Here is a 69,805-nt window from a genome sequence, read left to right on the forward strand (position 1 = left end):
TGTATTTTGAATATGTGAAAGTAGAAAAAGTTAAAAAATCGTGTTATCTTTAAAAGAATAAATAAACTCGGTCAATTCTAATTGCAAGAAGAATGGAAAGTGAGATATAACGGTAAAGAAAAATGAAGAACCACGTGCATCGATTTTTCACGGAAGCTTAGATCCAAGATATACATAGTACATACATATATACATACATACAAGAACGACCCACTAAACCAGAACACGTTAACCGTGTCAACGACAGAGATTACGCATGCTCGCGTGTTCTCCAAATGCCCTTACACGGCTCGATCGAGCGGAAAAGGGGCGTCGTCGATGATCGATGAGGAAGAGTTAGATACAAACATAGAAAAAGAGAAAGATTGATAGAGATGATATACTCGTATGAAAATGCGAATAACGAAATGCGAGAACATTTTTAAGGGAGATCGAAATATATACGATTTACAAATTAATCTAAAATTAATAATCAAAATTAAAATTAAATTAAGATTTTTTCTCTCTTCTCTCTTTCTTTTTTATTTAACAAAAAATAAAAAAATCTACGATGACTAATAATTTTCTTAACTTTCAATGATTATACATATATATATATATATATTTATATTTATCCACCATAACAAAAATTAAGTATAATGAAATGTATGATGTTATAACGATTTATAATCTCTATGCATAAACGTATATATTCAGCAATAGATAGAGAGAGAGAAAGAGAGAAAAGAGAGATGGAAGATGCAACAACGCAAAATGGAAAGTGACGTAATTTTAAATCTCGCGCGATGACGATATTGCGTGACGTGCGCAGAATCCGCGAGTTCAAACAGCTACTCGTTAACACCTGTCTCCATTTAAAAGAGATAGATAGATAGATAGTGATATAGAAAGAGAGAGAAAAAGAGAGAAAGAGAAAGAAGACGCTCACCTCGGGCGAGCACGCGAATGCTTCTAGGTCGTACGCCTCTCCTGACCTTTCACCCAGGATACATAATTGCCCCGAGCAAACACGTTGAAGATGATAAAATGCTGCTGGAATCATCCTTCTCTCTAATTAGTATGTTAAATCGTTTTTTCGAAACAAGATAATCGGATTTAATCGTATAATTAGCGACAGAAACGAACAGCAACTTGAATTTTCCTTGATATTTATCAAAAATATTTATATTAAATGTTACATCGATTATTAATGATTATTTTTATTTATTATGAATTACAAAAAAAAAATCGCATCATACTATAAAACAAAAACAAAAAATAATAATTGGTCTTAGAAATAGATATGATATATCATTAGTAATATAACTCATTCTGATTATTATACTTCATCGTAATTATTAGAATATTATTATAGTTGCTAGAACAAATGAAATATCTCTTGCACAATTATCGCTAAAATCTTTCAAACAAATCAATAAAATATACAGTAACTTTTAATAATGAGTAACTCTGTGATCTATCTGCGATACGTTCTAAAAATAAATTGAAAGAAAAAAAAAAGATATTCTATCTTCTGGTGAGAGAAATTTCAGCCTTGGATTCTCTCCTCTTCCTGATCGATCAAGCGAATCCGATATACCTATCCACGTACTTACTTACATATATACGGTATTCGAGGATAGGAAATACGATAAAAATCCTCAAGATCGAAGGTCACCAAATTGATCGGCGGACAATGAGAAATCGATAAATCGTACTGTCGAGCAGTAGCGCTGCTGGTTGTTGAACGTTTACTTCGGGATTCTCGAAAGGATAAGGCACGTACTTACTTACATGTTACTCCTCCTCCACCACCTCTTTTTATTCCTTTTCGAACTATTGGAATCTCTCGATTTCGCCGGAAATTCTTTCAAGCGGAAATTACACGAGGAATTCAAGCTGCTGAATGGCGATCTTGAGATCGAAGAACGATATATCCCTTTTAGAGGCTATTTATTCTTTTTTTTTTATCAACGATTACGTTTCTTTTAATTTTTTTTTTCTTTACATATATTTATCATAAATAATCTTTACGCAGAAATATGTCTTTGCGAAACATATCAAACTCGATTATCCATTTATAATCCTTTTTCATCGTCATAGATCATTTTTTATGTGACAATAAAATCACGTAAAAATAATCACGTAAGAACAAAATAATTTCAGATCATTAGAATCATCGATTCCGTGGAAAAAAATTTAATAAAAAATTAATCCTCGACAATATGTTAATTTTACAAGGTTTTAGATAGTATAATAAATTTTATAAAATTGTTAAACTTCAGATATTTTTTTTTGTTTTCTTTTTTTTTGTTTTTGATATGCCGTAATCCTTTATAGTTCTCCTTAAGAGGAGAATCATACGTTCCCCACGGAGATCACCGAAGTTACCGTTAATTCTATCGCTTTTTTTCTTCAGCCGATCAAACCCATTGAATCGAACAAGATACCAACTCTGGTTAATTTATGGTCGCACGATCCTTCCCGCGAAACCTTCGCTTTGTGCACATACACTGTGAAACACATAAAATGAAGAAGATGAACAAATGGGAATGCAGATTTATCGTCATTAACGTAATTCAAGTAAAACTGAATATGCGTCAGAGATTATAATGAAGCTCTATCTCTCTTTCTCTTTCTTTTTCTCTTTACTTACATATTCAGACTTTGCAAGTACAACAAATGAATCAGCCCCCTGTCGTCCATTTTTTAAAATCACGGGTTTTATTAGTCATAATTTTAATTTATCGTCTAGAAGCAAACGCAATCACGATAACGCAATTCGAAATGCGACCTATCTTATAAACGTTTTTAAAACTAATACATAGCATAGAAATTTTTTATTGTATTCTATGTGGACTCTGAAGATTCAGCGAATATAACTTTACAGTTAATAACGATACCGATATATCGATAAGTATCGATACTCGAAAAATAACATTGAATACTTTGTTACTATACTATTTATATGTATATATATATATAAAAAAATATTGTAAACAAATGTCAAAATTATTTTATAAATATTATCTATTATTAAAATAATATAAATATACTGTTAGTATTTGATAGGAAATTGATAGAAGTAATTAGCCAAATCTATTTTGGCATCAAGGATATGTAAATGAAAAGTAATTTTTGAAAGAAAAATAACATTTCATTATTAATATCATCAATTTACTTACATCGAGACAATCTTATTTCTACGACTCGTTTGCTAATAACGAGCTCGTTTAATAATTTTTCTGAAAAATTCTTCGTTATAGGTAAGAAACCAGTCTACGATAATATTATATATTGTAACTGTTAGAAAGAACTATATTATAGTATTATATTATATATTATAATATTAAGATCCATGATGTTATCATCGAACGACAAATGGAAATACCTTGTCTAGTTGTAATGCAATCAACGAAAATCGTTCTCGCGACACCGAAGAAATCTTCTTTTAGCGCTATCTGATTAAGTCGATCAATTTATATCCTCTTTACAGCTCCCTTTATCCTTTCATATATTATTTTTAATCCTTTTTTTGTTGGTTTAAAGTATTACTCGTCTTACTCGATATCGTACTATCGCATTAACTAACTCTAATTACAGTTCATTGCTTCTTTCTAATAGGTCGTTGCTTTAACTAACAGTAAAAAAAAAAAATAATCAAAAGAACTATTATTCCGACATTATAAAAACAATACCAATAATGATACCATAAAATTTTGATAACTTCGTGACCATATTTTTTTAAACTATAATTCGTAACATAAAAAAGATTACTTCTAAACACACAACATAATAATTATAAATCATCCACTCAATTAAATTCCAACTCAAATTAAACTCCTTTCAATTAAAGATAATAGCAATTTGAGATCTATCGACAGCATGCAATCAAACTTAATATTCAAAAAAATCTAATCAACAATATTACGATTGATAATTATAATATATTCTCCATAATATACCCTTTAGGAAATCTATATATATTTATATATTTATCATTATATATCGATACTATTTGTTATCGATATTAAAAATATATTAAAGTCGATACTTATTCATGGTTTGATTTACGGATCGATCAAGTTCATTGTCGAAGAAGTCTCCGTGACTTTTTGCTCTGATATTAACAGAATGGAGTTAAACTCGAGGGGGGCCTTCTCAACCAAAGAGAGAGAAAGAGTTAGAGAGAGAGACAAAGAGAGAAACAGAGACAGACAGAGACAGAGACAGAGAAAAAAGAGGAAGAGAGAAAGAGAGAGAGAGAGAGAGAGAGAGAGAGAGAGAGAGACGATCGAAGGGGTAGGGAGTCCGTTGATATAAAGGAGAGAGCCCCGTACTCTGGGGGCCCAGTACCGTTCAAAGATGCAGACTGCCGGGATGCTGCGTGGTACCAGGGCCATCTACTTTCTCGTACTACTCGCGCCTCTCGTTGATCATGCTCGTGAGTAAAAGGATATAATCCCTTGTGAGAATCAGTGACGTGAAGTGAGAACCGTGCTCGAGCAACCTTCTTTTGTGATTTTCGCGGATAAATTATTGTCTTGCTTTGTGACGAAAAGAAAGAAAAGAAAAAAGAAAAATAAAAGAAAATAAAATAAGATAAAATAAAACAAATGAGATATTTATTTAGTTTTAGGAAGAATCGTGTGTTAGTTCTTCGCATATGGAATATTATTCGATATAATCGATTTTGTTTTTGTGTTGCATTTGACGTATTCGATAAGTCGTTGTATCTTTTTATAAAAGCACGCAATTTTCACATTTATTTAATAGGAGTCAAAAAATTTTATAAAATTTAATTTGATTAAGAACTTGTCTATGTTTCTATAGCTGATAAATGAAATTATATAAGATTTGCATAAATTTACATTTAGATCGTCTATAAGGAGATTGGCAAAGTGATAAAAAAAATAATTCGAGTTTCGAAAGATCTTCACGACGAAACTGCGTAGATGTTCATTATTTTTTTCTCTGTCAACGTTTCGCCATCTATTCATGCATAATCGTTTTGTAAACAAAACAAAAAAAATACGTAGACTTATCGTTATTCAAGATATGCCAACTACTGTGTTTTCATTTGCAAGGTGTTATTCAAGAGAAATCTAATAACTTGTTTAATAAGTAGTTCGCTTCAAATTTACTGTGACAAATGTTACTGTAATAATTACATAATTACGATTTTAATTAATCTTTAATCATTCTTGGATCATTCTCTTTCTATTGATAAAATCACTGATTCGAGATTTACGTAGATATATACGATGATCATAATTTTCAATCGTACGTTCTCTATCTTCGTAGATTCCTATCCTTATCAAATGTTGCCCAGTATGCCCGGTTATATACCTGTATACATAAGAAATGGAGATCAACCATTGGAGGAAATAAATCCTGCCCTGGCTGAAGCATTCCACGAACACTCGGGCTTATCCAAGGTATCAACTTACTGCAATATTATGGAACAAAAACTATAAAGCAACAACTAAAATCGTTTAACAAGAAAGTTTGATAAAAAATAGGCTCGAATCTAATTATTTTTTTTAATAAAAAAATTAAATAACTTACTACTCATAGATATCGTTTTAGTCTTTACAATAATTCTCATTCGATTGATAAGGTTAAAAAAAAATCTTATAAATATTTTATTTCATTAAATTCATAAACGGTTCACGATAATTAAATATTTTTTACTAATTTTCCATGAAAAAAAATTGAAATATAGATCATTTAATTTGACGCAGAGTATTCGATTGGATCGCAACTATGGTCAGCTCGAATCCACTAAAGAGAGCAGAACCAATTTGGTGGTGGACGAATCGAGAAAAATATATTACCCTGCCCACGCTAGAGAATCCGGAAATTCAATAGCCGGCAATGAAAGGCGCGATGAGGAAGAAACACACGTTGGAAAAAGTCCTGAGCTTGTTCAAGTACCAAAACTCATTTCCCTTTACGAATTGCACGAAAAGTTGAAAAAGACACAGGAGGAGGATCCATTGAAAGCTGGTTTCGTTTTAAGGGAGTCTCTGACCAAAGTAATTTTAACTGAATATTTATGAATATCCGTAGAAATTTTTGAATAGTACCTTCAACAATTTCATCGTTATATTGAAATAATTAAAGAAAGAGAAGAATATTATATTTTATAACGAGCTAATAATATGAAAAAGATATTAAAATTTAATTTAATTTCTTTCAAAAATCTCGAAAATCAAATTTCACTAATGAACAAAATGGCAAATTCATTTGTCATATATTCGATGTATACAAATATTATTAGCAAATATTATTTTTCAATATGTACTCTATAGAGAATTCTTATCATATGTCATTTTTATTTGCAGATATATATATCAATGATTGTAATGTAGTTCAATTTTCTTTTTTTTTTTTACATAATTAGCAGATAAATCTCGATATATTCTCGATATATTCAAAATTATCTTGACGTTGAATGCGTTATTCGTTGCATGAGTCATTATACTTAGTGAAATCCTTAAAATTAAAAATAAAGATTACTTTACGCGATGTTTTCAAATGACGAATAAATACTACGACGTTTCTTTGCAAAATGACCATTAATTATTTCTATACATCGAATCTTCGATTGATTTACGTTACGCGTATATCATACGTATACGCATAAATATCTATAGATTCTTATCTATATTTCTTATCTGTTCGTACAATTGTTGATTGAACGGATAAAAGAAGCATAGTCAATGTCACGTGTTGTATCTCGATAATTTCTCTTATTCGTGTCATGTTACAAGAGAATTAGACAGCTCGAAAGATTTTATTCCTTGATTTAACGGTGAATCAACAAATCATAGTAATCTCGTCGTAAATCATCCTGATCAATACAAATCGGTCCAACTACGTTCGATAACCGTCTTACATGGTTGAACATAAATTTGGATTCGAGAGATCTCGATGATGTCATATTTTTAAAAAATCTAAATTGACATATTTGACGAATGTTCTCGTTTAACTCATCATTTCAAATAATCTCGTTCTTCTTTTTTCAACGATTCAAATAAATTGTATCTCTTTTTTTTTTTTTTTTAATTTGATAGGTCAGTCCGATCTTATCGATGGAGAAAAAAGAAGATTCACAGAAATTGTCGCAAGAGATCGAGAAAGAGGAAACGAAACCAAACGATTTGTATGATCCTAATCCAAATTATCCTGAACTACCTGCTGAGATCGGGCACAATCGTGATACTCCGCAGGACTTCGTGTCTGTGATAGGACTAGAAGCACTGACCGAGCAACCGAACGTTCGCCAATACAAGGATCTCTCGCATCTTACGGACGAGAAAAACGCGGTCGACGATAAAAACAAGAAGGAGGAGGAACCGGTTAAGGAGCAACGTCCTTCGGATATTTTGTCGAACGTGCAGAAACTTTCGCCGATCGCGCCACCGGAAGCTTATGCGAGCCAAAAGTCTAACGAGAAAGCAGAAAGAAAAACTGAGAGTATAACAGAAACAACATCCACGCAAGAGCCTACTTCTCTTCTCTATAAAGATTTATCTCATCTCTCTAATAATCAAAAGGTGATCGAATCCTCCGATAAGAAGGAAGAGGAAACTTCATCGGACGCCGACAAGGATATAGGTACTTATTTCAAAGTATAATTATTGAATATTAATAATTTATAAGCACTACAAAATTTTATATAAAATTATTTACGTATATATATGTATATTGCTTCATATAAATTTTTTCTCTCGAACAGTAATAAAGGTAACAGCGAAAGAAGAGAATCCAACAAATGTTTTTAAACTTTCGCCAATCGCTCCACCAGAAGCATATGAATCAGAAGAGAAACTAACGAAGGACAAAATTGAAGAGAAACCAATCAATACGTCGCTTCTCCATCTACCGATTCAACAGCCGGTGGTCCATCTTTACAAAGATCTTTCTCATCTTTCAGACGATCAAGGAAAAGCGACTACCGAAAAAGAGAATGAGGAAATACCGATAAAGGTGGTGTCTCCTTTGAAAGTTCCAACTAACGTTTTCAAACTTTCACCTATTGCACCACCAGAAGAATATTCGAAGAAAGAAGATCAAGAAGGTGTTCCTAGCTCAATACTCATGCGAGAAATCGTTCAGGACGATAAGAAAACATCTCACTGAACGTAACGACGACGTATCGACGTAATCTCAAAGGAAAGAGATTATTATAATACTTTCGTCTGATTGACTGAGAATTCCTTTATCGATCATATTTGATATCTCGACGATCGATTAGAGATTCTCTCGTTTTAAAATGTAGGATGACATTTACGTAAAAGGAAAATTGGATCTTTTTTTCTAAGAAAGAGAGGATACATACGTAATGTTGATCCTTTATGATATACCTATTTCGCTCGATTAACGTTGTTCCGACTTTTTTTCAAGCTTATAGAAAGCACGAAGAAATATTGTAAATGTTTTGGAAGATTAATCTTCGATCTCTCTTCGTCGGTAACGTTGGTTTGAGCGGATGAATAGAGAGAATTTCGAAACTTGATTTATAATAAAACTTTTGAAGACTTTAACTACAGTTTCTTTTAAATGCCTATTATCTATAATAATAAAAATATTTTCATTACCTTTACACAGAGAAGATTGAAATACGTAAATATTTTTAACAATTTTCTTAACAACTATTCACACACATATGACTCAAAGTTTTTATTTACTCTCTAAACTCGATAAGCATATATAAGTGCAAAAGTAAATCTATAATGAATGAATTATCCTACCGAAAAAGACACGAGATAGAAAAAAAACAACACGCATGAACAGACATTTTAATGTGAGATTTTATTAATACAATAGACGCGATATATATATATATATATATCTTATTATCTAAAGAAAATATTCACTGTGTATAAAAGTCTCAACTTTCGTTATCTCCATCTTATGGTTTTTTTCGTATCCTATAATTATCCTCACCATTTTTTAAAACGAGCGTGACCGGAAGTTTTTTGGTGTGTACCGTTTTGGGTGGATTCGAGACAGCAACGTTCAAATGCTGTGACGTTTCCTCGTCCACGTTTATATCAAAGTAAGATCTACGATCCTCGAGAAATCTTTCGCTGGTAAGAACGAAGATCTTGTCGTGAAATTTACAAGCATAGGCCGGTAATTTTTTTCCAGCTTCCGGTACGTAAACATCTTGAATAACATTGCAACGACAATTTGCTCGTGTCTGATCAGATAATCCAGATTCCTGTTCCTTTTTTATTTCGAAATTCGATTGATACTTTTGATTCTTCTTATCGAATAAATCCTTTATCGACGATTTTCTCCAAGTTCTCGAGTCATGATTATCGTCGACTTGAATTTTTGCTATTCTGGATAAAACAGATACGAGACAACGATATCGATCCTTTACACTTGAACACAAATCAGTTTTCGTGTTCAAACTGAAATTCTTCGACGAGTGATTAGTCGGTGAATCGTCAATGATCGAAGAACGTGAGATAACTTCCAACGATGTAGTTGTATCTTCCTCTTCTTTCGTCGTTAGCTCCATCCTTGGATCTTTTTCTTCGATCAACTTGCCACTGATATTAAAGACGAGACACGTCAATGTGACGAATAAAATAACGCGATACATAATGTTGTAGCACAATTAATTGGATATCATTCGAAATTACTTTGACAGAATATAATAATGTTTTCAATGTCTTCTAGAGATTAGAGAAGATTAAGAACGTCGTCGTAATGCCGTGCTGGAAGAGAATCTACTGAAACCGAGAAAAAAAACAGAAACGATATGAGTGTGGTATCTACGAGCTCGTGCAAGGTGTTAGAGTATGTTACAAGCAGAGATTAGTAGATGTTCTGCTCTGTAAATGCCCTTTATGTTCAAGGACCTTATCTCCTGTTTAGACATTCCTCGATTCCGTTTAGTCTGTTTCTATCTACTCGTCGTCTTGACTTTCTCGACGATATCAAACGAGATTTTACTCGACTTTGAACTTATTTGTGGTTTAATCGATACCCAACGCAAGCATTGATTATAGTTTGTAGATTATTGTATTTGAAATCTTCGATATCGAAAAATGTTCGATATAAAATAAAATAATTCTGATTCCAATTATTAATGATCGATACAAGAAATTTTGTTGATGTTGATTCTTAAAATATTTGTAATATATTACTCTATATGCGTATTTTGTAAAATTACAATTATCGATAGTAACATAGAAAAGAATTTAATTTGAACATCGTACGACTTTGTTCTTTCCTTTTTTACAAATGTGTAAAAGACGATAAACCAGTGGCTCAACTAAACGAGATTAAAATAACGACGAATGCGTTAAACGAATATCACCAACATTTGATGAATTAATAAAATTAATCTTTTTGTCTAGCTATTCGTTTATTATTATTTTTTCACATGGTGCGTGTATTAAAAAAAAAAATAGATGAATTAAATTTTATGAATGAAAAGTACTTGTTCGACGAATGAACCGGTTTAAAATGAAAATCTTGAAAAAAAATGAAGACGCATAAATATGTTAGACTTTCTGATCGAAAGATAAAAAGCTCGTAAAACAAGTTCTGTGATTCGAAGAACTTTAATTTTCTTACATACGTTAACACGATAATTTCCACAAGACTACTCATTCGCAGCGACCGAGTCGTTGACATTTACTTGGAATATGCGCATGCGCATCGTGATGTCAACAATTCTTAACACGGTGCGAGTTGTACGTTCCGTGAGACGTCGCACATGTAACGATCGAAGAATGAATTGCTTTTCGATATTAAGCGAGAGTGATTGCATCGATTTTTGATATTATTTTATTATCTGCGAGGTAATGATACCTTGTAACGTAGAGATTTGCGTAAAGCAAACGATTTTTTCGTGATCAACGATTTGGCTAACCTACAATATATTTCTTATTGGTTTCTCTTTTAAAAATTTCTTCTTTTTAAATTTATCGCAATCAAAAATAATTCTGTACTCGTAAAAGTGAATACATTAGAATTAACGAACCTGTGAAATAACCTAACGTAACCTAAAACAGGTTATACTACAAGCTGTTTCTGTTGTTTGATAGGATTATCAATAAATTAAGGATTATTGTATAATAAAAAAAAGAAGATGGCTGGACAACAGCATCCCTTCCCATCTGGGTTTCCAAATGTGCAACAATCGGCAATGCGAACACAATTTGGAGGTGGACAAATGGTTTCTGGTTTGATGGGACCGCAACAAGGTGGTAAATATTTACAATGAGATTGTAAATTAATAAGAGGTAGAAATATACAAGAGTTATAGAAGAGCATTACTTATAGCAATATAATCATCTTAGGTATAGTGAGTCCACAACAATTTGGAGTAGGAGTAGGTGTTGGCGTTGGAGTTGGAGGTGTAGGTTCTAATGCTATGGGAATGCCAAATGCTCAACAAGTTTTAGCCCAGCAACAACAACAACAACAATCAGTTGCCATGCAACAACAAATGCAACAGATGCAACAACAACAATTGCAATTACAACAACAGCAACAAGCAGCTCTTGTACAACAAAGTAATCAGACTAGTAATCAAGCTACTACGCCGCAAACACCCGTCCCGCCTACACAACCTCCACCTCAACAGCAGCAAAATAAAGATTTTAATACTGCCAGCTTGTGTAGATTTGGACAAGAAACTGTACAAGATATTGTAAGCCGTACTTTAGATGTCTTTCAAACGCTGAAAGTACTGCAACCACCAAATGGTAAGATTTTATTTAAATTCAATAGAAGTTAACAATATGAGATTCTATAGTAAATTATATTTGATCCTTGAGGCACACCACAAGGAGCTAGTGTAGCCAATGATAAAAAAACTAAAGTGCAAGAACAGTTACGAATGTTAAAGTTATTATTCAAACGTTTGAGACTGATTTATGAAAAGTGCAATGAAAATTGCCAACTTCAAGGAATGGAATATACGCACATTGAAAGTCTGATACCATTGAAAGAAGAATGGGATATGAAATCAGATGAGAAAAAAACATCAGAAGCATATAGATTGGCATATGAAGAAAGTAAAGAGATTACAGAGGTTAGTAAAATATTAAAAAAAATTTGAATACATATTATACTTGATTATAATCAATTATCTTATAATTTCCAGCAAGTTGTGTTAAAAAATAGGCACCTTAAGGAAATCATTGATCATTTAAGACGAATCATTTCAGAAATAAACACGATGCTGAACATGCGTCGATCTTAGATTGTAAGATGTATATACTTATTTAAGTTATAATAGACTGCTACTATATGATAAAGTTATATCATAACTAATATAAGAATGCGAGCAGAAATGTGTAATTTACCTACCTCTTAGAATAATTTTCTTATTGATTGCTTATGATGTCATCAACGTTCATGGAGATTATGTCGTTCACTCTGAGTATAGCTTCTGGGATTATTCCAAGCGGTGTCTCCAAATTTCTCACAAATAATTCCAGGCAGTCAATGTCGGAGCCACGGAATTCACCAACAACGTGTGAATTTTCATATAAACTAAATTTTGTCTTTTTCCCTGTAAAATAAAATAAATATGACAAAATAGCAGGAAAATTTTCAGAACAAAAATATTCAAACAAATCACGTTAGTACTAGTCTACATATATAATCTTAAGTATTATATTTCAATTACAGACACATAAAATCATTGAAATTTCTTTAAAAATTATTTGAATTCTCTCCTATCGTGCATTATATAAGTTAAACAAAAATGGAGTCTCTTCATTGGCGCCATATTCAAGTATTACTTTGAATAAAAATAGGTTACGATATTATCTATTGTCTCGATGTATTGTAAAAATAGTATTTATTCGAAAAATACAATCGATTTTAACTTCATTGTAGTTATTAAGATTATATAAAATATATGAACTGATGAAAAACCGAAAAAACTTACCGACGATACCAGTTATCACACGTAGAAAACGTTCTCGTAAGAATGCACGCGCTTCTTGTTTCTCCGATGTCGAAAAGTCTAATTCTATATTTTCTTTATCAGATTCATCATTCTGTTTTTCCTTTTCAATCATTTTTTGTAACAAACTATTTTGACGATTTAACACTGGATTTTCACTTATGGCGGAGGAAAAAGTGGGGAAGTCGTTCAGCTACATATTATTGCGCACGCATCATCCGCGTGTGCGCGCTAAATTTAAATCTAAAATATGATAAATACATATGTGCACTTATACCTTTTATTAATAATTTTATTCATTACCATACAAGTTTGGACTTTTTTTATAAGATTATAAATACATAATATAATTTATATTTTCGATGATTTGAATATTACATCTAGTCATACATTTATTCTATATCGATAAAACTTGAGAGAGTTTTTAATTAATATCAAAATATTTATGTTATTAGGAAGTGACCGTCTATAGCCCACATTTTTAAATAGGGAAGCTTAAAGTCACGCAATTATCATATTTATCCCGATATCTAGAAACACACTTTCTCGAACATGAGGGTAACCCGCAGATTTTGAAGTTGGTCGACTGAACCATTCGAGTTTCTCTTCACTTTTGAATCGATCGCAGTAAAGCGAGGATGAGCTCCTTAATCGCCTTATTTTCAATCGTCATTCTTTATGGTAGAGGTAAGAAATCGAAAAAAAAATTTTTTTATAATAATTCGTAGAACGTTTAAATTAAGTCATATTTTATTGACGAATTTTTATAGAAGTCTATTGCGATGACATCACGAAGACGCTCAAACCCGAGAATACGATGATTTTGAAGAAAAATGATAGTCATCCCTTGCAAAAAGAAACATTGTGGTCAAGTTTGTTATCGAAGCGACTGGAATCAATGAATATCAAAAATACGGAAAAGCATGAAAACAATAAAATAAATACTATGGAAATGTTTAACAAGCGGAAGTCGAAATTCTTAGGAAGTCTAGCTTTTCTAGCCGGACTTGGTTTTGGTGGACTCGCTGGTGCTGCTTCATCAACTGTGAAAGCCTATGCAAAGTTTCCTCAAGCCGCAATAGCGATGAACTTTGTTCCTTCGAAACAAGGGCCTTATTTAGCTGCTTACTACGATCCTTATCCTTTTGTACCTCATCCTTATCTGTATCATGCTCCTTTGGGATTCTATCCTTTCATGGATCCTTTGAAACTTCAATCCCTCATTGGTGGATCGTCTCAACAAAATGGAGCTGATCGTCCGGATCAAATTATTACTGTATTCGACGACAAGCGACCTTCTGATTCTGATGATAGTGAGGAAGAATATATAGTGGAAAAAAAGAAAATAGATAAATCAAAAAAATCTTCAAGTCGTCTCGAAAATCGTGTCGAAAGTGCGGAATCTCTTATTGGTAGCGATAGAAGAACAGAAGGAGAGGTAAGAATTTAACGAATATTAAATTGAAACCAGAACGATGAATCACATGACATACATTTCAATATCTTTCTATCTATTCGTCGTTACACTTACACGTTAGATAATTATCTTACCGTTCGAAAAATCTACGATAGATCTTTTACGATCGTTCATCGAGATTATAGTTTACGATCTTTCGTACTTCTTTTCGATCATCAATTCCGATTCCGTTACAATTGTTCTTATCTCTGCGAAATAATAAGTTCTACTTTGTCATTTTTGTAGATGACGAACCAAATTGTTACGTGTGAAACACAAAAGAAATTTGAGGAAGAAGTAGATAATGTATCGACGAAAGATTCTATGATGTACGATTTCGAAGATCTTCAAGAAGATGCCGATAACTCGAGAGCGTCTACGAACAGAAAAAAAACTCAAGCGAACAATTCAACAACTTCTAGGCCAGACAGTAATTTTACTACAAGACGTGATCATACACCTAGACCTACTCACACACATGCTTCAACTCCTACCACTACCAACTTAACCGTAGAAAATTCAACGATGGAAAATAATACAACTTTTTCGCCATTTTTTGGTTATTACGATGGTAATCCACAAAACATAGAAAACATTGATCTCACTTCTGATATGTTACCACCCACTTATCAGGAACCTAATCCAATCAATTATCATTTACCGTATGAAAGACCTGCCAATTTTTATTCCGATGAGAGATACAATTTCTATTCAAATTCCTTCCCAAATTCGTATCCTTCCGGACCATTCTTCTCCGAACATCTATCAGATTATTCGACCAACGATTTCGATCGATATGTATATCCGCCTGATAATAATTCTCCGACATACGTCAATCAGTTTAAACCTATAAAGTATAACTAATTTCATTTATACATATATACGTATACATTCACAGACCACGCAGAATATTTATCTTTTTATTAAAAATATGATACCACCGAATGAATGTTCAGTTTTAATTAAAAAACAAAAAAAAAAAAAAAAAAAAAAAAATATACGTAGAACATACGTTTTCCATTTTCCATATATTAAAGTAAATATATAGGTTTTTATTTTTAGATCTAGTTACTAGTTTTAGGTAATAACTTATACACACACATACACACATACATTGATTTTTATTATTTTTCATATGTGCCTGTCTTCTCGGGATAATATAAAAAATATATATATATTTACATATCTATTTTTTTTCGAAAATTTATGGATAAACGAAGAAAAGTAAAAAATGGTATCGATACATTATTACCTTATTCATCACATTTCGATATTAACGTTTCTACTATTAGTATTATTTCAATTATCAGTATCATTATGTTATTTAGAATAATTACGTTTAACATTTTACATCGATAAGAATATTTTTAATAAAAACTATTTCAAGTGGAACGTAAGTTTATAAACATTATATTATCGGTATTATGTTTTCTTAGAATTGGTAGTTAAAGACATATTTTGAAAACATTGGAGAGGTCAAAACGTGTTTGATATCAACGACCTCCGCACAGTCATACGACGAGAACAATTCTCTCTAAGAACTTCGTCTGTCAACAAGGTGAACAGTTCGCGATCGGTCGCATATTCGTTAACCAAAATTTCTCTTAAATCACGTTTCAGAATAATTTTATATTGCTATCATTACGTTCTGAGAAGAAAACAGTGTGAAATCTTCTAGAAGACGTCATCCAGTTGTGTTTAAAGAATCTCGTTATTATATGACACGTATGTATGTATCAACATTTTTTAATCTGAACCGTTATCAAGTAAATAATTATGAAAATTGCTAAAGTGAAAAATTTGATAAAATTGAATTCATTGCTTAATATTTGTTATATCGGTATATATCGTAATAATATGGAATTACAACAGGAAATATATATACATATATATATATATATATATATATATATATATATACATATATATGTATGTATATATATATATATATACGCATAGTGTGTGTATGTTTATACAACATAAGCTATTTTTATAATTACGAACTTATATATTTATATACATATATGTGTATGTGACATTGACGATCAGCATTAATATATATTTAAAGAAGAACATTTAAATGATATCGAGAAGACGTTAATTTTATAAGAGAATCAACATAGTGACGTTAATATAGATATTTAAAAAAAAAACGTTTAGATGATTTCGAAATGTTAATTTTACAAAAGAATCAACATATTAATCATGATTTTAAATTGTTTAAATTATCTTTCTTCTCGTAAACTCGTACTAACTATTTCATTTTCATCTTATTCGAACAAAAATGCGTATATATATATATATATACTTATAACTATTCGACATGATTACATTTTGACGATAGGTACTTATAACCACGATAGAGAAAGAGATAAGAGAATCGCGTTTTTACAGCCGTTCTTAGGTGACATTTCATGGGACTTTGTTTGCACAATTGTTTGGACATTCGTGCGTGATCATATGGACGCAGAAAATCCTTGAAACTGTAACACAAATAATTTGTCACGGAATCGAGTAGCGGTTATATACATACAATATGTTCTACTACATATACATACATATATACGGTGTTAAAGAGAATTGAATGATTTAAAGAACAAGTAGATTAGAAACGACGCTTTTTCTTGCTATTTTTTTTTTTTTTTTTTTAATAATGCAATTCACTCAGTTTCACTCGTAGTAAAAACATAGGCAATCCATTGTTTACTTTATCAAATGAACACAAGGATGCTAATCAATTGCATTATCAAAATGAAATGTCGCGAGTGCACTTCGAACTGGTTCGTTTTTTCTTTTTCTTTTTCTTAACCGTTTCTTTAGTTTGGTCGTAAGGTCTTCTTTTTAACACCGTGTATATGAGAGAAGAATAATCGGAAATAAATCACGGCTTGTCTCCGCACAGTCTCCGCCTTGTCTCGGATTTAATACACGACTCGCTCTTCCGTCAGTCCACGCCGACCAATTGGACGACTCGCGGCAGCTCCCAACGAAGAAACCTGTTTTATTTTCGGACGAGTTTGGAGGGCCGGGCTTCTCGTCTATTTCGAGAAGGCCGCTGCCGCCACCGTTCTGGTATTGTATCTCCAAAGGCACACGAGTACTTTGCGAATTTTCACGCACGATCCTCGATCGATTTTTTACTATATATCTTTTCAAACCTTTTTTCCTTAATATCGTTTCGGATTTTTATATTCCTTTATTTTTTACTATACGGATTGCTACGACGGTTATTTATTAAATTATATATATATATGTATATATATATATATATATATATATATATATATATATAAATTAATATTCCAACGAGAGACTTATTTTAAATTGAATTTTACTTATTTCAAAACACGATTTCTTTCTTTCGTCATTATAATCATCGTCATCATTATTAGATGTTATTACATTTGTATGTTATTACAATTTACATGCACCACATTTTAACAAACATATATTAATGTAAACATGATAAAATGTATAGATACAGATATGTACTTAACAAATAAGAAAGATATCTCTTGCTATGTTAATAAGTACTCATTAAGACTAGCTGATTTTTCTCTTTACGAGATTATGATAATTCATATTTTTTCGATAACAATGCGAGAAAGATAAAGTTGGCGCGTGCTAAAAATCTTAACATATAGACATACATATATACACACACACAGCATGGATCGAACAACTCCGGTGAGCGCGGAATCGCGTGCACGATTATGCAACAACGCGTACCGTAGGAAACGATCAACTTCCTTTACGGAAGTGGTAAGCACTTTTTGGTGCAGCTGATACTATCAGCTGATTTCGCGCCAACGGGCTTAACGAACGACGTTGCTTTCTGAACAAGTTATCATAAATCAGTGTCCTAGGAAGACGACGAATTGTATTTCCGCAACCCGTGTTTTATTTTTTCATTAACAATTGATATAACTATCATTTTCATTAAAATTCCCGACGATTTTTTTCATTAAGAATCACACGTTTTACTTGCTAATTTAATTCTTTATCGTTTTTACAAAAAAAAAAAAAGAGAAACAAAAACGTACAAATAAACGATTAACATTAATTAATATCACGCAATTAATAAAGTCGCAATCGGTGAAAAATATAATGAGATATCAAATACATTTTGAACGTACCATTGATAAATTTGTTCTCATCGCATAGTAATGTTTAAGTAATCAATTAAAAATAAGGATTCATTCTGTGCATGAAGAGTCACGTATTTCATTCGAAGGACAAATATTTTATCGTGGTATTACCCTTCAAGCTTTCAACGTGTGTGTATTCGTCTCTTTATCTCTCTTTCTCTACTCTCTTGCTCATCAACGGGTACGCCAAAGGCGTGAATTTACCTATCCACGATGTACTCGCAGCTTTCGTAGAGAATTCCAATGATCGTGTATCGATCGAGGAAAATCAGCGGTACTTTGTCGGCTCGCCTCGAGGATACCTAAGATATATCGAATTAGATCTGGTCTCTTTAAATCTAAATATACGTCGAGTGTCAGGGTTGAACGCCCTGGGCTTTCCGGTTCTTGGCTCATATACTGTGCTTCTCTCTTTCTCTCTCTCTCTCTCTCTTCTTCGTCTTCTTCTTCTTCTTCTTCTTCCTTTCTTTTTTCTTTTCCATTTTTTTGGTTTTTTTTTTTTACAAACTCTTACACCACCTCGTCTTCTTCTTCTGATGTCTCTGCGTCTTTCCCATTTTCTTCTCTTCCTTTTTACCATATAGTTTCTTCTCTCTTTCTCTTTCTTTCTCGTTCTCTCTCATGTTCCATCATTCCTTTTTCAAAGCGAAACCTAATAGCCCTATATCCTCTAGGACACTCCAGGACTATTTCCTGCGAGTACACGTTGGACGAGCCGGACGGGAAACCGCAAATATAAAGCCCCTTACGGTATTCCAATAACATTATATGTATGCGTTATTGCTATGTACATACATATATGCACACACATTTATCGTATAAGTTTGTACATCGCTTAGATTTCAATAACAGGAAACATTCAAATTTTTATTCAAATAGACTGAATACGCAAGTGTACGAATTTCTGGCCGGTTAAAATCTATATCTAAAGCAACGGTTAACTGGTAGACGGCTTATCTTGAAATCCTTTTGTTAAAAAGTTATATCAATAAATGCAAAAAGACGTGAATAGACGTAGGAAAATATAATAATAATTATAATAATAATATTTCTATGATGCATATATTTATTAACTTCTGTCAACAACATCAGTGGCTAAATTGTTTATATAATTGTTAGTCATAATGAATAATCGAACAAACGAATGAATAATTAAGTTACAGAGGTATTATATCATTGTCCATTACGCAATATTTTGCAAACAATTTTTATATAGGTTCAATCCTGTCCAATCTGTTTTTATTATTAATCATTCACGTACCTTATATAACCAGTTATACATACACATTTGTTACATACAACTGGAAGGAATATAGGTATATATGTAATACATATATATATATATATATATATATATATATATATATAGAATGTTAGATTCAACGTTAGCAACGGACTACGAACGCGATTTTAGAATCACTTTTCGCAACGGATCTTCCCGCGAATCTTCTCTTCTTCTCCCCTCCCCTTTCCTTTACCCCATTCTCGCCGGTGGCCGTCTTCTTTGTCGTTCCGTGTTTAGCAGTGAGCAAAGGGTGAGCCTGCCGATCGGGTATGCATCGCCAGGGACGACATTAGCATCGTACGCCAACTGAACGACAAAAATTTATGAGAGCTACCAAATACTTTTTCAATGTAGGACATAAAATGTTTTCGTTAATAATAATATCGCTGAGAAATACAGTACACGATATTATCTCTTTTACTTTTTTTTTATTTAATTATCTGTTTTCGAATCTATCTATTACTATGTATTACACTTTATCAATTTTCAGATAAAGGTCACTGTTTCTCTCTCTCTCTCTCTCTCTCTTTCGCTCACAGACAGGATCGATAAGATAAAAATAAATAATTTTCTCGCTTTTATAGAAAATTGTTAGCTTCGTTAGTTTAAGTTTAAAATTTTTGCACGATATGTTGCATGAATTTTTGTGCGAGGTCGAAAATGTCGAAGTAGAAAAGAAAAAGAAAATAAAATACGGCCCTACGGACAGAAGCCGTGCGTGCACCACGCGCGTGCAGTACGCGCGTGCACCAACATAGGCAGAGCCGTGCGTGCTCGCGCGCGCGAGCTCACGCGACATGTGCACGGCAAACGGAGAAACGAAACGGTCCGTTCTCTGTGTGGATATGCGTAGATGCGAAGCACGCTCGGCTAAGAACCATGGACTTTATAGGGTTGGGGGACGACGGAGGAGAGACAGCTGTGGGGCAGCTGGCAGCGCGTGCCACAAACCTATGGGGTCTCCTTTCTCGACGACGACGACGACGACGACTACGACGAAGAAGATGCAACTATATCATAAGAGAAATAGAAAGAGAGAAAAAAAGAGAAAGAGATATTTAACACATTGAGTCCTATATCTATCACAGATTACCCCGATTTGCAAATTTTACTTTTCGAATGTTTTTAAAAGAAAGAGAGAGAGAGAGAGAGAGAAAGAGAGAGAGAGAAAGAGAGAGAGATTCATAAGTTTTATAATATTAATTACGTAGCGATTGTTGGTGACAAGGAGAGGAAAGTACAGTAGAAAACTGATGACATAATTTATGATATAACATGGACTTTTGATGGAAAGATTATATCAAGTGAAACTACAATAGAAAAAAAGAAAACATATATATGTGTTCATCAAATATATATATATATATATATATATATATATATATATATATATTTCAAACAAATATATATATATATACATATAAATATGTGAATATATATTGAATTATTTTTAATAGCAAATCAGTCCAAATGAGTAAAATATATAAACCGAAAGGAAAAATAAAAAATATAATGAAATAGGAAATTAAAGGATTTAAAAAGTAAGCAGGTGAGCACGAAAATGAACGCTCACGATACTTTTGAGAGAAGAAAGCGAAACGATCGAACCTGATACGCAACGGAGTTATCGACGAGTGATCGTTAATCATCGAAGCGCAAAATATGATAAAACAATATGCTGCCTTTGTAAAGAAGATCTTCCTTGTGTTCTACGAAGATTATTGAAATACGAACGAAGTCGCGAACGAAAACTCAGTGAATGGAAAGAAAAAATCGCGCTTCGATGGGCTACGGCAGAAAGCGACGCGATATACACGGAAACTTGCAGAACTTTCGCTTTTATCGTGACGACGTTACCGTAACGTCGACGTCGATGAATCCGTCGTTGTTTCGTTTTCTAACATATTTACATACATACATATATACATTTATTCGAGCGTTTTAAAATCTTCGGCTTGATTTTGTTCCATTTTATTTTTGGTATAAAAAATCGGTATGGCTATACTTATTTTTTACTTAATTTGCAAACCGTTTAAGCAGTTCCATTAATTAATTTTCTGTTGAATTATTTCATTTTAATGAAACTTTTTTGTCTCATTATATATTTATTAGTTAACATAAGGTAAAAACTTTTCCATTATTTTTACAAAATAATAGATCGAAATCAATTCTTATATCTATCGAATTGCAATGGTATCCGTTACATTGTACGATATATCGTAACAAATTGTTACCATGATTTTAACGCGCCTTAACTCACTAATTTAATTATTAATTCACAGAACATTTTGTTATTCTGATATTTAGTTTGGGTAAATTTTGAAAATGTATTTTTTCTTTTTTATAAATATTGTTATATATACATTTATTCAGAGAGATATAATATAAGAAAAATATAAAAGAAAAAACGCGTGAAAAGAGAAAGTATTCCAAGGTCAAAATGAGGACCTAAGTTAAGCATTAATATTTGAAATAGCGATATTTTATAAGACTCGAGCGACGGTAGGGTTTGTTTGCTACGACGCACTCGAAATCATCCCTATCTTCGTCGTTAACTTCCCAACCTTTCAAGGTTTATGATCGCTCGTTCGTCGTTTGGAAAAGTGTTGGAATATGGAACACGATAAAACTGTAACTCCCTAGTTTGTTTTACCATTCGGCATTAGCTCAAGCAAAATTCTACCAGTAAAGTGTTCGAACGTTATTTATTTCAAGGCTGAGACGAGCCGATAAACAAACAGAACTTCCTCATTGCCTCTATCCACTGTTCGTAAAGTATCTTATAAATTGAGAAATCTTGAAAAATTTGTAATCCGTGAAAATATCGATGTCTACAAAATTGAGCGAATCATTTTTATTCCGTTCATTATTTTTAATTGATCTATCATTTATAAAAATATATATTAACTGGTCAATAATATATCAAATGCAATTTGTACATTTTCTCGTCATACATATAACTTTTATTAGAAACTCTGAATTTCGAGAACGGGAATTCCCGATCACGTTTAATTTCATCTCTCTAACTATTGTTTTTCGCTCTAAGTAGTAATTAGGTACTTCTACCTAGAGAAAGAAAGAAAAAGAGAGAGGGAGAGAAAGAGACAGAGAGAGAAGAAGTAAAGACCGACGATCATAAATTTATTTTGCCAACATTTTCAGAAAGGTCGTATTTCAATAAAAATGTTCAATGACTTTAGCGTTTATGAAAAATGGAAGTTATGCTTTAGAGCATTTAAAATTTAAGTAATTTTATGTACGTGTGTATATGAAAAAGAGAAAAGAAGAGATAGGAGAGAAGAGAAAGAGAGGAAAAAGAAACAGATAAGAGAGAAGTGAAAGAGAGAAGAGAGAATGAAATAAGAAAGAAAAAGAAAGGAAACGTGCAAAACGCGTCGGAATCGGACGCAGCTGGGAAGGTCGGCGGGCTTTTCTCGAAAGGTTTTTCGTTCGTAGGAAAGAAAAGAGATCAGCGGGTTCAAAGCCTTCGAGGGAGCGTTTCAGGTTGGCGAACATCTGCCGTCCTCCACGACGATAATAATTCGAACAGCTGATACCTCTCTACATCGGTACGATTCGGCTTGCCTCGGTTACTCTCGGTAGTTATGAATCTTCCGTGGTGATCGTTCACGGTGCCCTGTTCGTCTTCTTCCTCACGATCTAACTTCGAAGGGTGAAAGAAAAGAAAGGGAAGACCTCCATCTTTCCTCTTTCTCCCTCTATCTATCTATCTATATATTTCTCTCTCTCTCTCTCTCTCTCTCTCTCTTCCTTTCTCTCAACACGTTTGCGTTTCATCTTTCCTCGTGCGATCACCGAAACGCGTTTTGGAAAAAGAGGGCAGGAAACGCGTGTGACGTAATCATCCGGGTTAACCGGTTAAAACGATTTCTGCACGTTTTCGAAAAGAAAAAAGAAAAGAAAAAGAGAAAGAAAAAATACAAAATCATTTATTATCTCAAACAATAGAAATAATTCTCGTCGAGGCGGAATATTCGAATCGATGGGAACAAAGCGATATCTATCAACCTATTTAAGTAAAAAAAAATAAAACATCGATCTTTGTCATAGATTTTTTATGAGAAGAACAACATCTCTTGTTCGTTCGTTACACGCGTAAGAGACACGAGGTTAAAAATATCCGTATCTTCGTACTAGGTTCACGAACTAGTTGAGACGTCCCTGGGTATACCGTGTGGTAGGGAAGAATTTTGGACCAATGAGAAACTCCGACATGGAGGGATCCTGCGAACTGGCGCGCCGTATGGTATTCCCAAACTGTAAAGCGGTTCGGCATTCGCACGTGGGCATTCGATCGTGTCGGATGTGCGCGCAAGCTCAGATATAAGAAGGAACGGCAACGTACTAGTACACGCTTATAAATACACGACACTGTTACTACCACCGTCACAACTATTACTGGCACTCGTGTTCGTCGTCTGCGTCGTCTTTATCATTATAATCGTGAATTTAGTGAAAGAGGACTCATCCCTAGTTTCTTCCTTGTAGCTCTCGTCGGCAAGTGATCTTTTTAAATCTCCCGCGTTTTTTTTTCTCTCCAAGAAATCGACGTTATCGTCGCGTTGTTATCGTCTTCGTCGTCATCGTCGTCGTCGTCGTCGTCGTCGTCGCCGTCGTCGAAAAAACGCCAGCCGAGCGTCGCCTTTCTCCTTCCTTTTTTTTTTTTACCAAGATAGTGTGCCATCGTTCTTCTCTCCCCACTACTACTACTACCTACCACCCCTTTGTCGATCACGAGCAAGTTTAACGCGTTAAGAAATAGTTCGTGTCCGATCAACGAACGACGCACATCGCGTCGCACGAGCTTCGGGTGTTTATACGCGCTCCCGGTGTTCAGCTTATTCGTTGGATTATTAATTAACAGTGGGATTATTTTACGTGTACGCACAAGTGTGGAAGAAACATCGACGAGAAAAAAGAGGTGAGTTTTCATCTTGTTTTTTTCCTTTTTTTTTTCTTTTCCTTCTCTCTCTCTCTCTCTCTCTCTCTCTCTCTCTCTCTCTCACTCTCTTTTTTTTCCCCCATCAATTATATTCGACATACATATGTTTCGACGTAGACATTTTTCACGTGCCAATTTATTTCTGTCTTTCTCTTTCTCTCTCTCTCTTTTCTCTCTACGTATATATAAGTGAGATCGTGATAACAAGGGTATATCTATCATTGTACGTGTGTATTATCTGTTTGTAACGTTCCAATTTCGTATTTTTTTCATGCGTTAATTCTAAGGTTATATGTATGACGTTGTTAAATACATTTTTAACTGACCATTTCGTGCGAAACTGTTTAATGCAATTTTATGCAAGGAAGTTGACGTGACCGTCGATCATGAAAGTTATTTAAATGTATAATTATAAAAGGAAGAATACGGAACTATACGAATGCTTTTAAAAAGTATATAATTTTGACGCAGCTTGTGAGACGGTCGAAAGATTCTTCGTCTCTCAGACTTTCTTCTTGTTCGAAAGTTGTTGCACATTCGTTCAATGGACTTTCATTTGATAAGAAGAATAGCTTTGCGGAGAATGCAGGTTTCGACTCGTTTACCCGTTTCTCTTCGAATACGTTACGTATATATGTAATACGTATACAAAACGGCACAGAAATAATTCGATTGTTAACAATAAACAATTGATCTATGCTTTTCCAAAGAGACGAGAAATGTTTTCTATCGAGCGTACGTCATCTTCATGGAAAAGAAAAAAAAGAGAAGAAAAACGCCGATTCCTAATGGCCGAGTTTGTATTTCCGTTTGTATATATAGTATTCATACACACATACACACACACATATACACAAGCTATATATATGTGTAATGAGAAATACAACGTGTACAGGCAGTTTGTTTATTTTTCGTTCGCTTCTCAACGGTGTCTCGATCGTTCGTTCGATCGTTGCTTGTTAAAGCAGACGATTTTTCCTTCCTCATTCGACTTTCTCTCTCTCTCTCTCTCTCTCTCTCTCTCTTTCTTTCTTTCTTTTTTTCTTTCTCTTACTTCGTATATAGTACATATTTGTAATTGTATATTTTTCGAGAAATATGTTCGTTATAACGCGATCGAAGTTAGCCGCTCGAAAAAGGACTACTTTCGCGAGCTAGTATGGCGTCGAGAATCATGCTCGATGGTTCCACAACCGTAGACACGGATTTAAAGGAAAAGTCTGTGTTTACACGACGAACGGCGAACTTTTTCGAGTTGGACCAGGCTGCCTCGGGCAACACGATCCGCCTGGAAATCTCCCTCGGCACTCTGCTCGAATGGCCGTTCTTTCTTCCTTTCTTTCTCTCTCTCTCTCTCTCTCTCTCTCTCTCTCTCTGTCCCTGTCTCTCTCTCTTTTATCCATCTTCCTTATTTTTCTCTTCTTTTCTTCACGACGAAGATTTTACATCGATAAAAATGAGAGATACTAAGTATTCCAACCATGTTTACCAACCTTTCATAGATCGAAGAGATATAATGAGATATGTTTTTCTTTAAAAAAACGATTTGATAAAACAACGTCAATGATTTATACTATTGAAAAGTCACGGTCTTTTCGCTTCTATTAGAATGAGGATTTTTCTTTTTTTTTGGTTTTGCTTCATTCGACAATTAACGAATAAGATTAATATTAAGTTTGTTAAAAGTAGTTACAATAACCGATTGGTTGGTTGAATAACAGAATAGTAGTGAATGTAGTAATCAAATGCATTCAATTTTGTTTCAATTTTGCATTTTCTATTGATTAGCATTTTAAACATGAGTATGCATATTTCTAATATACAATCATAATTTTTTATTTTTTATGATAAAATTATTGACTGCTGATAGACAAATGAATGCATTAGAAAGAATAATGTTTTTACGATGAGTGTATGAATGATACATTCATTTTCTCATTTACGAATGTAATTTTCCTGACGAGTAAACTTTGTTTTCCTCGAGTTAACCGATTAAAATCGAATTTCAATTAGATTTTGAAAAATGTGCGCAAAAAGTGGCCATCGTGTGTACGCGCTTACCAACCATCATCATTGATCGTGCTTCAACAAGTGTTTCCACATGAGATGCAAACAATTCGATAATCGTGTTATCGATGCCTCGTCGCGCTGCCCATTGGAAACGATCTCTTTCGAAATTTTTAAAAGCTGACGCGGAAAAGTTCGTGTGGAAGATCGTCAATAAAATCGTCTTCTAGTTTTCTAATGTTTCTTTCTCTCTTTCTTTTTTTCTATCTCTTTCTCTCTTACTTACCACAAAAATTTAAATAACGATTTGTTTCTTCCCTCGAATTCACATTATAATTATTATTATAATGGTTGTTGTAAAATGTTCTAGAACATATTTCAGTATAGTGTAAGAAATTTATTTATTTTACCTTTTTCGCTTTCGAAGAGATTTTACTCGAGATATAATTATTTTTTTCTTTTTCTCCAAAGTTTTAACTGTCTATATACTCGTAAGATTCACAGCTCTAGTATAATAAACTTCTTTATTTCTTTCTCTGTCTGGCCTTTGTGACTTTGGCCGAGAAGATATTTTCGTGGGCAAAATTGAGCGCGTGGCAATCGGCCAGCATCGAACGCGCGATAAAACGGCGTATATACGTCGTGACGATGATATAGGATATTTGTCCTATGCCATCGAAAATTCTCATTTGTCCTAGTGTGTTCACTTTACTACCATCAAACGACGTGAACTTCTATTGTGTCAGAGTGAGTAATCGATTTGACGAAGATCCAGTTATGACTAACTCAGCTGTGTCCCGCTTAACGGCTGTTGTTCTTTCTCGAAGCAGTACTTTCTCTACTGAGGGTTCTAACCGTCTACCTGAAGGGACAACTGAAAAGGATAGAAGGTTTTTCAAATACCCGTTACTTTCAGTTTTTAGGTACTACAATACTAGATCATCTATTATCATATTGAACAACGGCAAATGTAAATTTTTATAGAAAGAAGAAAACAGTAACTACTTGCAACTAGTTACATAAATCAATAAAGATTATTTTGAAAATGAATGTTATTTTAAAACTAATGCCGTAAAATAACAGATATATTTGCGAGGTTAAAGTTATATAAATATAATTATCATGTATGAACATTAACATTTACAGCTGAATATAGATACATAACAAATATGCTTGTTAACAATAGATTTAAAATTCTCAAATATATAAATGTAAAGATTTTCTTCTAACATATCATGATAATTATATGTCCGTTTCGAAGGCTTTTATATCGACCAAGAAAACTATATTTCGACGAATCAGTTATATTAGTATTAGTGACGATAAATAAAATGTTGCAAGTTAGACCATCAGCATTTATTATCTGTTTTCAAAGACAGTTGAACCAATGCTCGTTAAAATCGCTTGGATAGTTTTCGTGTTAAACTCTTACGTGATAACGTTCACGTTGTTGTTGCGTTCAGGAAAGCGGCCTTTATGCTCGGCCGATCGTCTCGGCGAGGTTTGCGACTAGGAGGACGTCTAGGACGTTCCGAAAGAGAGGAAAAAAAGGGATAGAGAGAGAGAGAGAGAGAGAGAGAGAGAGAGAGGGTGGGAAAAGGTTAGTGGAGGAGTAGAAGAAGTTGGAGGAGGATGAAGAGGAGGAGAAGGAGGAAAGGAGCCGAACGCACTACAACAATGTGATTATACGCAGTGCTGCACCGGTTTTCTGCAGCAGCTGCCGGATCGTTTTGGGGGATTCGGCAGAAACGAACGAACGAACGAACGAACGGACGGACGTCGGTTCCCGAGTAAAAGGGCCCGGTGTTGTTTGTGGTGGGGGTAACGACGGTCAGGGAGAAACGAAAGCTAGGTGAGACGAGCTGTGTTGGGAGGAACGGAGAGGGAGGTACGTTGGGTCCTCGTCGAGGCCTGGTGTGCACAATGAGAGACGGACGCAGTCCGCTTCAGGCTGCTCTTAAAGAGGGAGGAAAAGAGATGAAGAGAGACAGAGAGAGAGAGAGAGGAGAGAGAGAGAGAAAGAGAGGGGGGGACCTTCCGTTTCTGCAGGCTCCATCGCTGAAACTCGAAAGGCGAGAGAGCCCTACGAAAAATACCCTATACACGATCTACCTGAGCAAGGTATAGGGTCTAAGCTGCGCTACCTCCCTTTTTCAGGCTCTTCCAACCTTGAATGGAGGTCAGGGTTCCCTCCTCCTTGCCCTTTTCTTCTCCTTCCTCGACGAGACTTCTCTAGCTAGTTCTCTGTCTTTCTTTCTCTGTCTGTCTTTCTCTTTCTCTCCTTTTCTCTTTCTCTCTCCTTCTCCTTCTCTCGCGGCTTCCGTGCAAAGGGGGATTTTTATCTGTTCGCTTTGTACATGCTGAAGTCATCGATTCGTTGAGAGAGAGAGAGAGAGAGAGGGGGGGGGGGGAAAGAGAAAGAGAGAAAGAAAGAAATGGCTTGTGACGAAGGGAAAACCGTTTTCGTTCCTTTTCGATCGTTTCTGCACGACACTAACAGGATGCGTTGAATAGTTTAGAATTGAGAGATTTTTAAAGATTATATAAAGTAAGTATTTAAAAAATTCTCGGGATTTAAAGAACTGATTAGGCGATTTTTATTATCGAGTTAAAGATTGATTTTGAATAACTAGTAAATATTATTATATCGAAGAAAGAAATTAGGTCGTATAAAGTCGCTTAACGTTTTTTACTCGAGTAGAACACGTTTTCAAATTGTTACTATTTTATATTTCCAGAAAGGGCAACCACGCGTTAATTTGACCTAGATGCTGTTGAACCAACGGCACGCCTGATTTCTTTTCATCCCTAAAGTACCAAATAAATTGTCAAGATTGATCAAGTGGTTTTGTCGTCCGGCGGTGACATCGCCAAAATTTGGAGGATGTTGATGCCCGGTGCCGCCGGTCTCAGTGCCGTGGGCGCTGTGGGAGCACCAGGCCCGGACGAGCTTGTTTCCGGGCTGGGTGCTCTTGCGGGTGCCACACCTCAGCAAAAAGATACCACCTGGACTAAGTTATTCGTTGGCGGTCTACCTTATCACACGACCGATAAAAGTCTCAGGGAACATTTCAGTGTTTATGGGGATATCGAGGAAGCCGTTGTCATCACCGACAGACAGACTGGAAAGAGCAGAGGCTATGGTTTCGTGAGTAACGATTTGTGTTATTTGTATCGTTATATCATTGTATCGCATACATCTTAACAATGTTTGCATAAATAGATCAGACTGATAAATAGTACCAAAGGGAAAAAAATATTGCTAACAAAACGTTTGATTATTATATTTATTACAATAAGAATTAATGAGAACTTGCTAGTACTGCAAAAAATTTCTTCGTACAAGTGTGACTTTACTGTTGGCGTTGTCGAACATGAAGCTTATTATAATAGAATGAATTACTAATATCTAGTCAAATGAAAGTATACACGAAGCAATACGTACATACTTTTAATCTCATCAGAGCTTATGTTCGTATGATTTACGACTTGAATCGAGTTTGTTTCTCCGCGAAGGAAATCCGGTCCCTATCGATAAACTCGTAAATCATTGCGATTAAAAGCGAACTAGTTTCCATGCTCTTGTCCGAAATGGACTAACTTTCACACGGTGTCCTCTTGCCGATAAAGTTCTTTAGCGAATGTCACGAATGTATAAATGGCATAAAACTCGGTCGAAAAACCTGTTCTTCGTCTTATCATTAGTCTACTTTAGATAACATGGAAATTCGAGCATCTACCTTACGTCATTCTTGTTGATTAACGAAAGTATTTTTGCCTTGTTCACGTCATTTATTCACTGCTCGCTACTCGACGATCACGTACAAGGAATCCAGACGTGTTGGATCAATCGATTTTGCTCGTAGGTTATCATGGGAGACAGAGCGGCTGCTGAGAGAGCATGCAAGGATCCTAATCCCATCATCGATGGTCGCAAGGCCAACGTTAACTTAGCAATACTCGGAGCCAAGCCGAGGGGTAACTTGCAAACGAGTAAGTTCACTTCTACACGTTTTTTTCTTTCATTATTATTTTGCATTATCTTTAGAATAGTGACGTCTGTCGAAAATATTTTATAAAATAATTCGATTAATCGGAGTAAAAATTTGATGTAAGTGTGTTACAAATTAAAAGTCTTTTTATAAGCTTTTTTCATTGAAATAACAAGAGGTTGAAGATCTCATTCTACGAAAACTTTTGCCAATATCCCAATTTTATTTTATAGATTGAATAAATAGGTGATACTGTTCTAGTGTTTAACATTCTTTCTTTCTTTCGAATAGTGTAAAGATATCTCATTTGATACAATTTCCAGAGAATCTTTGCGATACGTCGGTCCGATGTTTAACCTCGCAAACATTCGGTCTATTTTTAAGTGAATAATGAACATTTCGATGCGTTCGAGAAATCGTAAAAAAAATTGAAACGTGAAAGCACAGATGAGTCATACAGCGTTTGCCTTAAGATATTATAGTACTACAGTGCTTGGTTATTCCAAGATCTACAGTTTTACTTATTTCCAGTCTGTTCAGTACCGAAAACACATAGACGATCGTTTTACGATTCTGACACTAACACTTAGAAAAGTGAGTGTTCTCTGTAAATCATATTTACCGTACTAAACGTCCAATGATACGTGGCTCGACTCAGTGAGTTTTGTCTTACTGAAAGAACACGGTACACATTTTGACCTTTGAAGTAGGAAAGACAGTACATATAGAGATTAGCCACAGTTTTTTCTTCATCTCAAATGATAAAGATAGAGATATATGAAAGAGAAATTTATTAAAAAAAAAATTCTTTTTTAATATCTTAGAATTTAAGTTCGATTGTTTTATCAAAAAGACAAAATATGATAGTTGAATCCGAATCTTCGAGATTATTTTTTTATTTTATATATATATATGTGTGTGTGTGTATGTATGTATCAATGAATTCTCGTTAAAAAATTTAGAATAATTGTGGTTGGTCACAATGTTGTAATCAAAAATTCTACCCTGTATTCTGTATACTAGAGATCTCGATCGTAGCTGACTTATCGCATGGTTCACGCGTTTGTTTCTTCAGCTAGATGTTGATAAAGATAGAAGGTAGAGTGGAGTCGCGTTACGTAACCCAGTTTGATCTTTGATCTCAAAAGAGAGAAAGAGAGGGACGATAGCGGAGCACAGAAAGGGCGAGAAACATTTTTGGAAGCCCAAATGAAGTGGTAGTCGCGTTCTCAGCATCATTCTCGCTTGCTTTCTCTCTCTCTTTTTCTTAAATGGCTTTAGGCCAACATAGCTTTGGAGTCTGTGTCTAAAATTGCCCTAACGGAGCCACCGACTTTACATTTGTCTTTTCTTTTCTTATTCTTTTTTCTCTCCTTTAGCCACGTTCTTTGTTTCGACCAAATTGCTACTTATTTTTCATTTTTATGTTATTTCTGTTCTTCTTTTTATTTCATGTAGACGCATTTAGAAAGTACCAACTATGTCTTTGTTTCATTCATACGTAAAAACCATCGAAACGTAAACGTAATTCAGGGTCGACGATTAGAAAACGCAAATAGAAATTAATCGTACACCATTTATGATTTCAGCATTCCCATTTGCTGCTGGCATTCGAGCTGGATATCCTGCGGTTCTTCCAGGCCAATATGGGTGAGTCTATGTTGATGTGATTTTTTCGAAGTATATTTAAGAACGTAAGTGTTGTAACTTATCGCAGAGTATAGATGAAGGAAGTAGCGTAAGATGCATCGAATCTCAATCGTAAACATTTTCAAGATTCTTTTTGGCGATTTTCAATGTAACGTGATGAACGTAAAAAAGAAAAGCCTACTTATTTTTTGTTTTTCTATAAAATCCGATCGATACGACGGATATTTTTTCTCTCCACCAGAAAAATCGTTTTATATATTTTTCTTTTTTATTTACCGACAATGAGACTACAACGCGTACTACACACTAACGCGTATAAATAATATAATATAATACATAGGCATATACATAAGTGTTCGTTTAATCGCATACGGTTCGTGGTTGAGATCGTAGATTTTTTTGTTGAAGACAGTCTTATATATAACGTTTCAGCATCCTGACGCGTGAGCGTAAGGCAGCAAGCAGAGAGTCCTCTTTTCGAGATCCTTGAGAGGGCCGTGGGCCGTTCTAAGGAGCAAAAGTAAAAGAGAATAAAAATGAAAGAAAATGATGAAACAAACGTTTGTAAAAGAGAGACTATGTATAACGAACGAAAGAGGCGAGAAAAAGAAAAAAAGAAGTCCATCTACTAAAAGAGAAAAAAAATACATATATGAGAAAAGAGGGAGAAATATTCGCGAAAACTGTGAAAGAAAGGGTGAGAAAGGGGGAAAGAAAGAGAGAGGGGAATTGAGAGAGAGAGAGCGAGAGAGAGAGAGAGAGAGAGAGAGAGAGAAAGAGAAAGGGGATATAATATACGGCACACGCACACGTATACGAAGCCACACGAGTACCTACGAATTTCTTTCGATGAAGTATACACGCTACTTGCAAGGGAGATCTCTTCGGAGGGTTCGGTCTCTTCCTCTTCTTCATCTACCGTATCTCTTTTTTTTTGAGTTGTGTTTTTTTTTCTTACTTTCCTTGTTTCTACTTTCTTAGTGAAGTTTACGTTGAAGTGATGAATAATTGAGATTGCGGTTGCTGAGCGAGTTGCGATTGTTTGTTTACTGGTTTTGACTCTTTCTTTTATCTTTTTTTTTGTTTTTTTTTTTAAATCTTTTTTTTATCTTATACTTCACTCTTCTCTCACACACATACGTATATAGACACATACACACACCTCTTGTTTTTTAATCAAGCATAATTATAATAATGACACGGTAACGACGATGATAATGAATTTTAACGTGTAACGTAACGATACAGCCATAATGCCTGTGCGTTCGAATTCGTTTCCCTCCTTTTGTAATACGTTTAGAAAAAAAAAAGAAAAGAAATTCGAAGACTGTTTTCTCTGATAACGCTAACAAATCGCCAATACGAGGGCTACGAGTAAGAACGGAAACGTTCGCGATAATTTCTTTTATAATTAATCAATAACATTTGTGACGGATCGATCTTATTAATAACGTGATTATTTGCTATTAGTTGAACATCGAAACGATCATTATTTTTTGTGCTTTTCGTAGTGAATTTTTCTTCATTTCTATGATTGAATTTTCACGCAATCATTTCCCTTGTTTATTATTAAAAAAATTTTTTTTTAGCGTTACTTCTGATAACAAGATTTCTTTTCCATAATTTTAATGATTTAACTGTCTCTCTTCGATATTCTCTAAGTCGATATGCCCGTATAATATTCCATTTTATCAAATATTACATTAGTATGATACTTGATATTTATAATTATAATTTTTTCCAAATATTAATCTGGGAATCTTAGAAAAATTGTTTAGAACAATATATAATAGAAAAATCGATATCGGGATCGAGAATAGCATTAATAGTTAGCAATCAACGGGTCGAAGAATTCTTGTAGGATCAAATCGAGATTTTCGTTCACGTCTCGGGAGCCATTTAACTCAACACAAATATTTATTCTTTCGCGCCGGACGAAAACGAGCGCGTGCGCGTGCTCTCTCTTCCTTTTGTCCGGCTAAAAGCGAAAATAGATTTTATCAGCGACGTCGACGAGGACTCCTCCTCATAAAGAGAGAAAGAGAGAGACAGAGAGAGAGAGAGAGAGAGAGAGAGAGAGAGAGAGAGAGAGAGAGAGAATGAGAATGAAGAAGAGATGTAGAGAGAGACGAAAGACAGACAGAGATAGAGTTAGAAGGAGAACGCGAAACGACACGCTGTGTATTCGTTGATCGTGAAAAATCGACCTGGCTTGGCCCAGGACACAAAGCTTGGCGCGGCGTTAATTCTTTATTACGTTTCTATCGATTTTATCGCAGTTCAACCTTATTTGCCACGACCAGATTCCTTCGCGTTATTTTCTGAACAAAACTTAGACTATCTTTCCTATTTCCGATTGCGTTTAAATTTCGTTTAAAACAATTTTCGAACTTATTAAATTTATTACTATTTAAAAAATTCTTTTCGACGATTAAAAAATCGAATTACTATTTTTTTGCGAAAGGAAACTTCTAAACGAATTAAATTTTGTATAGATATTTGCTTTTCGATTAGAGTTGACAATTTGTTCATTGTTATTCTATTTAGATTACTTATAATTACTTAGAACATAGAATATGATTATTGAAATCGATTGTAATTCGAAGTTTATTTACAACTATCAAACCGAAAGACAATTTCTAGGAATTATTTAAGCCGTTTAATAGGTATCGTAAGGGTTATTCACGGTATTTCGTATTGGCACATGTTGTAAGTTTCGCGGAAAGCCGGAAGTCTCTTTTCGGAGCATAGAGAAATAAATAGGAAAAAAAAAACAGAGATAGATAGAGAATCGGAAGATAGAGTAAAGAAGGGAGAAAGAAAGAGGGAAAGAGTCTAGTCGAGTGTACAGGCTCCGCTAACCACTGTAATATTAATAATAACCTTGTGTGTGTGGTGAAAGCTTACACTACACTTGGTGTCGCTATTGGTGTTGTATTTTTTTGGTGTTGTACTTAATGGTTTTTTTCTTTTTCTTTTTCTTTTCCTTTATTTAATTTTTTTTTCTTTTTCTTTTTTTTTCTTTGAAGAATTTAATTATAACAACATGAAGAAAGAAAAAAAAAGAAAAGAAAATTCAAGACATCTCCTTTCGAAACGAGTCCGTGAAAGAGAGAAGAATGAACGGAGAATCGTGAATACGCGCTTTCGACCCCATGGACGACAAGAATTCGTTCTTTTTTGCCCTGTTCCTCGATTCAGGCCCCATGCAAAGCTTTGCATCTTTCGAGAGATTCGTCGTCTCATCGTACGAGATAGAGAACATTTCAAAAGCGTTTTCTGTGACTCCCTTACGTCGGCTAATTTATTAATATGTCGCGAGAATCAGAGAGAGAAAGAGAGAGGTAGAGATAGAGAGATAGAGAGATATTAGAGAGAAGGAAATTTGGCGCGAGTTTTGAATCTCGTACTACTCTGGCATTTGGCATAGAACGCGCGGGCGCATTTGGCACGCCGACGAAAAGTTTTAAATATTGTTGCGTTGGGATTTATTTTCGATGGGGACGCAACATGGTGGGAGTTATAAATTAATGCTTAGCCAATGAGAATAATCGTATAACATAGTAGGTACGTGAATATATGTATATACGTAAGTTTCGATGCGTCTCGGTGAAGGCGTAATTGGCAAGGATATTGCTTACGTCACGTTCTTCTTCTTCTACGCTCTAGCACCACGTGGCAAAGAACGCGTGTCCTCGAATTAGCGAAACGTAGGTGGGATAAGTGAAATTTAACACCGTTCGGCCCGCCGACGCGTCCGCGATGCATCCAACACGGAAGCATTTTAACTTTCTCCCTCTCGTTCGATCCAAATTCGTGAAAACGTATTTCATTTGAGTTATTAGAAGTATTAGGAAATCTTTCGAGTCGTGCTTTTTTTTTTATGATCGTGATAATGATTCTTATTGAATTTTAATATTAATACTCATTTACACGTTATATTAATGCATATATTAGTAATGAGATTAATGACATATACATTTTATTCGAAGACATTATCATTAATTTCATGATCGATCCGTGCATTTAATTTGTAAAAAAAATATTGAAACAATAATTTATAGTATGATATATTTTTTATAAATATAATCGGTATACTTGATACGACTTGAAAATTAATATTAAACGTGATAGATAAGAAAGCTAACGTAATCGTTTATATAAAAAATTATCGACGATTTTTAATTCGACGATAAACTCGATTTTTGACACGAACGAATGATAGATTTTTTTTTCGATGTATAGATCGTTGACGAACAACGAAGATAACAAGAAGACGATGTCGTCGTTCGTTGACGACGACAACGACGACGACGACGACGTCTCGCGTCTCGGTGTCGGCCATCTTTGTGGCTCCTGGCGTCGGTCCAGTCTTTATTTAGATCCACCTGTCCCCTGTGTCAACTTCTCGGCGCGAGCCGTCGCGTCGTCTCGAGAAAGAAAGAAAGAAAGAAAGAGAAGCTTCTCTCCCTCGTGAAGAGGATTTAAGAGTCTTTAAGGCCGTTTCCGCGCTATCGCGACGTCTATTCTCGAAGATCCCTTTTCTAGTTCGCCGTCTTCTCTCCCTCGTTAACGGGATACCAAAGCGACGAGCGAACCTACTTACGCGTTCCTCCACTTTCCTCGAGTAACGATTAGGACGTCTGCCAAACTGCATTTTGACGATTGCGTCTGCGTAGACAACTGATCCTTTCTTCTGTCATTTCTTGTTTTTTTCTTTTCTTTTTCCCTTTTTTCTTTTCTTTCTTCTTCTTTTTTGATATATTTATATTATATTTTGATTATGTGTTTTTGGGTGTACAGGTACATGGTTATTTTCTTTCTACGTTTATTGTTTATAGATATTTTTTAATACATATATGATTATGTCAGGTATATGGGTATATGATTTTTTTTTTTCTTTTACTTTTATGATTTACTCATTTTCGTTATTGTATGTTAATGTCAAAGAGATGATTGAATTGTTTTAGTAAAAACAATTTATTTAATTTAAAATTTAGGAAAATTTGTTGACGAGATTCAAGATTTTTCACTATTCCGATATATTCTTCGAACGATTTAGCGTGAATAAGAAATTTTGGAAACGAGAACGGTACTTCACCAGAACTTCTCACTCCTCTTTTCTCCTCCTCATGTTTCGCGTCATAATCCAGAACGTCGTCTAAAAGGATCGCGCTTCTATTTCCATTATCGCGGTTCTCTTCTTCTTCACCTGTCGTCGTCGCTCTTCTGACGCAAATTCTTCTTGCCATCGAACTATCGTGTCTCTTCGACGATGATCAACGTTATTAATTTTGTCGTTTATGTCACGAAACTTTCTTTGATATCTATGTGTATATATATATATATACACACGTACAGTTATTTACATACGATACAAGTATACTGTGATAGTTACAAAAAATATATAAAAATTCATATAGAAATTATTAGAAACTTATATATGTGTGAGACACGTTTATCACCATACATGTACTATTATTCATACGATAGAAATGATTAGTAATGATGAAAAATTTCTTAAAAATTCATTTTCGTTGAATTTAATCGAATTTGATTCTTCTTTCCGCTTCTTGCCGAAACACTGAAAGCTCTAACGAAATTGTTAGCATTAAAATGAATTTCTATTTCCAATATACGAGCGTCCGTCGTCATTATGCACCAACACCGTCGCTGTTCTTTCAACGAATGCAGTCTGTTCTCATACGACACATATTTCATCCTCAAGGTTCCCTCCCTTCTTTTTCTCGGTATCTCGTATATTCCATCGCACTATGTATTTTTATAGCATTTTCGAGTTCACATATAGTAGTAATGTATTGTTAGAAAAGTTTCTACAAAATTTGTATATATCTATAAATCTTTAAGAGTAATTGAATATAAACAATTGATCTTAATAAATTTATCTTATTTGGATCGTTGTTAGTTATCATAGTTCTTCGATCATCCCACTTTCGTTTTATATTTTATTATAGCATGGAATGTTTTCGAAATGTATTTTATATTTAAAAGATTGCACACTTGGAATATTGTTTTCTTGTTTATACCATTTCAATTTCGTCGACGGCCAAATTTAATATTTTCAACATCTTTCTATCTTTCTGTCCCACTCATCAATTTTCCGTGGTTTAAAAATAAGATGTTTATAATAAACAAAATTCCAAGCATACCAAAATTTTTATAATTGAACATCTTTTGTAAAACATTCAAGCTCTTCTCCATTGTTTAGAATCAAACTTTATTTGGCAGTTAAAAAAAGAAAAAATTATCAATGTTCGCGCAGAAAAGCAATTAAGCCATCACGAGGAACCACCCCCCACGATTCACTATTGGTCTGGCCTGCTTTCCGTGGATTGGCGGATGATCCCATTGGATTATCCAGGGCGCCGGCGCCGCAGCACAGCCTTTTGGCCTATCCTCTCTCCCTGCGCATCGAAAGCGAGCAAGATACGACCCGGATACCTCGCGACACCTTCTTCGAGTTCACACATGCGCGCGAACGACGTTAACACACTTACGATGAATATCTCTGAACACCAAACTTCCAGTAATTCATTCGCCAAGGACAAATTATTATCAATAACGAGCAATTATTGAGAACTGTTCAATTTGCGAAATAATTTGTTCGTATATTTTTTCTTGCTTTTCTTTTTTTAACATAATTCATTCGGTGATTTTATTTTTAAATATTGTCTTATACATTGTTTGATCTTGTTCAATAGCTTTTACTGGCCGGTAGATTCGTCGATTAGATCATCAAACATTCCATGTGAAAAAGTTCGTTTAAAACAGGATGATTCGAAGGTCGGTCATTACGGTAGTAGTTCACATCATTCAAGGATCGCATTATCCTCTGACCGACTTAGACTGTATCACTCCATTCGTAATTTGTGGTGTTGTAAAAAACACATCACTTCCTTTCATAATATGTAATATATATGTACAAGCTGCTACGTACGTCAGAGCAGGTGTACGATGACAATAATTTCTAATCACAATAACGTTCTACTGCGGTTCACACCTGCACCCTCTTAACGAGTTTGAATCGTATGCATATATATACCCGTACAAAACATACCCACACAAATATGTAAGTATATAGACGTACGTACGAAAAGGCTACGTTCTTCCCACAAATTTACCCCTACCGATCTTCACCTTTACTCGAAGTTCATTTTTTCTCCCCTTTTTTCATCCATCCCTCTCTCAAGCCCACATCGAGTCTTTTACTGTATCGAAACACAGAAGCCACCTTGCGTTCTTTTCTACTTTCGTGCGTGCGTGCGTGAGTCGTCGGCGAACAAGTCGAGAGATCCTAATCGCGACGTACGGCCACTTTACGTCGGAAATCGAGGGTGGTCACTTAGATCCGTCACGAAAGGACGATTCCAACGGGGGACTATCTTCGTGACTTCCCAACGATTTCTTTCTCCTCCTTCTCCTCTTTCTCTTCCTCTTCTCCCTCGTCTTACCTCGTCGATTCTTCTAGGCTTACCACATGGCACGCGTTTGAATTCCAAGTTGTCTTTTAATGGTCTCTTCCTTTGAACGCCTAATCGTCTCAAACTTCAATCGTGAACAGGCTAAATAAATAAAAGCGAAGAAACTTTTTTCGTATCATTGAATTCGAATCATTCTATATATAGACACGTCAATTTTGTCGATTGATATAAAAATAACAATACGTTATATTTTGTTTTTTTAAATCAAACATTCAATAATATTAGTGACCATTGGAAAATGTACTGTCATTGTTTCATCAAGAAACCAAATTAAATCGTTTGTTTTCATTGCATATAAACGATATTTTAAAAAGGTCAACTTAATGTACCGAATGACGTATCACATTCATTTCTACAACTGCAAATATTGTAATAATAGAATCCATTTGTTTATCGCACAAAGTAAAAATGTCAGAAAAAATTACTACGACGCTTAGACTTGTACAACTATACCTTATCTAAATCGTTTATTTTTTTATATTTTATCTTTTCTTTTTTTAATTATTTTTTCAGTATATGTACAAGAATGCAAGACATGCAACGATAATTTCTTTTTCTATTTTACTATTTAAAGAAGATGAGAAGGATAACGGAAAGATGAAAAGAATGTTTGGTTCATTTATTATTATTGTTATTATTATTCGTTAATCTATGTATGTATAAGCTAAATAATGTGACTAAATTACCACTAAATTGATGAAGCCCGAAGACATATTATGCGCACTTATCTCCACGAGGAATGGCATAATGCGTCCGACCCCCACATCAACGTACACGTACGGACACACACAAATTGAAAGAGGGTTACATCGATCGTATAAAAGCTTTCCGTATAATGTTCGTTCAGTCGCGATGCGCCACCACGCAATTTTACATCGTGGCGAATTACGGGACGTATTAAAATGACAGTACATGCATTTCGCGCGAACTTACCAAGGACGACAATGTGGTCGTGGTCAATCGATCGTTGAGAATATCTCATCTTGAGACTCTATATTTTTCTATCGTTTCAATCGACTTTCCCGGTATCTCGATTAACAAAGAATAAAAAAATAGGTAATTTATTTAATTTCAGAAGATATAATAAAATTTATGTCAGCCGATCTAAATTACAAATCGATATATTAATTAAATTGATCGAATGGCATCTACTAGTATTAATTTTTTCCTTCTCGTAAGTTATTAATTTGTAGAGTCACCTTGACCATTTACCTAATGCTAATCGTTATCACAAAATTAGCGAGATAGTACAATTCATGGAATTAAAACGTAAAACGTTTCTACGTAATAAGACTCATGTAAATAGTAAATGTAAAATTAAATTGTTTTTAACAAATAAGATAATAATTATATAAAATAATGAGATAATAATTTAATAAAATAATGATCGTACATTTTCCAAATTTTAATACTAATTTGTCATATGTACTTATGTCGGTTTATACCTTGCGGGGGTGTAACAGGATTGAGATTGAAAATCGTCGGGAGGACGACAGTGACGGAAAGAAAAAAAAGGAGGGGAGGAAGTGGGAGAGAAAGAGGATATATATAGGGACACGCGGAATAGGAAAAGTAGGGTTGAGCACACGCGAGCCATCCATAATGCACGGGCCTCGCTCGAGATGCGGACGATAGATAAGTTCGATCGAAAAGGAGGTGCAAAAAGGGATAAAAAAAAATTAAAATAAAAAAGGAAAAAAAAAACAAAAAAGAAATAATCATAATCATAAAAATATAGAAAAGCGAGACTTGGACGAGGATAAAGAATGAAAGGTCTCAACAATTTCAAGCGTACTTTATTGAGATCTCTATTTGGAATATTTGATCTGCGATCTTTCGAAAGATAATTTTCAAGAATCGATAGTCGGTCTAATCGATATGACAATCGTACTGTTGATAATTATTTTATTATTTAAAGTAGACATTTCGTTTTAGTATTCCGTTTCATGAACGTTAGAAATGGAAATATTTCAATTGCGATTACAATGATAATGATGTTTCATTCCTTTTCTTATGATTAGTGATTATGATTAGTTGCATTTTCTTCCTTTTTCTTTTACGTTTTATACTGTTGCAATTTTCATAATATTATTATAAAAAAATGTTATATTTTATTTTATTCATTTATTCAACGATAGGTTAAAAAGGGTTTATGTAATTCAAAAACGGCACTTACAATTAGTAGGGCAATTTCTATTTATAATTCAAGAATGCAATTCTAGAGCAACGTAATGAGCGACTCTGTAGATGATTACCTCGAGAGATATCTTGCCTTCGTAGTTACTTTAATAGATCGGTATTCGCTATAAAAGGGGTTATAAATCAGTCTAAAAATGATGGATCTACAAATCGTCGTAGCATGATCTGCCGGATATTCGTTCGTCTCGAAGTATCGTGGTAGAAATAAGAGAGAGCGAGAGAAAGAGGGAGAGAGAGTGGGAGGGAGGGAGGGAGGGAGGGAGCGAGAGAGAGAGAGAGAGAGAGAGAGAGAGAGAGAGAGAGAAAGAGAGAGAGAGAAGACGGAGCATTTGGTAGTGAGCTGGTAACGCGCCAAGCGTGATATTTTTGCGACGATCGTCGATCGACTTCCGTGCGCTAAATTATTTTCAAACTCTCGATAGTTCATAAATCTTTTTTTCTATTGTTTGACAAAATAAAGGATACCGTCTGCGGTCTCGTGTTTTAGATTTTGTAGCAAAGTATCCAAATTTGAATGAAATATAGCAGTTTCTCTCTCTCTTTGTCTCTCTCTTTGTTTTTCTCTCTTGTGACTTTTTTCTATCTTTCCAATATAAATCAGAAATTCTGGTAAAGATTTATATATATTTCAGGTCTTATGATTACTTAAAAAATTGTAAATTCTCTTTTACATCGAGTTTTATGACAATAACAATGGATCCAAAAGATAAGAATATTGATTTTTCTCTCTCTGATTATAATTCGTAAATTCAGATTAGTTGGATTCAATCTAAAAGAAAGTTATATGGTGTTTGTGAGGAAAATGTACGAACACATTTAGAACGTTCATTGTATCAGTCTGTATATAACTCTCGAAAAGTAAGAAACTTGAGGGCGATTTAACCGATTGGGGAGGGGAATAACGCGACAAAGAAAAGACAGTTTGGCGTTTCTCCGATGTCGCGATGGCCCCGGTAATCCGCTCGCCAACGGCCCCGGAACTCTGAGAAAACGGAGGAACGGACCGGTTCGATGCCGCAGGACGACATATTGATTTTCCTCCTAGACTGGACACTAGCCGTTATCGATCCGTTAAAAAGTTCAGGGCTGTCTCCAGGAAAAAGAACGAGGAACTATCCTCGTTTCTCTCGATTTCCCAATGTATGTATGTATATATTGTAGAAATAGATTTCTCGGAAGACACCAACTTTTACGGATTTTCGGTTATTTTCTTAAAGATTGAAAAAGTGTTTAGTAAGACGAACGAATGTGATATACCTAATGATCTCTAATGACTAATAAACGGCTGAACTATGAAGAGAGAAAGAAAAGAAAGAAAAAGGAACGTACGAGGTCAAGGAGAAAATTTTTCTTTTTTCTTCTTTAATTTTTTTTTTACATTTTACATTTTTTTATAATTTTTCTTCTCTTTCTTTCTCTCTTCTTCTCTATTTCTCTCTCTCTCTCTCTCTCTATTTTTCCCTCTCTCTCTTTCTCTCTCTCTCTCTCTCTTTCTGACTATTTCTTTCCATTTTTTTTCTTTTTTTTTGTTGTTTCTCTCTTTAATTCACGTAAAAGCTAGGTACTAACGTTGGTGTTAGATAATCGTGTGCCGTGTGCCGAAAGAGTATTTCTCACTCGTACACGTTTGTCATTGATGGTTTGCTGTTGTTTTGCCAACACGTTGAAAGGATTTTTTCTTGGATTGTTGCGTAACTTTTTTTGTTGTTGTTGCCTTATAATGATGTTACACACATACACACCTACGAAACAGGGTTCGCTTCCTTTTGCGCTTTCCTTTTCCAATATTGTTTCCTTTGTTCCCTTTTTATTCACTGGCGAATCGCGTTCTATTTGAAAGTTACTACTTGGGTTTGAAAAAATTCAGAAGAAAAAATTATTAGATATTGTATTATTTTATTATTATTAATAAATGAATATATATTATATACATATTATATATATTTTATATATATATATATATATATATATATGATAAAAGATTCGGTCCTTCGCTCATCTTGCCGGTTTGGTGTTGTTGTTTGGTTTTGGTAGAAAGTTGCGCAGGAGCGATAGACCGTTAACGTTGATAATCATTAATTTTCGTGTTTAATAAGTATTTATATTAAGATCGTCCATTTATCGACGTGCTGCGAATATTTATTTTCTTATACGAATTAGTAGGTTACGATAACAAAAAGATGATTCTCAATCGTGTACTCAGAGAGCACGTATGTCTTTGACAATAAAACACCCAGTAGTGAGCCAGTAGTCATAAACCTAGCACCAGGGTAGCTCGCATTTTCCTGTCCATTGAATCCTATCAAAGAAGGAAGTGTTGTTCTTCTGAAAACGGCCGTACTCCGATTATTTTTCAAATTTTGTGATTATATAAAGAACTATTTTCTTCGATATCCTCGATTGAAATATATACTTGAAGAAGATTTGTAAAAAAATGAATAAATAATTCCTATTTCGATTTTAAACAAAGTTAGTAATTTCTTTAAAAAATTGATCCATATCATAGAAAATGATGAGAATTAATTCAAATATTATTTCAAACCGGTAGATTAAAAGTCAAAATTTTGACTGCAATTCAAATAACTTTTCAAGTTATCCTTACTGATTTTTTGATTTACGAAATTTGATGATGATCGGAGCGCGGCAGTTTTCGTTGTGTTTTCAAAAAAGCTGGATATAAAAATGTTGAACACCTTACCAACGATCGTTTTCACATTTCAGAGTACCACCGAGCTACGTTTACCAGTCTCCTTATCTGGCCGCAGCGGCGCCAGGCGGCTTGGTACCACTTCCGGCGACACAGTTGAGCCACGCAGCCGCAGTTGCAGCTACGCAATTTTACGATTATCAGAATGTAGCAGCAGCGGCTGCCACCTATCCGGGTACTTCCTACAATTTTGCAGAGGCCTATCCATACACTAGCGCTGCTGCTGCTGGTACGTTGGCAAATCCTCAGGAGAGGCAAAATATCATCATAATCTATCATCACTTCATTCATCATGATCACCAAAATCACCACGATGACCACGATGACTACGATGATCAAGATCATCAAGATCACCAAGATCGCCAAGATCATTACAATTACCAAGATCACTACGATCATCACGATCACGATCACGATCATGATCACGATGACGATCACGATCACCATGATCATTACTATTCTAAGGATCATGATCTCATAGATCCTAAATCTTATAATTATATCGATGACAAGAAGGATGACCTACATTTCTCAGACTATATAGCTTACCTAAAACACTTAGATAGTATAGCTTACGTAAAACACCAAATGTACGTAGATCACATAGATTATTTAGCTTGCAAAAATTATCAAGATTACCAATATTACAAATCTTATCTAAATCACTTAGCTTTCTTATATCGACAAGATTGCAAATATTATCAACAGCATTATTCGCAGAAGAACAACAATTGTGGCCACGATTTTAGCAATGTTTCTGACAATACTTCTGATCACGTTTCTATCAATACCAGGACATCTCAACCATGGATCGATCGATCAAATAACTTATCGAATTTGCAGTCTTCTGAGCTTAGCAGCAATTGCGAGAAACGTATGGTATATTTAACATTCGAATTTGTAGTATATTTATGTTTTTGATGGATTTTCGTCATTTTGTCTCTTTTATCGATTATTTGTTTCATATGAGAAATTGATTCATTGATAAGTATAATAAATTTGTTTATTATTTATACATTTATCTATATATACATTTATATAATTGTTCGCATGTAAAAATGGATATTTGTCTGTCGATATATGTTTAATATATGTTTGTTGGTATGTCATATACATATTGTACATAGACACACACCCACACACACACACATATTAAGATATTTGTTTATAATGTCCTTGTTCCATATGTGTATTTACAGTTTCTTTTATTTCGCTTTGTGGTCGAGGAAACATGTTCCTTACTGTATTGCTAAGCTGTTGTATGATGGTTATAATGGTTACGACGATGATGGTAATGGTACTGGTGGTTGTAATGATGATAACGTTAATGATGATAAGATGGTGGATGATGATGGATGATAATGGTGATAGTGGGCCGTTTTTATGTTTAGACAAATTCTAATCAATTTTAGATACGTATCGGATAATTAATATTAGATACGATAATATTTAAAATTGTTTCTTTTTGTTTTTATTTTGTTTAAAAAATTTATCATACATTTATATAATAAGATTGCTTTCTATTAATATTTGTAAAGAGACATGGAACTCTTTGCAACGAATTAAAAAAATTTTATTGTAATTTTTTCAGTAAATGCAGCGGCAGGTTACGTAACGCCATACACATATGCAACATTGCCAGGTGCAGCAGGTTTGCCTGCTGCTGCTGCTGCGGCTACGGCGGGTGCCGCTTTCCCAGGATTACCATACCAAACAACACCTCAGGAAGCAAGATTACAATAGAAAAGGACCACGAAGTCTTGCCAAAAATGAGAATCGTTTCTAAGCGAGGATCGTCTCGACGCGACGATTTCGACGATTAACGATTGTCGTTTATTTCTTTTTTAGTATAGAATTAGTAAGGGGAGGAGGGGGTGGAGAGTGAGAGTATCGAAGGATCATTTTATTATGGATATAAAATAAATTAGAAGAGAAAGAGAAAAAAGGAATTCCTTCGAACGATTTCACTAGATGTTTTAAACGTTTATCTTCGAAATCATCGAATGACGATCTTATCACTCGTGTTCGCTATATGTATATATATATATATATACATATATATATACACACATATAAGCATATATATATATATATATATATATATATATATATATATATATATGTACACCCTCTTCTAAGTCAATTTCTTCTCAATTTTTTAAATAAAAAGCGAACTTTTGTGTTGATCGTAATTGATATTGTATCGAAGAACGTACATGCGTACGTTTATATTAGATTCTTGGAAGGTTCTCGCTTAATGAGCAGAGGACAAGTACGACGAGCGATTATTTAATCGCATAGTTTAGACACATATTTTTATTTATTCGTGCATGTGAGTAGCGAGAGTGGGAGAGAGCGAGAGAGAGAGAGAGAGAGAGAGAGAGAGAGAGAGAGAACGAGAGAACGAGCGCGCGCGAGAGAGAGAGAGAGAGAAAGAGAGAGAGAAAGAATAGTGTTTTTAATCATAATGTCGACGTCCCTTGATTCTTCGCGATTTTTTTTTTTGGATCGATTAGAAAATTCCAAAAAAAGGAAGGAAAGAAAAAATTTGAGAAACAACAATCATCCAAGGGGTCTTACGTCGACACGACATTTTATTCATAAAGTTGCTCTATCTTTGTTAAAATAAAAATACCGAGTCGTCTGTTGTAACTCGATCGTACGAACGTTCCTGTCACGAAAGTTATAGATGATTTTAGATAATAATAAAATGATAAGGAGGACGCCCTTCGTAGAATGTCTTCGTAAATGATGAAGAATAATTAAAGTGTCTTACTCGTGTGGCCTTATCTTAGTACAGAGTATGGAAAACATTTATTTTCATTTAATGATGAAAGAAAGGAACGATGTTGTTGAAATCATCATATGCGATAGAGAAAGAGAAGAGATAGAGAAATAAATCAGACCAAATTTTCGTCGTATCTAAAGACAGAATGAATGAGGAATAATAATAAAAAAAGGAAAAAGAAAAAGAGCAAGAAACGAGATTTGTTAACCTTTAGTTCGGTGCCTTATAAAACTAAGCACAAACGCGTATAGTTTTAACAGCTAGAAGCTAGTCAGTAATTTGTAAAGAAAGCGATATCGTCGTTCCACGTGAACGTTATTGGCCCGTTTACGCCAAAAAAACAGAATACAAGTGAAAAATTCAACAACAAAACTATAATGATAATATTCAGAGAAATAAAAAAATCGAACTATGTATGAGACACAAGAGGATGTCTAGTCCTAAATCTTTCGAGACCTTAGATACGAGGTGAACTCGATTCTTTAGACATTTAAGTAGAAAGTTAACGCATACATACACGTAAAGGGAAAAACCAAAAGTTTTGTAAGAAGTTACGGAGAATGACGAGATGTCGTTAGGGATTTGGGGATGAGGGTGGGGGGTGGGGGGTATAGGGGCAGCTCAATATTATCAAGTATTGCATATCGTAATCAACTGATTAAGATAGTAAACAAATAAATTAATATTATATATTACCATCATTATTAATTCTTAATAGTTATCATTATTACTATTACTATTATTATTATTATTACTATTATTATTATTATTGCACTTTATTATTGTCAGTTTATTATTTTATTATTATTATTATTATTATTATTATTATTATTATTATATATGATTTTATTATTATTATTATTATTGTCTTATTCATTATTATTCGTATTATAATTATTGGTTATATTATTTTTATTTTTATCAATCATCGATGATTATGTACTTAACGACGGAAAATTATAATGTACACGCGCACGTTCTAGCGGGAACGAGTGTTCCGAATGAGATAGTTAGAAATTTGCTCAGACAAAAGTTAAAGAAAAAAAAAAAGAAAAAAAAACACAGAAGTAGCTTCCATCGACGACAAGTAGAAAGAGAGGAAATAGCGAAAGAGAAAAAGGCCATGAGCGAGAATAGATCTTTCGTCGTCCCTACGCACGAATGATCTTTTCTTGGTTATTCTACACGCTTAGAATCGACAACTGTAATATATATCGTCTGTTATCTTTATTAATATTAATTATTATACGATATATTAATAGGTTACAAAAAAAAAATCGGAAAACAAATATATTACCTCTAAAAGAAGTCGATGAGATGTTATTTTTTTATTGCATCACGTGTTTTCTTATTTATTTATCATTATCATTGTCGTCATCTTTATTATTGGATATATATGTGAATCAAATTTGTAATTACGAATTACTAACTTTATTATTTTGTACATTATAGTTATTAAGTTGATTCATAAATAAGTACCCTTCCATTGTCTTAAATTTATTACTTGTATAACAGTATCTATTTATGAATCAACTCGATATTATTTGTTTCGCTACGGCTGGTTGATTTTTTCTTCACTCCATAAAGGAATGAAATCTTTTATTTTCAAGTGCAAAAGGAGAGGAAAAAAGAGAGACAGAGATAGATTGATAGAGAGAAAGAGGTAAAAACGAATGAACTTCGACGTCAGTTTTCGAGCGAAACACGATCTCGTCGTTTTTCGTAACTAAAGATAATCCCGTAGCTCTCCCGTTCAGTCTACGCTGGATGCTGCGCAGGATGATATATTGGAGCGTGCACGAGAGTAGAACGAATGGACCGTCTTCTCCTTCTCATCTTCCTCTTCTTCTCTCCTCCCTACGGCAGTTACCAACCATCTCCGCGTAAGAACCGGACAAAAATAACCGCTCGTATTTTCCGCACGAAGGAACTCGTCTCCGATCACTTTCTTCCTCTCGAATGGCATACACGCCGAACGTCCAACTTTCCTCGACGTAAAAATTTTGCGACACGTTGATATATCCTTTTGTTTCCTAATAAATTGCATACATACATTGAAATTATTGAAAAGATATTTTAAAAAATTAAAGGAGTTATTAAATTTAGATTTTCTTCATTGTTTTAGTACCTAACATGTGTCATTTTCGTGTTCGCAATATTTTTTACATGAAAGTTTATTATCTTTATGATAATGAAAAAATGATTGACAAAAAACAGCTGACATCGTCAACGAGCAGCAGATTCCGACATCTCCAAGAATTCAAAGAAACTTCGAAAGCTCAGCTTGCAATTTTTCTTTCTATACAGGACAGGACATCTGAACAGAAACGTTTAAATATCTTTGCTTGTAATCGCAAAGTTGCTGCAGAATTAGCTGAAAGATAAAGTTTTAAAAAGATAAGTATATCAATAAAAAGTATTGTTTTATGTTCGTTCTTTACTAAGGAAAAAAAAAAAAAATCTTATTGTACACAGATATTCCCGTTTAAATGTCCAACGCTCTGAGTATCGAAGAAGTCTGAAGAAGAATGATTCACTTTGAAGAAGTATAGATAACTTATCGCTGTTGAATCGTTTGCGTTTTTCACGAAAAAACGATTTTCATTGAGAAAATTGATATTAGGATTAGATATCTAGAAGATTCTCCACGTGCTGTCTACGATCGACCAATTAGCTCGGATCACAACCACGAGAGAATAGCGCGCTCTGTAGCGGTTCGAACGGTCATAGTCGTCAACGTGTATGTTGTCTGATGAGATGTCAGCACTAGTGCACTTCATTCAGAGCGTCCTTTGAATGACGTACCGCTTATCATTCGATTTGATGGGGCAATAGTAGTAGGAGAGCATTACCATTGACACAAACGAGAGCGAGCTCAGTAATCCCGCGATTATCAGTGCAAACTGGAACGCTCTTGGGGCCTCGGGATTTTTTCTCTCTCTCTCTCTTTCTCTCTATCTCCGTCTATCGTTTTTAAAACTAAACCGACAGAGCGCTGAACATAAGAGAAAGAGAGAGAGAAAGAGAGGGAGAGAGAGAGAGAGAGAGAGAGAGAGAAAGAGAAAGAAAGAGGGAAAGAGAGAGGAAAGCAAAGTAAAATTTAACGTGCACGGAGGAAAAGATTCGAGGATCGCGATCCAAAGAGACTCGCGACCCTAGAAGTCCTTTTCTTTTCGGAGAGTCCATGCAGAAGCCAGTAGTTTAAGGTCAAGGTGAGAGTCCGAGATTATACTTATCTCACGTGCTTCTATTCTTCTTTCGTCTCGTTATCATCATTATTCTTCTTTTCTTTTTTTCTTTTTTTTTTTCATTTCTTATTTATCCTTCTTTTTCCTATTGTTTTTCTTCACGTACAAGTATTTTTAAATCGAATCATTTCTTTCTCATTATTGTTAAAACATTCGAATAGATTTCCTAATAAGCATCTTACTCAATATTTTTCGAATTTCGATTTGCTCGATCATGATCATTTAAATCGACTGAAACCGGTCATCGTTGACTGCGGTGAAGTATACATTGATATTGTTATCCTTATAAAGCGTTTCAATTTCGTTTCGTATCGATGATACCTGTCAGCTATCTCCTATCTCAATATACACGTCAGTTCGTTGGGTAAGCTGTGTGTACTTGGGTTACTTGCGTTATTCTTGCTTATTTTAATTTTTCTTTTTTTTTTTTGGTAACTTTTTTTATTCTTTTTTTTATTTTCTTTTTTTTATTGCGTGTAAATCTTGGGTCTAAGTAGATCGAAAAAAGTAGTCGTCGCGTAGTAATGATCTTATCTACAGTACATTTATTTACGTAAATCGATAACGAATGTTTTCGTTATTCTTGTTGAAATTTGGTGATAGCTTTCTCGGTGATGGTCTCGCTCAAGAATCTCACTTATCACAAGGCGGAAGCGTTCGAAAGTGCACGTTGGCGCGATCGTTGATCGTCGCCAATGAAAATCTCTGCTCGCTCGTTGCGATTCCAATTACGTAAGTTCGCGTCTCAGGTAGGTGTACACATGTACATATACATCCTATAGAGCGTAGTTCTTGCCGCTTGACGATTCACGCGAAAACCGACTCCTTCCGTCTTCAATATGTAAATCTTACAAGCGTAACTCTTTCTATTCTTACTTCTTCTTTTAACTTCGTATAAATTCGATCCTCTATATTTCTTACATTTTTTGTTTTCTTTACGATCAAGTTCATTGCACTAAGTCGATAATAATTTTATTTCTTCTGTAAATTCATCCTTCAAATGAATCGTATTTTGTTTCATTATCTATCGTTGGAGCACGAATTATTGATAATGAGAGAAATTACCATTAAGAGTATATATATATATAAATGTGGAATGTATATAGTTATCTGTATATAGCTTTATCGTTATCTACAAGCATTATTATATATTTCTTTTCTTTTTTTCATTAATAAGCGTAGACGATAGAAGCTCGTAGGCGAACGATTCCGAGCAATTTTTGCAAATTACAGTATGGCGATCGTAATCAGAGTCGCGGAAGTTAATTGTCTTTTAACAGAACAAGTTTAACTTCTCTTTCGATCTACGTATTAAAAACGCGGAACGAAATGATGCAAAATATTTTTGAGTATTATCTATATCACGGTCAATACCGATAAACAAGCTCATAGTCTCTTAATTCAATTTAATCTCCGCTCGTTTATACTCCTTCTTCGAAATGATAATTTTAATCATATCGTTTTTAATCCTCATATAAATATCTATTTCTTTGTCTGCCGTAAATACGTTACTTAGTAAATTTCATTCGCGAGGATCACGCGGAAATCTAGAAAGATGGAAGAATACCTAAAGAAAGATGGAAGAATCAAGTTGAAATAAATCTATAGAAAATGTGACATTTACGATAGGCTGTAAAGCGTGCTTCTTGAAAATAAAACCATGTAAATTTGAAATTCGTGCAAAAAAAAAAGGAAATCGTGAAAAAGAAGAGAAAAGAAATTAAATTGCAAAGTCGACAACGTTCGCGCGTTATTTCATTCGTAATACGTCTAATTACGCGGATTCATCTGTGCAAGATAAAAACGTTAGCGTTGCGTGATCTTGGCAGATAAACTACGATTTCTTCATTTCGAGTTTTGTCTCCGTCGACGATCCTCATATCGATTACTGAATTTTTATTCAATTCCATAAACGAGTATTATATTATAGTATGTGTATCAATCATCTATATATTTGTAATATACATAATATATATGTTAATACATCTATATATTTGTGAACTATCTGATAAATTTTTAATACAATTGGTTATAAGTATTTATAAATTGTGTAAATTATGTAAAAAATAACTTACATAATATCATAGAAAAAATCTACACGTAATATATCCATATATATATTTATATATCATTATAAGTTACGTTTCATGTCTAACGTTTATTACGTCTTTCCATTTTTAATAATGAAATATGATAACGGAAGTCATTAAAAATTAACACATAACGTAAGTTCCATTTCGTTATCATTACGGCTTTATCATTAGAAATTAATTGTGTAAGTCATTCATCATTATCACAAACACATACACATACATATGTTGTTGTATTATGATAACTTTTGATCTACGAAATTTGATATATAACATTTTTCAGCGACGTCAGAGGGATGAGCAACGGTTGCGGAATATTCGGGATTTATCCCAAATGGCTACGAGATCGAGCTACTCCTAAGAATTTCATAGCTGTCTACGGTCTCTTGGGTACCGTGCAAGCTATGGCTTTCATTTATATCGTCGTCACTCTCACGACCTTGGAAAAGAGGTTTAAGATACCCAGTCGTACGACAGGTAAGATCACGTTCAATAAAGAAGAGAAAACAGAAGCAAGGTAATTAATGCATAATAAATTACCACGTTCAAAATCTAGGTAAATATTCAGATTGCAAAAATCTGATATTTTCTTGATGAGATGATCCTGTTTTTTTCTTTGTAAAATTATAAGTCATCTTACAGTTTTACACATACATATACACGATAATCTTATAAATTGTATAATTGTTATAATTAGTCATAACAAAAAATGTGTACAATTTTTTTTATTACATGTTAATTCATTTCTACTTTGTAATAATATAAAAACGTGTATACTTTGATACGATCGATGCTATTATTTTTCAACTTTAACTAAATTAACTTATGTGCATTCATATAATGGAAAATTGAAGTTCTTAAACACATATTAATATCAGGATCGATCGAGATATTATAATGAAGTTTTTGAAGAGCCACTAAAACCGAAGATCCATTAAAACCGAAGATCCATTCCCGCGTTATAATCCTCGTTTTACTTTTACAAGACGGTACATCCGATATCGTGCGGACCTCCACTTATCTAATTCAAGCTAAACCGAGGGTCTTTCGCTGGCTTTGGTTTTATTCCTTCGGTCCGATGTACCACTTGTATCGTACGAAAAGACATAATAATTTGCGAACTTCTCTTAGAGAGTTGATTAAATCCAATCCATGTCGAACGAAAAACGTTTTGTATCTATTATTTCCGTCTTACTTATCATCTAAATGTAAGTCAACTAACGAATGTATTTTCATGCTGAATGTGTACGCATTTAAGTACTTACGTTTTCATTCGAACATATGCTCGTGCAACGCATTCGAAGATTATTCATATATATGCTTACATATGCGTATGTGTTCGTCTAGGTAAGTCTCTCTCTTTCTTTCTCTCTGTCTCTCTCTCCTCTTCCTCCTCTCTCTCTCTCTCTCTATATATATATATAGCAATCTCAGAAGTGAGAAATCTGTCGTTAGATGGACTAACTGTGTACATGTTTTGCAACACTGACGTACAGACGTGTATATGTATGTGTTACGTGAGAGCTTTGTCGTTACTCATAAAACGACATCTTCTAGCGAGGGTAAGGGGACACGAAACATTCGTGAGTTAAGAAATGTCGTCGTTCATCACTTAAAGTTATTCGCAGCCAGAAGTTTTCACGTTTTAATGATCGATCGAATCGTAAACGTTAAATACATGGCGACCATTCCGGAGTATTACATCAACGTTTATATTTCTTGGTAGTTTGTTTTTTCTTTAATAAATATTATATAACCGAGCGAAAGTATTCGCTTTATTACGTGAATAGGACTTATGTAATTATATGTTCTAATGATTTTATAATCTGTTTGAAAGAGGACACCCTACGTATCATTTTTAAACTTGGATATAAATATATTTGCTATATACAGATATACGTAGAAAATTTTATAAAACCTGTTACAAATTGCACTTTAAATCAAATATGATGTTTGTGAAAATTAGTAATAAAGAAAATAGTTTTAAAATTATAAAAAGATAGGTACATCTTTCTTATCGAGTATCACGTTACAGGTTTGATATTATCGGGAAACGAGATTTCACAAATACTCTCGTTGATTTTGACGTATTACGGTGGTTCTGGGCACCGTCCAAGATGGATCGCAGTGGGTGTTGGTTTAAGTGCCTTGTCTTGTCTGGTTCTCGCACTTCCACACTTCATATTTGGTCCTGGAAGAGACGCAATGGCTTTGACCAAGGAATACCTGGATCAGACATTATTGAATGCAACAACAGTGCCAAGAGACATTGCAATTTGTCCACGAACAAATGAACCGGAACATTGCGATGACGAAGCTCTTTTAGATGTTAGTCTTCTTCCCCGTTTACTTATCTTTCTCTCTCAATTCATCCTTGGAATTGGCACTACTCTTTATTATGGACTTGGTCAAACGTATCTGGACGATAACACGAAGAAAAAAAATACTCCTATGCTGTTAGGTGAATATTTTTTATATATATACAATATATTTTTTTTGTTATTTATTTATGTATTATATATTCGTTTTTTACTTAGATAAGATTTCTTTTTAAACCAATAATGATTGAAGACGACATATTTGCATTGAATTTATGATAAAAAATTCTTATAGCCTATGCATCATTTCGTAATAATTAATCTCTAATGAGATTGCACGTCGACAATTGAACATTCGCTATCAAAATAGATAAATAATCTATTATCGATAGAGAACGTCGTTCGATAATTCGAAGATTATTTTTGTTTATATAATATTAACAAATAATTTCTTCTGTTTGCATCGTGCTCATCGATGATAATATATTAGTATTTATTCTCTCGCTTATCTTTTATTCTCGTGTAATTTTTGATACGATATAATCTGATGACCGAATTATCAAAAGGAAACAATGGATAAATATTGGATAGAACTGAGAAGGAGAGATTGAAAGAAAATATTTGAAATTTTCCTTTAGGTTTTACGTTCGCACTTCGAACCGTGGGACCGGCGATTGGTTTTCTACTGGGATACGGTTGCTTGAGCCTTTACATCGATCCAACCCTTCATCCCGTTATAACGAAGAAGGATCCACGGTGGTTGGGTGCTTGGTGGCTGGGATGGATCATTTTAGGCGTTACCATGGGAATGTTCGCCATACTGATCGCCATGTTTCCACGGGATCTTCCAAAGCCACGTAACACGTTAAAAAACGTGAGAGAAAATAGGAATACTTTAACTTCATTAATTTTTTCATACTAATCGATAACATCCTTTATTTCTTTCCACCCTTTCCCAATTTTAGAACGGTGAGTTACCATTGAAATTGGAGCTGGCCCTTCAAGAAAAATCGACGAGATCATCGTTGTCGGTAAGATCAACGAATTCGTTGAAACAGGAACACGTACCGACCATGCGAGAATTTCCAGCTGCCATGAAACGACTTTTAACTAATTGGTTGCTCACTTGTAACAATCTCAGTGGTGTATTTTACGTTCTCGGCGCCTCTGCCTATATCACGTTCTTAGCGAAATATCTCGAAGTACAGTACAGTACCTCTGCCGCTGGCGGCACGGTTATTGCCGGCAAGTTTTCATACTTATTATTTTTTCCTTTTCAAAATAATTTGAAATCGTTTTAACATAATCACAATTATTTTAGGCCCGATATCTTTGGTGGGTATGGTACTAGGATTTTTATTATCAGGATTGGTGATAAGTAAATTCAAACCGGGTCCTAGGCCATTGCTCGCTTGGAACGTCCTCGTTGGTGTTTGCTTCGTCGCAGGACAAATTTCTTTCATTTTCCTCGGATGTTCCGATGTAGGAATCGTAGGAGTCGATCTTCAAACTATGCAGTGAGTACGTCCTCGATTTCTTTCGAAAAGATATGAATTCGTAAGATAATAATTTTACTCGAGCAATATATTTGAAAAGAAAAAAAAAACTATATGTATGCTCTTATAGAACAGTTAAGATCGTTCTAAAAAGTTCTATTAAAAAATTTCTTTTTAAAAATAAAATTTCAATAATTCAGGAATATTAATTAATTAAGTAGAAACTAAATCCTACGATTAAATAATCTAAATTCTATTGTTAAATATCAAAATGATTATTTACGTTCGACAGAATGAATTTAACGTCCAATTGCAATGCTGCGTGCAATTGCGAATACGTTAAATATGCACCGGTTTGTCACGAGCCCTCGAAAACGACCTTCTTCTCAGCCTGTCACGCGGGATGCCGTACGATAGTCGACGACAAAGAATTTGGTAACTGCAGTTGCGTGCCGTCGATAAAGCTCAGTTGTGTGAATGATCGATTAGACGAGAACAAAGGGGAAGAAGATTACTTTGAAAACAAACTTCAGGCCCTCGATGTCCGATTATCCACTAACTTGGACAAAGTCCGAGCTGGTCCATGTCCTTCCAGTTGCAACGGACCCTATTTGCTCTTCATGGTGCTCACTTGCATCATACAAACTCTTGCCTGTTCCGGGAAGATCGGCAACGTTCTCGTAAACTATAGAAGCGTTGAGAAGAAAGACAAAAGCTTTGCTCAAGGTGTCACGCTTATGATAATATCACTGTTTGCACTGATACCAGGACCGATAATTTACGGTGCGATTATTGATTCGACCTGCCTTATCTGGGAGGAATCCTGCGGGACGAGAGGCAACTGTTGGTTCCATCATAGAGAAAATTTTCGATATCTCGTTAATATCACGTCGGCTGGTTAGTATAATATTTTTTTATTTTGAAAACATTTACTCGAGAAGAGTGATCGATTTTTGGAAATAGATATTATTTTTTCCTGTTTTCTTTCCATTCTTCTAGGATTTTCTATAATAGGAGTACTCTTCGATGTAGCCGTATGTTATCTCGGAAAGGATTTAGATCTTTATGGGACACTCGAGAACGACAGACGTCGCGAATTTATTAAAGAAGACGAGAACATCACCGGTGTTAACAAGAAAAAGGTTGTTAATGGAAACGCGAATCAGAGGATAGAACGCACGCATCTGTAATGTTCCTTGAATTTATATTCAATGAAATGCATTTAAGGAAAAGAAAAAGAAGAAGTAAGAGAGAGAGAGAGAGAGAGAGAGAGAGAGAAAGAGAGAGAGAGAATGAGAAGTGTTCAAACGATAGTTTGGAGTTTTAATCATAGAAAATTGTGATTTTATGAGATTTGCTAGGTACCTGAGAATTGCCGGGAAGATATCTAATAACATGTTACGAACGTTGATCGTTCGAGTTACCACGGGGAAAAACGATATTTTATATTATATACTATATATATATATATATATATATATCGTATGCACTTTATATGTATGTAGAAAGATATTTTATTGCGATCGAAAAAGATGCTCCGGTTATTGACAAGGCGTAACTCAAAGGTATATAAAACACGAATATTAAGATAATAATTATTACAAGAAAAGAAAAGGGAGAAAAAGAAAAGAACGAACAAAAAAAGTTTCATTTAGACAAATAATCGAAATAAAAAAACGTTTTCAACGATAGATCGTTTTGTTACCATCAGCTGACACATACATACGTATACATATAAACATATGCACATACATATACATATACATTTCGCTAATGAATATTCACACAGTCTTGTAAATAAAGTACGAGACTTTTGTTTTCTTAAAAAAAAAAAAAAAAAAAAAGAAAGAAAGAAAAATGGAAGAAAAAAAGGACAGCGAAGTTCCTCCTGTACCCATCATTATCGTCACGGCACCAAACGCTTTTAGATATCTTTCGCTCGTTAGCTTCGGAAATAAAATACAAACGTCATCATCGAAGCGTTTACGAGTTTGTTGTTATCGATCCATCGATCGATCGTAGTATTATCGTAGAAGCTTCTGACGATCGACGATTCGATGTTATATTTTTATTAGCTTAACTCGTCCACCATCCTATGGTATCTCGCATAAATCGATAAATTCCCCTGACGACTCTCCTAATATTTTAATTTCTTTCTTTTTCTCTTTAAACGAACCGATATGTCACATTTTTTGTAAAAATCACTATGATATTTTTAAATAATAACATCGATTGATAACGAAATAAAACGAAGAGATTTTGTGCTAATGTTAAATTTACGTGTTTGTATAGACAAAAAAGAAAGAAAGAGAAAGAAAGAAAGAAAGAAAAATGAATAAAAATCCTTGCGTTTCGACGAGGAACCCTTCGGATTTGACGTTAAAACTCTCGCAAATAGGGAGTAATGCCCAGCCGAGAGAGAGGAGAGGGTTTTCGACCTGACTGTAAAAAAAGAAGAAAAGAGAAAAAGAAAAGCGGTAGGTAAATCGTCCTCGATCGTCGTCATAGTCGTCGTCCTGCCTTACGTTCCTGCTACGAAAGGGTGAACCAAGGATAGCGAAGGAAAAAAGAGGAGAAGAATAAGCGGAACAAAGAAAAAGAGAGAGAGAGAGGAAGAAGGAGAGGAAGAAGGAGAGGAAGAAAGAAAGGAAACGAAACCGAGGGAGGTAAAAACGGATGGTGGGAGATCGAGGTCTTAAGGGGTCGTCTTTAGACCTCAGCTAAATTCTAGATAGACAGAGAAAGAGATAGAAAGATAGATAGATAGATAGAGAGAAAGAGAGAAACAGAAAGAAGGGATTACTATCGCGAGCCCGAAAGTAAAAAGGGAGTGTTTGTTTGAGAGTCTTTTAATTTTTAAGCCCACCCAGAACAGCCACGACGAGCTGGAAGGTGGTATAGCCGGGGTTGTAGGTGGCGGGTGGGAGGGAGATAGGGAAAGGAGGAGGGGAACGAGATAGTGGAGAGAGGGGGACGATGTTGTAATGAATTCGCGACGTTCCCGTGACGTCAGGACGTCGCTATCGATCGCCATCCTTCGCTACGACGCTCACTTCCTTCTCGGAGGATGCGCTTTGCCGTTACCTTTACGGGATTTACGAAAGACGCGAACGACCTCGACTATCTTCTACTTCGTATAAATGTACCAGAATGATTATTATCCTTGTCTTATTTTCTTTGTATCTTTACCTTCACTCTCTCTCTCTCTCTCTCTCTCTCTCTCTCTCTCTCTCTCTCTCTCTCTCTCTCTCTTTTCTTTCTCTTTCTCTTTCCACTTCTCTCTTTTTACTTTTTACTCTCTGTCTATTCACTTCTTGTCAGAGAGTTCTAGTTCTTATTTTTACCATCATTTCAATCGATATCGATCGAGTACTATGCTAGGATCGATAAGAATTTTTTGAACATTTCATTATTTTGAAATTTGAAAAATTACATTGTCAGTCGTATAATAATAGACAATTCTCGATCTTTCCGCTCTATCGATCTTTTTGTTTCAAGTGAGCGTTTATAAGCTCTACTTTCGATTTTAATTTTTCTTTAAGTGCAACGCCAAGCTCGGTTCAATATAAAAATGGCACAATTTTCTAACCATAAGATACGCTTTCAATCGAGAAGATAACCTACTTAGGGAGTAACCATCCTTATCTTAATTTCAATAAATATAAAAATACTTATGAGAGAGAATGAAAGAAAGAGAAAGAGAGAAAATGAGAGAGAGGAAGACAGAGAGGGAGGGAGAAAGAAAAGAGAATAAGAGGGAGAGATAAATATCATTAAAGATATATTAGAATGCATATTACATTCAAATGTAATTTTTTTAACGATTCATTCATTCTACGACGATGCACGATGTCGAAATGATCAATGTAAACAGTTTATGTATACGTACATAAGTTAAATAATTATTAAACGCGATACGATAACACAATAGCTTACACTTTGTTGAGAAGTCACAGATATCTTCTAACAAATAAATGTTAATCAATTGATCGATGAAAAATTAAAAAAGAGACGCGATTATTGACTTGATTATTGACTGAAGCTTATCGATTATTGACTTGTCGAGCGATCGAATGAATGTTTGAACGATGAAAAAGAAAAGAGAGAAAGAGAGAAAGAGAGAGAGAGAAAGAAAGAGATGGAGAACATGAATCGAACGTCTCATTCTTTCTATAGGTCAGCTTTCGTAAGTTTTGTCGATGTATGTACGTGGTACATTGTGCATGACCCTGACCCATCTTTCATATAGACCTCATCAAAGTCTTCTAAGTCGAGGTACAGTCCGATCTAGTCAACGTTGTCGACGTCTTCGGAGTTTGACCGGCAAAGAGAAACGAAGCATCGCGATCAACGAACTGTTGTTACTCGTCAAAACGAATCGCTCTCGAAAAATGAGATTGATTGTTTAAAAAAAAGAGGAAAAAAAAGAAAATTATAATCGAGAATTTGCTGCATTAGATCAAAATTTATAAAAGAATAACAATAAAATAAAAAATCGTAACGAATGATTCTATAATAAATGATTACGAAGAAGAATTTTTAATTGGAGAAAGAAAAACTATCAGGATGATTAATAATAATGATTGTAATTCATTTCATCCGATCCTGCTTCTTTCTTTCTTCTCCATTTTCAATTTCTAATAATAAGCTGAGCGATAGTAAAATTATCATTAATTATCATAAATTATTCATGCTTTTATCGTATAGAAAAAAAATATTTTAAGAAGTTGATGAGTGCAAATAATAGATACGACGAAATTTTGATAGAAACGATGATTGTCGAGGACAAAAATAAAATTTGCAACGTAATAGTTCGTCAGCAAAAAACTCGATGAAATAATACTCATAAAAATTATTAAAGAAGATTGCTGGTAGGCCCACAATCAATGGAGATATGCCATGAGTTTGACATGTTCTCTTTGAATACGAATCGACCTAACTTTTTTTTCTGACGTACATAAATACCTATGGCAAAATCTTGTCATAAATACAATAACGTCTGCGTGGAATGCTGTACAAATATAAAAGAAAACGAAAATCGTAAATCAGACGCGTGGATCAGCGGTTGTTTTTTCTTTATTATTTTTTATTTATTTTTTTTTTTTTTTTTTAAGAACGAGTTTGTACCAGTTAATCGTGTCACATAAACTTTTTGTTTCTTTTCCCTTTCCTCCTCGAAATCTTACGGAATGATTTTCTACGAATTTTCCACGATTTTAAAAGTACCAAAGATTCAGTGCTTCCACCAATCGATCATTTAGTATTCTCTCGAGATAAGCTCAAATGGCGCCACCTTTTCGAAATATTTTCTTATTCTCTCAAGAGAAAAGAAAGAGGGAGAAGAAATCTTTATGTATGCGTCTATGTGTCTATGTTTATGTTCGTAATGGCGCTTGATAGAAAAGTAATGATACCGACGATTTTTCGTGCAGTCTGCTACGAGAACATTTCCGAGATTGCAAATAAATTTATGGCGGCCCGTTATCGTCGATGTGTAAATGTTCATTCGTCTCGTCATATTCGCGATCAGAGCGTAAATATTGTCGAAGAAGCGACGTTTCTCGCAAATCATCTCGGATGTTAATAAACGCGTACATGTAACTTCGATTACGTTGGATCGAAAAGAACTGTTTAATTTTTATACCAATACACCTTAACAGCTATAATAGTTTCTATCGATAAACATATAGATACTTAAATACCACGACAGGACTTTAAAGAGAGAAGAAATATCTTCCGATATTATAAACATATTATTTAAATACCACGGCTACTTTAAAATAAGAAATAAGAAATATCTTACAAGAGATGAAATATAGAGAAAATATAAAAGGAATAGGCTAAAGTTTACTTAAAAAGTTTACCGGTTCTTGGAGATATCATGTAGACATATACGGGCATGAAAAAGCAAGGTGGCTCATTACTACTACTGATTAAATATTATTATAAAAGAAAACGTACTTATGATGTTATTTAATTGCTTTAGTAAATATCGAAGCTTGTCAATTTACAATTTTTATATAATTGCAACGTTTTAATGATGCGCTCGAAACTAATGATTATCAAAATTATCAAAGACTATCCAATTAAGCTTCGAAGATAAAAAAGTAAATGGAAGATTTGAAAAATCTTTTCGCGAGAAAGAAAAACGACGGCAAAGACTAAACAATGACTATGACAACGACTGCGACAATGACTACGACAACGATGACGACGACAAAGACGAAGACGAAGACGAAGACGACGACAACAACGACGACGACGACGACGACGATGACGACGACGACGTTTGCGAGCACTCGATCCAGTGGTTGGTCGGGCACGACGAAAATTAAATTCCAGCAATTAACCGGCAGCTATTAGCGGTATAGCTATTTGGTGTGCGCCATTAGCAATGCGCGGGAATAGACGGAAGAGTTTACGGCGGCGTGTGTCGCGAGTGAGCGCGCGCGCGCGCGTGTACATCACGTCGTCTGATCTATTAAATCATAATGGGTTCACAATGTAAGCCTATACTCCGGTGAGCTCGACTAGAAACGAGCTTAGACATCGAGTTACGAGACTGGAGACCTCCTAAGGCTAATCGCGATCTGTTTTCGTCCAATTCTCTCCTGTCAAGGACCTTTTTTACCAAAGGACACAAAGGACACAAAGGCCTAACAAAAATCTATGATATCGCTTTTCAGATGTTTACCTTCCTATGTTGAAATAAAAACAAGATCATCATAGACTTTTCGTTAGTTTCATTTCCGTCGTGAACACGTTTGCGGATTCTATTAAATGATCCGAGTGATCTAAGAAAAAGAGAGCAAAAGGGTGCGAAATAAAGAGGGTTTTAGCAAGACAGGAGCGAACAAGTAGAGCGAGTGGAAGAGTAGTAAGATAGCAAACGTTATGGAATAGATCGTTCTAGCCAAGTAGAGGAAGGAACGAGCGAGGCGGAGAAAAGGGAGAATGAGAGAGAGAGAGAGAGAGAGAGAGAGAGAGAGAGAGAGAGAGAGAGAGAGAAGGAGAGAGAAAAAGACGACGAGAAAGAGGGGTGTCGCGTAGTTCGAACGATGTATAAAAGAGAGAGACAGAGAGAGAAAGAGATAGATAGATAGAGATAGAGATAGAGATATAGAGAAAGAGATGGAAGATACGCATCGAGTTGATAACAGCGCCGACGGAGCGAGGATATCATAGGTGCGTATCACGTCGATCTCCGCGTCGTGGACCTCCGTAATCCGGTCGATCTTCAGGGCCGAAGGTGGGGATCCTTCATGAGATCCCGGATTCTCTCGTTGTCACCGTCGTTCACCAACGTCGTATCAGTTTTCAAAGAATAATCGTCGTTTCCGGACGGTTGGGAGAAATATTTCGTGAAAAGCTGTGCCGACTTTGACGAACTTTCTCGTAAGAGAGAGAAAGAGAGAGAACTCTTTGGAACTTTAAAAAAATCTTTCTTCGACCGATTTCGATCTATTCGCGTGGCAAGCAAGCAAGCAAGGTTGCAGTGACGTCGTCTATAGGTGATAGGTCTCTCTCTTTCTTTCTTCCTTCCTTCCTTTCTTTCTTTCTTTCTTTCTTTTTTTCTTTCTTTCCTTTTTTCTTTCTCTGTTCGCTTCCTTCTCTCGAGTGTCACGAAAGATGGAAAATCGTGTGATCTCGCGAGAGGAGCGAGTTTGAATCGATCGAAATAGCGGGAACATCCGAAAGAGAGAGAGAGAGAAGATAGAAAGAGAGGGAGTAAGAGAGAGAAAGAGAGAGAGAGGGGGGAGAAAGATCAAGTTCCGTCGCGAGTTGTTGCTACGGTGTCGCGACGGTGTTCGCATAATTCGTAAAAGAAAAAGCGATGCCAAGGACCGGAGATCGGAAACGGGACGCGACACGGGATTGAGGTCACTCGGAGAGAGAGAGAGAAAGATAGAGATATATCTGAGGGTGACAATCATATAACTTAGGGCTAATAACCACACGAATATATAAAGGACAATGAAGAATTCGAAAAACTCGAGTAACAATTCGGGCCACGAAAAAAATGGGCCCGAGAGTTTGAAACTCTTGAGGGTGCCTAATACCCCACCAACAACTCCAACGACACCTACAACACCAACCAGAGGCCTCGAAGATGTTTTTAGGGAATTACCTATCACGGATGACACCTCGTGTGGTATATGGTGTCTTCGTGGACCAAACCTACAGAGGTTTGCCAATAAAAAAGCATACGTTTTCCTTTATGGCATCCTTGGTTGCATATTTTCGGCAAGTTACGCGTATTTTAACGGCACGATCACCACCATCGAAAAAAGGTTCAAAATACCCTCAAAGACTACCGGTGAGATATCACTTCTCTTACTTTACTTCAAAACAAATTTCGTTTAGATCATAAAAACTATCTTTATATCATAGTTAATTGTTACTCATTGATTTTATGTTCTTATGTTCGATAATTCATATTTATATTTGAACTATGATAAAATGATCGTATTTTATATAATACTCTATAAGAAATTTATGGAAATTGATTTTGTTTCTCTTTCTATCTATATAAACGAAGCTGAATATATATATATTTATATTTTTCTCTCTTTCTCTTTTTTTTTTTTCTAATTTTAATAACTCGTGTCGCAGGTCTTATCACCGTAGGTAACGATATTTCTCAGCTGTTCGTCTCAGTGGTATTGTCTTATTACGCTGGAAGGGGTCACAGGCCACGATGGATCGCATTCGGAATTTATACTGTAAGTGTCTTAGAGATTCCAAGATATGGCAATTCGACAAAAGAAAAATTTGAAAAATGCGTAGTATCGGTCAAGTCCGTGTCGGCGGACGCCCCCGAGAGGAACGAGATGGGAGACGTCATAACTCACCGGTTGGTCGGTTCTTAATTAAATTAGGAAGCGTTGAAAACGTAGCTACGCTCATTCACGCCTCTTACCATCTCGTACTCTCGCCATCGTACGCTTAGCTATGCTTAGATTCATTCATTGAACGGTGAAAAGGCGCTCGTGGAGTGCTTGCAACTTTGCTGTCGTCCATTTTTATTTTATCGCTATAAAGATCTTCATTATTTCGTCGAATATAATTAAAGGACTATCTCTCATTTATTTTTCTTTCTTTTTTCTCTGTCTCTGTCTTTTTATCTTTTTCTCTCTCTCTCTCTCTCTCTCTCTCTCTCTCTCTCTTTCTCCCTCTATCTCTCTTTTTCTCTTTTTTCTACTCACTTTCTTTTTCTTTAACTTCTTTTCATTTTAATTCTTAATAATCCAATTCCAACATCATAAAACAAAGTTTAAACATATCGTCGTTATTTGTTTAGTTACATTCAAAAATCACGTAAGGTCAAACGTTTACACACAGTCTCGTTGGATTAATTATGACACATTTATCACCCTTTCGCGACATCGTTCGAGACTTACGTCGAGTTATCATTAAGATAACGGAATGGTAAATATCGTTTTTAGAAGCTGTATAGAAAACAGAATTTTTATAGCGATTTATTATTTTCTTTATAATAAATTATTTTCTGATGAAAAATTTTGCACGACTGAAATCCAACGAAGGAATATATCTATCTATCTATTTGCTATCTATACACATACACACACACATATAAATGTATGTACGTGTAAAAATGTTCAATATCCTGCTAATAAAATTATAATTTTTTGTTCCTTTCAGGTTGTACTATTTTGTTGCTTGACGATGTTACCACATTTTCTTTATGGACCGGGCGAGGATGCATTGATGTTGACGAAGGAGTATGGTGGGAAAATTCAAAATTCACCCAACAACACAATACCCAGCTTGATCCCCGACAAGTATCGAAAATTCCTATGTTTGGGCAAAGATGGCCGTGGGCAAGAGTGCAAGGACACCGATAATAATTTTGCACCTCAAGTGTTACTCTTTATTGCCCAATTAGTTTCGGGTGTCGGTGGATCGCTTTATTACACGTTAGGTGTTTCTTACATGGACGACAATATACAAAAATCGAAAACTCCTGCGCTCATAAGTTTTTCATATTTTTTGAGGATGTTGGGTCCAGCGATAGGTTACGGTCTGGCATCCTTTGCCTTGAAATTCTATATCAGTCCGACCTTGACACCGACCATTACGACTCAGGATCCAAGGTACGAACCCCAATTCGATTCATAACAAGTGTATTTTCAAATAAAACTTAAATATCGATAAACGAACAGGTGGCTTGGCGCATGGTGGTTAGGTTGGATAATTTTGGCCTTTTTGCTCTTCGTATTTGCATGCGTGATCGCTCTCTTCCCAAAAACTCTACCAAGAGCAGCGGCTCGAAAAGTTTTGGCCTTGGAACGAAATAAGTCGGCTGCTAGTATCAAGGCAAACGATCAGGAACCTGAACTTCCTGCTTCCTTGTCAGACATGCTAAGAACGTTCAAACGTTTATTGACTAATACGACCTTGATGTGCAACAATCTAGCTACGGTTTTTTATTTTATGGGTTACATGCCATATTGGATTTTCATGCCGAAATATATCGAAACTCAATACAAACAATCGGCATCCGTTTCTTCGTTGATCACCGGTACTGTTGGTCTAATTTCCAGTGCTTTTGGAATTCTATTATCTGGCTTGATAATCTCCAAATACAAGCCAAAAGCTAGATACCTAGCAGCATGGAACGTTATGGTTGGTGCCATCTCCATCATGGGAATAATTTCTTATGCCTTTTTGGGATGTTCCGCAAACGACGATCAAATGGCTATTCAATCGAACGGAGTACTGAAAACTCAATTACCTTGCAACGAGCTTTGCCATTGTGACTACGTTACGTACAATCCAGTCTGCTCTGAACATGGTCAAACGTTCATTTCAGCCTGTCACGCTGGTTGTCGGAGCATGAAGGTTCCTTTTTATTTTTCTTTCTTCCAAGATTAACATTCGAAATAAAATCGATTAATGATCGCAACGTTTATATCTTATAAATGAATTTATTATGAAATATCAGATTTATATATATATATATATATATATATATATATATATCTGGATAAAGTAACTGCATATAAGAACACTTTTAGTTATAATCATACACCTAATGCAATTCATTTCTTATAACCATAATTTCTTTATTTCCTTTAGCTCCACAGGGACGGTAGCAAGGTTTATACCGACTGTAGCTGCGTGAAATCGAAATTCTCTCGCGTTTTGACACACTTCATTACGGCGAACAACACTTCAAGCTTTACTACCGAGCTATCCACAGAAATGACGGAACCCGACTCGATGCCAACTTTAGGTACAGCGATACCCGGAGCCTGTCCTGTCGATTGCATGAGTAAATTTTATGTGTTCCTCGCGGTTATGTGTCTACTCAAGTTTAGTGGTGGTACCGGAAGGGCATCGAACTTTCTTGTTTCCGTGAGATGCGTTGACGAGAAAGATAAGACGGTAGCTATGGGTTTTAGCTTAACTATTATGAGTTTATTCGCCTTCATACCGTCACCCATTTTATTTGGATTCATTTTAGGTGAGTTTCGCGTCTTAAATTTTTCAATTCGAAATTTTTCTCTTAAAAGTGAGCAAATTATATACATATATATGTATGTATATACATATTTTTTGTAGACAAAACTTGCCTCGTATGGGGTAAGACTTATACAGGAACTGGAAATTGTTGGCTGTACAATGGCGAGGCTCTTAGATACTTGCTAAACTTCACCGCAGCGAGTAAGTTATTTTCTTTTATTCGTATAAAGAAAGTGATAAATAAGAGGCAAAGCATTTAAATATTTTTTTTGTGAATGAAAAGATGTGAAAAAAGAAATGGGTGGTCAGAAAAATTCAAAGTCGTAAATAAATACATGGCTAAAATCTACGACAACCTTGATGACCTTGATAGCACTGATAAAAATGAACTTGGAAGAAAATTTGTTGTTCGCTATTTATTTTCTTTTTTAATGCATGTAATAATCGTTAAAAAATTTCGAGATATTTTTGTTGAAGAAATTTCTTTTCTTTTTTCGAGGTTTCGTGATCATTGGAACATTGTTTGACGTTGGGGTCTGGTATTACGTGAAAGACGTGAAGATCTTCGACGAAGAGATCGAACTAGAGGATATCACGGAGGAGCCCGGTGAAACACTTTGATAGACTCGATGTCGTGTTATTCTTCAAAGCAAGATGCAGGTTTGAGACGAAAAGAGTTGAAGAAAAAAAAGAAAGACTTGAGTAACGAAGAATAAGAAAGGAAAAAGGGCTGACGAATAAAGACTTTACAAGTACCTTAAGAATCATTTTAAATATTTAAAGCTCGTGGTACCTATAAGATCGAAATCTTATATTGGTTTATCATCGGAGAGACTGCCTGTCGAACAGGACTTGGTCTCCTTTCTGTTGTATTAATTTTACTAACTTTCTCATTTACTTTATATCTGTGTGATCATCCGAATTAAAACTGTAAAAATTGCCTACTTTTCTCGAGGGATCATATTCATAATCGATGAAAATTAGATTAAACTAATCACGGATGAAAGAGGATGTCATTAACAGGAATCTTGTATATGTTGCTTGAAAAAAAATAATGAAATATTTTATGATAGAAGACGTGACGGATCCTTATCCATTCCTAACACTTCGAAATATTTCTTTTGATAATAAACGAATTATATTTTCTTTTGCAAGGAAAGGTAAGGTAAAGCAAGAGTTAAAATAAATTTACGACATAATAAATTTTAATTGAACAATAAATATAAAATATAAAATTGCAATTATCGTATTATAGTTACGATTCGATAATCGTAAGCAACGAAAATTTGGATATCGACGAGAGAATAGTTCGACAGAGATCGAAGGTGACCTCAACGTGTATGTGTATGTATGTATGTGTACTCGTGGTTTCACGAAACATAAATAATTCACAAATCGGTACAGAGTGCCCCTTTGCTACCCTTGATAGAAGAGTTCTTTGGACTGGGAGTTCCTCGAGGATCGGAGGAGCTTTCCCTCAAGCTGCCAAATCCTGAGGAGGCTTGCCCAGAAGAGAGTCTGGGTTGAGTCATAGCAACGAG

General features: G+C 34.7%; 9 protein-coding genes and 1 long non-coding RNA gene across 17 annotated transcripts in view; 6 read left to right on the forward strand and 4 right to left on the reverse strand.

Moving 5' to 3' along the window:
- Positions 1-4,291: 4,291 nt before the first annotated feature.
- Positions 4,292-8,531, forward strand: LOC122630724. Its single transcript, XM_043815536.1, has 5 exons — positions 4,292-4,423; positions 5,284-5,417; positions 5,724-6,017; positions 7,059-7,602; positions 7,724-8,531. Exons 1-5 carry the CDS (start codon positions 4,345-4,347, stop codon positions 8,125-8,127), a joined length of 1,455 nt encoding a protein of 484 aa, XP_043671471.1. The 5' UTR covers positions 4,292-4,344; the 3' UTR covers positions 8,128-8,531.
- Positions 8,532-8,780: 249 nt separating this feature from the next.
- Positions 8,781-9,601, reverse strand: LOC122630728. Its single transcript, XM_043815543.1, has one exon. The coding sequence runs from the start codon at positions 9,599-9,601 to the stop codon at positions 8,900-8,902; it is 702 nt and encodes a 233-aa protein (XP_043671478.1). The 3' UTR covers positions 8,781-8,899.
- Position 9,602: 1 nt separating this feature from the next.
- LOC122630729 (gem-associated protein 7-like) lies at positions 9,603-13,162 on the reverse strand. Of its 2 annotated transcripts, none has more exons than XM_043815544.1 (3): positions 12,911-13,162; positions 12,325-12,529; positions 9,603-9,728 (listed from the first exon to the last, which is right to left on the reverse strand). In XM_043815544.1, the coding sequence occupies exons 1-2, from the start codon at positions 13,041-13,043 to the stop codon at positions 12,342-12,344; spliced, it is 321 nt and encodes a 106-aa protein (XP_043671479.1). In that variant the 5' UTR covers positions 13,044-13,162; the 3' UTR covers positions 9,603-9,728; positions 12,325-12,341. The 2 variants fall into 2 exon arrangements, with proteins under 2 accessions (XP_043671479.1, XP_043671480.1); XM_043815545.1 differs by having other exon boundaries at positions 9,603-9,731; positions 12,911-13,130.
- On the forward strand, positions 10,657-12,852 carry LOC122630726 (mediator of RNA polymerase II transcription subunit 30). 2 transcript variants are annotated; one of them, XM_043815538.1, is made up of 5 exons: positions 10,657-10,808; positions 11,055-11,216; positions 11,310-11,717; positions 11,790-12,046; positions 12,119-12,852. In XM_043815538.1, the coding sequence occupies exons 2-5, from the start codon at positions 11,099-11,101 to the stop codon at positions 12,215-12,217; spliced, it is 882 nt and encodes a 293-aa protein (XP_043671473.1). In that variant the 5' UTR covers positions 10,657-10,808; positions 11,055-11,098; the 3' UTR covers positions 12,218-12,852. The 2 variants fall into 2 exon arrangements, with proteins under 2 accessions (XP_043671473.1, XP_043671475.1); XM_043815540.1 differs by having other exon boundaries at positions 11,055-11,213.
- A 40-nt stretch (positions 13,163-13,202) lies between the features above and the next one.
- LOC122630725 lies at positions 13,203-15,348 on the forward strand. Its single transcript, XM_043815537.1, has 3 exons — positions 13,203-13,615; positions 13,699-14,366; positions 14,631-15,348. The coding sequence occupies exons 1-3, from the start codon at positions 13,567-13,569 to the stop codon at positions 15,246-15,248; spliced, it is 1,335 nt and encodes a 444-aa protein (XP_043671472.1). The 5' UTR covers positions 13,203-13,566; the 3' UTR covers positions 15,249-15,348.
- A 491-nt stretch (positions 15,349-15,839) lies between these two features.
- LOC122630727 (RNA-binding protein 24-B-like) lies at positions 15,840-46,899 on the forward strand. Of its 2 annotated transcripts, none has more exons than XM_043815542.1 (6): positions 15,840-16,109; positions 29,526-29,935; positions 30,654-30,780; positions 32,369-32,429; positions 44,852-45,066; positions 46,429-46,899. In XM_043815542.1, the coding sequence occupies exons 2-6, from the start codon at positions 29,672-29,674 to the stop codon at positions 46,578-46,580; spliced, it is 819 nt and encodes a 272-aa protein (XP_043671477.1). In that variant the 5' UTR covers positions 15,840-16,109; positions 29,526-29,671; the 3' UTR covers positions 46,581-46,899. The 2 variants fall into 2 exon arrangements, with proteins under 2 accessions (XP_043671477.1, XP_043671476.1); XM_043815541.1 differs by lacking the exon at positions 15,840-16,109 and adding an exon at positions 24,109-24,759.
- A 1,641-nt stretch (positions 46,900-48,540) lies between these two features.
- LOC122630730 lies at positions 48,541-50,365 on the reverse strand. The gene is made up of 2 exons (XR_006327551.1): positions 49,754-50,365; positions 48,541-49,658 (listed from the first exon to the last, which is right to left on the reverse strand). It is a non-coding gene; the product is annotated as an uncharacterized LOC122630730 (long non-coding RNA).
- Positions 50,366-50,521: 156 nt separating this feature from the next.
- Positions 50,522-58,468, forward strand: LOC122630723 (solute carrier organic anion transporter family member 74D). Of its 4 annotated transcripts, none has more exons than XM_043815533.1 (9): positions 50,522-50,837; positions 51,477-51,622; positions 53,247-53,440; positions 54,999-55,424; positions 55,920-56,155; positions 56,247-56,526; positions 56,603-56,798; positions 57,070-57,674; positions 57,777-58,468. In XM_043815533.1, exons 3-9 carry the CDS (start codon positions 53,260-53,262, stop codon positions 57,965-57,967), a joined length of 2,115 nt encoding a protein of 704 aa, XP_043671468.1. In that variant the 5' UTR covers positions 50,522-50,837; positions 51,477-51,622; positions 53,247-53,259; the 3' UTR covers positions 57,968-58,468. The 4 variants fall into 4 exon arrangements, with proteins under 4 accessions (XP_043671468.1, XP_043671469.1, XP_043671467.1 ...); XM_043815534.1 differs by having other exon boundaries at positions 51,477-51,605; XM_043815532.1 differs by lacking the exon at positions 51,477-51,622 and having other exon boundaries at positions 50,523-50,837.
- Positions 58,469-63,909: 5,441 nt separating this feature from the next.
- LOC122630722 (solute carrier organic anion transporter family member 74D) lies at positions 63,910-69,339 on the forward strand. Of its 2 annotated transcripts, none has more exons than XM_043815531.1 (7): positions 63,910-65,094; positions 65,391-65,500; positions 66,441-66,892; positions 66,962-67,640; positions 67,878-68,265; positions 68,364-68,465; positions 68,548-68,739. In XM_043815531.1, the coding sequence occupies exons 1-7, from the start codon at positions 64,752-64,754 to the stop codon at positions 68,589-68,591; spliced, it is 2,118 nt and encodes a 705-aa protein (XP_043671466.1). In that variant the 5' UTR covers positions 63,910-64,751; the 3' UTR covers positions 68,592-68,739. The 2 variants fall into 2 exon arrangements, with proteins under 2 accessions (XP_043671466.1, XP_043671464.1); XM_043815529.1 differs by lacking the exon at positions 68,548-68,739 and adding an exon at positions 68,764-69,339 and having other exon boundaries at positions 63,915-65,094.
- A 117-nt stretch (positions 69,340-69,456) lies between these two features.
- LOC122630721 (solute carrier organic anion transporter family member 2A1-like) overlaps positions 69,457-69,805 on the reverse strand; it is a 4,509-nt gene continuing 4,160 nt past the window's right edge. The window contains exon 9 of the mRNA XM_043815528.1: positions 69,457-69,805. This exon is cut by the window's right edge and continues 740 nt beyond it. Coding sequence (XP_043671463.1) covers positions 69,653-69,805 — 153 coding nt within the window. The 3' untranslated portion in view covers positions 69,457-69,652.

The sequence above is a fragment of the Vespula pensylvanica genome, chromosome 7 (genome assembly GCF_014466175.1).
Source record: "Vespula pensylvanica isolate Volc-1 chromosome 7, ASM1446617v1, whole genome shotgun sequence".
Taxonomy (NCBI): Eukaryota; Metazoa; Arthropoda; class Insecta; order Hymenoptera; family Vespidae; genus Vespula; species Vespula pensylvanica.

What these genes read in the sequence shown, in the direction of transcription:
- LOC122630724 (XM_043815536.1), top strand. Translation starts at nt 4,345, where the DNA reads ATGCAGACTGCCGGGATGCTGCGTGGTACCAGGGCCATCTACTTTCTC. An exon ending in GCCTCTCGTTGATCATGCTC is followed by an intron (nt 4,424 to 5,283) that starts GTGAGTAAAAGG and finishes CTATCTTCGTAG; the next exon opens with ATTCCTATCCTTATCAAATG. An exon ending in AACACTCGGGCTTATCCAAG is followed by an intron (nt 5,418 to 5,723) that starts GTATCAACTTAC and finishes AATTTGACGCAG; the next exon opens with AGTATTCGATTGGATCGCAA.
- LOC122630728 (XM_043815543.1), bottom strand. Translation starts at nt 9,601, where the DNA reads ATGTATCGCGTTATTTTATTCGTCACATTGACGTGTCTCGTCTTTAAT.
- LOC122630726 (XM_043815538.1), top strand. Translation starts at nt 11,099, where the DNA reads ATGGCTGGACAACAGCATCCCTTCCCATCTGGGTTTCCAAATGTGCAA. An exon ending in AGTACTGCAACCACCAAATG is followed by an intron (nt 11,718 to 11,789) that starts GTAAGATTTTAT and finishes TTGATCCTTGAG; the next exon opens with GCACACCACAAGGAGCTAGT. An exon ending in AAAGTAAAGAGATTACAGAG is followed by an intron (nt 12,047 to 12,118) that starts GTTAGTAAAATA and finishes TATAATTTCCAG; the next exon opens with CAAGTTGTGTTAAAAAATAG.
- LOC122630729 (XM_043815544.1), bottom strand. Translation starts at nt 13,043, where the DNA reads ATGATTGAAAAGGAAAAACAGAATGATGAATCTGATAAAGAAAATATA. An exon ending in TGTGATAACTGGTATCGTCG is followed by an intron (nt 12,530 to 12,910) that starts GTAAGTTTTTTC and finishes TTTATTTTACAG; the next exon opens with GGAAAAAGACAAAATTTAGT.
- LOC122630725 (XM_043815537.1), top strand. Translation starts at nt 13,567, where the DNA reads ATGAGCTCCTTAATCGCCTTATTTTCAATCGTCATTCTTTATGGTAGA. An exon ending in CGTCATTCTTTATGGTAGAG is followed by an intron (nt 13,616 to 13,698) that starts GTAAGAAATCGA and finishes GAATTTTTATAG; the next exon opens with AAGTCTATTGCGATGACATC. An exon ending in ATAGAAGAACAGAAGGAGAG is followed by an intron (nt 14,367 to 14,630) that starts GTAAGAATTTAA and finishes TCATTTTTGTAG; the next exon opens with ATGACGAACCAAATTGTTAC.
- LOC122630727 (XM_043815542.1), top strand. Translation starts at nt 29,672, where the DNA reads ATGTTGATGCCCGGTGCCGCCGGTCTCAGTGCCGTGGGCGCTGTGGGA. An exon ending in AGAGCAGAGGCTATGGTTTC is followed by an intron (nt 29,936 to 30,653) that starts GTGAGTAACGAT and finishes TTTTGCTCGTAG; the next exon opens with GTTATCATGGGAGACAGAGC. An exon ending in GTTCTTCCAGGCCAATATGG is followed by an intron (nt 32,430 to 44,851) that starts GTGAGTCTATGT and finishes TTCACATTTCAG; the next exon opens with AGTACCACCGAGCTACGTTT.
- LOC122630723 (XM_043815533.1), top strand. Translation starts at nt 53,260, where the DNA reads ATGAGCAACGGTTGCGGAATATTCGGGATTTATCCCAAATGGCTACGA. An exon ending in TGGCGGCACGGTTATTGCCG is followed by an intron (nt 56,527 to 56,602) that starts GCAAGTTTTCAT and finishes CAATTATTTTAG; the next exon opens with GCCCGATATCTTTGGTGGGT. An exon ending in CGTTAATATCACGTCGGCTG is followed by an intron (nt 57,675 to 57,776) that starts GTTAGTATAATA and finishes CCATTCTTCTAG; the next exon opens with GATTTTCTATAATAGGAGTA.
- LOC122630722 (XM_043815529.1), top strand. Translation starts at nt 64,752, where the DNA reads ATGAAGAATTCGAAAAACTCGAGTAACAATTCGGGCCACGAAAAAAAT. An exon ending in ATTACGACTCAGGATCCAAG is followed by an intron (nt 66,893 to 66,961) that starts GTACGAACCCCA and finishes ATAAACGAACAG; the next exon opens with GTGGCTTGGCGCATGGTGGT. An exon ending in CTGGTTGTCGGAGCATGAAG is followed by an intron (nt 67,641 to 67,877) that starts GTTCCTTTTTAT and finishes TATTTCCTTTAG; the next exon opens with CTCCACAGGGACGGTAGCAA.